General features: G+C 38.3%; 2 non-coding genes across 2 annotated transcripts; one reads left to right on the top strand and one right to left on the bottom strand.

Annotated features, from left to right (window-relative positions):
- Nucleotides 1-3292: 3292 nt before the first annotated feature.
- LOC145596243 (small nucleolar RNA R71) lies at nucleotides 3293-3398 on the bottom strand. The gene has a single exon (XR_014103107.1). It is a non-coding gene; the product is annotated as a small nucleolar RNA R71 (small nucleolar RNA).
- Nucleotides 3399-31054: 27656 nt separating this feature from the next.
- LOC145596244 (small nucleolar RNA R71) lies at nucleotides 31055-31160 on the top strand. The gene has a single exon (XR_014103108.1). It is a non-coding gene; the product is annotated as a small nucleolar RNA R71 (small nucleolar RNA).
- Nucleotides 31161-72089: the final 40929 nt, after the last annotated feature.

Genomic DNA, 72089 nt, shown 5'->3' on the forward strand with positions numbered 1-72089 from the left:
TTATAGGAAAAGCCGTCCGAATTTAGGACATTGCAAGTTTAAGTATAAAAAAAAAAAAGAAAAAAATTGAAAAAATAAAGTAAAATTCAAAAAAATATTTTGTTGAATTCTTTCCTTCTTCTAAGCATTGAAGACAATGCTTCCTTTAGCTTGGGGGGGAAAGCGTTATTCCTTCACGCTTTTTGGTCTTATTTTTGTAGAGTATAGCGTTGAATAAGCTTGGGGGTGGTAATTCATTTTTGTTTGGTGATTACTTAAGTTTGGTGTTGAGATTTGGCCGGTCTTTGCTTCACATTTTAGGATAACCACCAAATTTTAAAATTTTTAGCCTACCTTAACCCTTCTTGCCCTACGTTACAACCTTGGGGAAAGACCTTTGGACCTAGGAGTTGAGTCTTTCATCGGTGGAGGGAATCATAGGTTGTGGACTAAGGAAAGGGGATGCGAAATCAAGATGTCGAGTAGCCTAAAACTTTGATCTTTTTCCGGTTCCTTCGCGGAATCCATGAGATGCTCACTAAGGGGAGATATGAGATTAGTAGGGGGAACGCGGTAAGATTGTTTGGGATGAAGGTGGAGTGTGATAACTAGTTCCTATGCTTAGCATATTTATGTTTCAATCAACCTTAGGTATCTTTTAACGTGCATACCATAATTCGCTTTAGAAAGGGTGTTATTCATTTGTATTATAGTCTCTTTGTAAAGTCCATTTTATAAAGATTTTATTTCCTTTTTCCTCTTTGTGCTTTTTCCTTGGTTTGCCTCTTGGGGGTTCGGTGGAGAGTTATGGGTAAACTCTTAGGAAACCCTTACGAGAGCATCACTCGTCCTCTTGAGCGATCTAGGGGTTCAAAATGGCTTGTTGTAGCTAAAAACAACCGTGATTCCTACGACAGTGAGTCCTAGTGTAAAATCTTACCCCTCTTTTTCTTTTTATTTGTCCCTTCTTATTCCTTCTTGGCCTTTGTTTTGCTCGGGACGAGCAAAAGTCTAGTTTGGGGGAATTTGATGAGTGTCATTTGTGGCACTCATAGGGTAGTCTTTTAGGTTATTTCTTTCCCTCTTTGTTGCTTTCTTCTCTTAGTTTTGGTCATTTTTCCTTTAGTTTCCCCCTTTTCCTCTTTTCTTTATGTTTCTCGTGTTTTTATCGTGTTTTCCTTTATTTTGCTCTTTTTCCCTTTTATTTCCTTCCTTTGTTTACTTGTGTAGGTATTGCGAGATTCACCTTGGCAAGGATACAATTCGGGACCTCAATTATCAAGCAAGGAAGAAGCATTGGGCTAGAGAGGGCTTAGAGAGGCTTTGGAGAGGCCTCGGAGAGGTCTCTAAGGGAATTCACCAGGCCGCGGGCGCGGATCATCAAGCCGCGGGCGCGGGGTTATGGTGCTCATAACTTCCAATTTTTGGCAGGAACTTGCCACGGTTGCCCCGCGGTCTCTCCGCGGGCGCGGGCAAAATGGAGAGGCCTCTCCACTCAGAGAGACCGCGGCCCCCTGATCAGCCTTTGGGAGCAGGGGATCTTGCCGCGGGCGCGGGTCATCTACCCGCGGGCGCGGGCCCCTGATGCCGCGGGCGCGGGTGCTGCCCAGACAGCCCGCGGAGGGTTCCGTACCCATTTTTCCGCGGGCGCGGGTTTATCGGGAGAGACCGCGGGAGATGTCGTTTTCTTCTTTGTTTATAAATAGAGTTGTATTTCCTTTTTGAATCCAACTTTTTGATAATTTTCATTAGCTTAATTTTAGAGAGAGAAGATAGAGAGAAGATAGAGAGAAATTGTTGGCTTTGGATTTGTAACTCAACATTTGATCAATCAAGTTTGGATTTCTTCATCAATTTTAGTGAGATTTTCTTTTTTCCTTCATCTTTACTTACTTATTATTTGATCCTTTTGCTTGATGTTTGTTTTTCTTGGAATTGAGTTGTGATAATATTGAATACTTTGATTTCTATTAGATTTTGATATAGAATGATGATCAATGCAATTTCTAGTTATTTGTTCTTGAATTTCATCATGATTAGTGAGTAGATTAGTTGCTAGGGAAAGGGGGAAGCATGTTTGATTAATGGAAATGCTAGTTGATGCTCTTGATTGGTTGATTTGTTGCAATTAATTTGGTTGACATGGTTTTGCATGAGATTGATTAGATTAGGATTGATCACCCTATAAGATTAATCTAGATTGCATTGCAACTCTTAATGACATAACCAATTGATATAAAAGTTGCTCTAATTGATTGAGTTTGTTTATGATTCTTCTTGGTTTGCCTTTCATAGTGACCACTAGATTGGCCTATAGGAGATAGTATTTGAACTCTCTTGATTGATACTATTGTTTGTCCATTGCAATACTTGAACTAATTGATTGAGTTTTAATCTAGCATTATCATTGGTTTTGCATGTGGAACCCATATCCCTAGTGTTTAGACCTTTGATCTAGTTCATTTAGTACCAACCGATATCTCATTTTCGACTCCGAGGTAGCTTGACTTAGACTTTAGTTTTCATCATTGCATTCCCTTGGGATCGACCATTAACTTACCCTATATTCATATAAGGTTGGTTAGGTGTTTACAAATTTAGTTTGGCTAGGGGAAAGGGTAGGAAACGACATGCATTTTTCCTTTGTCAAAATGGCGCCGTTGCCGGGGAGTGCTTTTCGTGCTTAGCTTTTGTTGTTGAGTCTACTTCAATTAAGAAAAAAAAACAAAAAGATTTTGTTTCTTTAGGCTACACTTGTAGCCGTGCTACTAATATTCTTGTTTGAGTTTTTGCATGCACAGAACCCGTGATCGTCCCCTTCTTCCCCTTGATCCGGAAATAGAAAGGACTATTTCAAGAAGAAGAGTGGATATTAGATCCTTGGCTTATATCTCTTCAAGTGAGGAAGAAATTCAAGAAGAACAAGGAATGGGTGAACATCCCAGATTAGCCTTGAAGGAGCTTGGAGTGCCCGGGGTATATAGATTTGAAAGTGGGATAGCTCCTCCCACTACCCCGGCAAATGACTTCGAAATCCGTCCAGCAATGATCACCTTGATCGAGAGAAGGCAATATAGTGGGGCTAAGAATGAGAGCCCATTGAACCATTTGAAAGAATTTGAAAAATATTGCAATACCATTAAAGTCAATGGGGTTTCTCAAGAATTCATCCGCCTCAAGTTGTTCCCTTTCTCTCTAATCGGAAGATCCTTGGAGTGGCTAGACAAGGAGGTGAAGCCCAACTCCTTGAGAACTTGGGACGATGTCACAAAGGATTTCTTGTCCCGCTTCTACCCCCAAAAGAAGACGGCGGAGGCAAGAGCCTTGATTCAAGGGTTCAAGCAAAGGCCGAGTGAAAGCCTTTACGAAGCATGGGAGAGATTCAAAGAGTATCAAAGGGAGTGCCCTCATCATGGAATCCCCACATACCAAGTGATCCAAATCTTCTATGGCGGTTTAAGTCCCCAAGGCAAGTCATGCCTTGATGGAGGGGCCGGGGGCCCTATCATGAACATAACCGAAGAAGAAGTTGTGGACATCATTGAGGATGTGGTGACTTATTATAGGGATTGGCAAGATGGAGAGAGGGACTCTTCAAGCAAACAATCTTCATTGTATTCGGTGGACCATCTCAATGCAATCAACAACCTTTCCTCTCAAATGACAAATTTAGGGAAAGAGGTCACCGCAATCATGGCTAAGTTGGAGAGCACTTCTTCCTCTTCTCAAGCTTCTAATCTTCCCTCCCAATTTAAGGGGAGAGGTACTCCTTCTAACTCTCAACCCCCTCCCTCTTCGCATAATATGCCTTTGGGTTGTTTGTTTTGTGATGCATGTGGATCGTATGATCATGATTCTAGTGTTTGTCCTAATGAATGTGTTGATGAGTTTGATAACCACGAGAGTGAACATGTGAATTATGTGTCAAATAATAATGGTCAACGGTTTGATAATCAAAGGGGTCAATGGAATAGGAACTTCCAAGGCCAAGGCAATTTTGACAACTATAACCAAGGCGGTGGTTATAGAAACCAAGGGAACCAAGGTTCTCGTGGTAGCTATAATAGTCAAGGTTATAGTGGCCAAAATCAAGGCCAATATTATGGTAATCAAGGCCAAAATTATGGTACTCAAAACCAAGGTTATGGAAATCATAACCAAGGTAGTGGTAACCATAATCAAGGTGGTGGAAACCATAATCAAAATTATGGCCAAAATCAAAATAGGAGTAGTTGGAACAATCAAGGACGGGGCAATTTTCAAAATAATTCTCAAAGAGGTCCCCCACCCGGGTTTGTTCCAAAAACTCAAGGTGAAAGTTCCTATTCTCAACCTTCTTCACCTAGGACTAATTTGGAGGAGATAATTGAGAATCAAACCAAGTTGTTGAACACATACATGGCCGTGAGCGATAAAAAATTCAATGAAATGATGACCCACAATAAAATGCTTGAAAACCAAATCTCTCAACTTGCTAATGCCTTGAAAGATCATGCTAGCCCTTCTTCTTTACCTTCCCAAGGCCTTGACCCCAAGAAACCCGTGAATGCTATTGTTACTAGGAGTGGAAAGGTTCTTGAGGAGGTATTGCCTAGAAATGGTGTAGATAAGGAGATTCCTAGGGAGATTTTGGTTGAGGATGAGGAAAAAAGAGCATCATTGGATGAGGTAGTTGTTGAGACACCTAGAGAGGTGAGAGTAGAGAAAGAGATTGTAAGACCCAAACTCCCCTACCCACAAAAATTCATGAGACACAAATTGGATGAACAATTTGGGAGATTTATTGAAATGTTAAAACAACTTCACCTTTCTCTACCTTTTACCGATGTGATCAACCAAATGCCAAACTATGCCAAATTCCTCAAGGACATTTTGAGTGGGAGAAGAACTTGTGAGGTTGTGGAGACCATCAATTTGACCGAAAATTGTAGTGCTATCATCATGAACAAAATGCCACCCAAGTTGAAAGACCCCGGAAACTTCTCCATCCCTTGTGCAATCAACAAAATGCAAATTGATAATGCCTTATGTGACTTGGGAGCTAGTGTGAGCCTAATGCCATATTCGGTTTATCAAAGACTTGAATTAGGGGAACTTCTACCTTCTAACATTACCTTGCAATTAGCGGATAGGTCTATCAAATTTCCAAAAGGTAAAGTAGAAGATGTCCCTTTGAGGGTTGGGAAGTTTGTGTTTCCGGTAGATTTTGTTGTTCTTGAAATGGATGAGGATGCCACCATTCCAATCATTTTAGGTAGACCCTTTCTTGCTACCTCGGGAGCCATGATTGATGTGAGAAATGCTAAGATCTCCCTTAAGGTGTGAGAAGAGGTTATTGAATTTGATTTGAATGAAAGCATGAAATATCCATGTTCTTCTTTGGAAAATTGTATGATGATTGATTCACTTGATATTGTTGTGTCTTCCATGCATGAGCACTTGCTCACTTCTAACGATGCTCTTGAGAATGTATTGTTGAACAAAGACAAGGTAGGTGCTTCATGCAAGGAGATGAATTTCTATGAGGAATTACTTGATGGAAGTGTGGAGGATGTGGATGAGCAAACATGCTTTGGAATCTCAAGCAATGAAGCTTTGCAAGCAACCACATCACAAGAAGGTAATGGTGTGCCTATGGTAGAGCTCAAACCTCTACCATCACACCTTAGGTATGAATTCTTGGGCCCTCATTCTACTTACCCCGTGATAGTTAGTGCATCCTTGAGAAAAAGCCAAGCTCAAGCGTTATGTGGTGTTTTGAGAAAACACCAAAGTGCTTTGGGGTACACAATTGATGACCTTAAAGGTATAAGCCCCACTTTGTGCCAACACCACATAACGCTTGAGGAAGGCGCCCTTCCTTCTATTGAACGACAACGGAAACTACATCCCCAAATGGGAGAAGTAGTTAAGAAAGAGATCACCAAGCTTTTGAATGCGGGAATCATATTCCCCATCTCAAGCTCAAGGTGGGTTTCCCCCGTGCATGTCGTTCCTAAAAAGGGGGGTATGACCGTAGTTGAGAATGAGAAAGGTGAGCTCATTCCAACTAGAACGGTCACCGGTTGGAGGATGTGTATAGACTATAGACGTCTAAACACATCAACCAAAAAGGATCACTTCCCTCTCCCTTTTATTGACCAAATGCTTGAAAGGTTGACTAGGCACAAATTCTATTGCTTCCTTGATGGATATTCGGGATTCTTTCAGATTCCCATTCATCCCGAAGATCAAGAAAAGACAACCTTCACATGCCCCTATGGTACTTTTGCATATAGAAGAATGCCCTTTGGATTGTGTAATGCTCCGGCGACCTTTCAAAGGTGTATGATGAGCATTTTTGGGGACATGCTTGAAGAGGAAATGGAAGTTTTCATGGATGATTTTTCTGTGGGAGGTGTTTCATTTGAGGATTGCCTCAATAATCTTGAGAGATGCCTAGAAAGATGGGAAAAGGTCAATTTGGTGCTTAATTGGGAGAAGTGCCACTTCATGGTGGAGGAAGGGATAGTGCTTGGGCACAAGATTTCAAATAAGGGCATTGACGTGGATAAGGCAATGATTGATGTGATAGAAAAGCTTCCACCTCCGATAAATGTCAAGGGAGTGAGATCGTTCCTTGGTCATGCGGGTTTTTATAGGAGATTCATTAAGGACTTCTCACTCATTGCTAAGCCCCTAAATGACCTTCTTCAAAGAGATGTTGAGTTCAATTTTGATGACAAATGCTTGAAGGCATTTGATACATTGAAGAAGGCCCTAATCTCTACTCCTATTGTTCAAGGCCCAAGGTGGGATCTTCCTTTTGAGTTGATGTGTGATGCAAGTGATTGGGCAATTGGAGGTGTTTTGGGACAACGGGTAGACAAGAAACTTCATGTCATTTACTATATGTCCAAGACTCTCAATGGGGCTCAAAAGAACTACACAACAACGGAAAAGGAATTTTTGGCTATTGTGCACTCTTTTGAGAAATTCCGGTGTTACTTGTTGGGTTCCAAGACCATAGTCTTCACGGATCATGCGGCCCTCAAGTATCTCTTTTCTAAAAAAGAGTCCAAGCCAAGGTTGATTCGATGGGTACTTGAATTACAAGCTTTTGAGATTGAGATTAGGGACAAGAAGGGTGCGGAGAATGTAGTGGCGGACCATCTTTCTCGCCTTGAAGGGGATCAAATTCATGATGATGGTTTACCAATAGAAGATAAAATGCTTGATGATTTCTTATATGCCATAGAGGTGAAGGAACTCCCATGGTATGCCGATTTGGTCAATTTTCTAGCATGTGGGGAGTTTCCACCTTCTTTCTCCAAGAATCAAAAGAGGAAGATCAAAAGAGAAGCAAGGCACTATTTGTGGGATGAACCTATCTTATACAAACGTGGGGTTGATGGTTTACTTAGGCGTTGTGTTCCAAATGAAGAGGTGCCTAGTGTTTTAAAAATGTGCCACTCGGACCCTAGTGGTGGACACATGGGTGTTTCCAAGACCGCTACTAAAGTCCTTCAAAGTGGTTTTTGGTGGCCACATCTCTTCAAGGATTCATGGGGCTTTGTTAAATCATGTGACCAATGTCAACGAGTTGGGAACATTTCCAAGCGAAATGAGATGCCTCAACAACCTATCCTTGAATTGGAGGTGTTCGATGTGTGGGGAATTGACTTCATGGGACCATTTCCCTCCTCATATGGGAATCAATATATTCTTGTGGCAGTGGACTATGTTTCTAAGTGGGTTGAGGCCATCGCCTCTCCGACAAATGATCACAAGGTTGTATTGAAGTTATTCAAGAAGATCATCTTTCCAAGGTTTGGTGTCCCAAAGGCGGTGATAAGTGATAATGGATCCCATTTTGTCCATAATGCCTTTCAAAAGATGTTGAGGAAACATGGTGTGCTTCAACGATTTGGGCTTCCCTATGAACCTAAAACGAGTGGCCAAGTTGAGGTTTCAAATCGTCAACTCAAGCTTATTCTTGAAAAGACGGTTGCTCGAAATAGAAAGGATTGGGCGGACAAATTAAATGATGCTCTATGGGCTTATAGGACGGCTTTCAAGACACCCATCGGTACCACTCCATATCGCCTTGTCTATGGAAAATCATGCCATCTCCCGGTTGAGCTTGAACATCGTGCCATGTGGGCCATCAAGAAGATAAATTTTGACTTAGCAAGTGCGGGAGAGAAGAGGTGGTTGGACCTTCATGAATTAGAGGAACTTCGACTTGATGCTTACGATCGTGCTAGCACTTACAAAGCTCGATCCAAGGAGGTTCACGACAAGTTGATTGAGAAAAAGGAGTTTTGTGTAGGTGACAAAGTCCTCCTCTATAATTCTAGAATGAAGTTATTCACCGGAAAACTCATGTGAAGATGGAGTGGTCCGTTCTTGGTAAAGGATGTTTTTGGTAATGGTGCCGTGGAAATTTCTCCTTTGGATTCCTCATCGACATTTAAGGTTAATGGTCATCGGCTCAAGAAGTACTTTGACAAAGTGTTTGTTGGTCTTGTCCACCATATGATTCTTTTCCAATCACCTTGAGTGGAGTGATGCACGTCGAGCTAACGACGTTAACCAAAGGCGCTTACGGGAGGCAACCCGGATTCTCATCTCTTTTTCTTTTCTTTTCCCTCCGTTTCATTTTCCTTGTCTAGTTTTGATCTTACTAAGTGTTGGTTTTGTGTTTGTTTTGTAGGTTGCCCATTGTTATCTCTTGTTGAAAAGAAGGGGTTCTATGAAGTGTTTAGAGTGCAGGGGAGAGGGCTCCCCGAGGGCTTGGAGAGACCTCGGGGGCCTCTCCAGCTTTAACAAGAAAATTGAATCAGGAACTCCCCGCGGTTGCCCCGCGGTCTCTCCGCGGGCGCGGGGGAGTTTGGAGAGGTCTCGGCAAATTGGAGAGGGCGCGGCCCTTAAATCAGCCAAAAAGAAGAAAATGGATCAGGAACTTCCCGCGGTTGCCCCGCGGGCGCGGGAAGTTTTGGAGAGGGCGCGGCTGTTTTGGAGAGGGCGCGGCACCCATCAGGTAAGAAATGCGTAAAATTGGTCAGGAACTCCCCGCGGTTGCCCTGCGGTCTCACCGCGGGCGCCGGAGAGTTCCCGAGACCGCGGCACTATCGGGAGAGGGCGCGGGATTCTGGGTTTACATTACCCGGAAATCCCCTCCCCTTCTCTCTCCTCTCTTATTTTCTCATCTCCTCTCTAATTTTCCTCTTTCTCTCTCTACATACACTCAAACCCTAACCCCAAATCATCAAATCCTTACTCCTTTCTTCAATTTTTCCATCAAATTTTCACAAAAACTACCTTATTTCTCCATTTTCATCACTTCTACTCAAGTTTCTCGTGATTTTTCGGCAAATTCCGGTAGTGTGTGGTGTTCTTGGCTTGTTTTAAGTCTCCAATCTTGGTATACTTCTAACCTTTGTATTATTCTTGTCACTTTCAATTGATTTCTTTACATTGGTTGGTTTATCTTGATTTTGAGCATGATCTTTGTGTTTCATGATTATTTTTGTGAAGTTTGGTATTTTTGAGTGATGATTGATTTTTCTAGACAAATCTTGCATATATTTGATGGATGATTATTAATATTGGTATTTGTTGTTGGAATTTTGGTTGTTGTGTTGATTGAAACAGGTACCTTGTAGTTTTTGGGGGTTTTGGTTGGATTTGAAGGAGGATTGTGAGTGTTTGAGGTGTTTGTTGTTTGATTGAGGGAGTTGGATTATTTCTTGTGCATTTTGTGTGAGCTTGTGTGAAAAAAAAAAAAACAAAAAAATGAATTTGTTGAGGCGATCAAAGAGAAGCAAGAACCGCTCAACCCAATCTCCTGGCCAATCTTCTCAAGGCCATTCCTCTACCCCTAACCCTCAAACACATTCTACTAACCAAGATGACGCCCCTCCTCCTCTCCCTCCTCTTAAATTATGGAACCGGTCTAAGCAATTGCCCATTTACAACAAAATGAAAGACCGTAGGTTTAGACCCACCCGCCACTACTTCCGTGACGATATGGCCAAGCTAGGGATAGATAATGATCTTGAGGTGCTTCTCAACAACCTTAACTTAGGTGAATTCTTGAAGTTTAACCCCCGTACATACTTGGAACCCTCGATCGAGTTTTTCTCCACCTTCGAGTTCAATAGGGTTGGGGACACCGACTATATCATCTCCTTCCAACTCTTCAACATCAAACACACCATGAACCTAGCCGAGTTTAATATGGCCTTAGGTTTCAACCCCGATGGTGATATTTTCGAACCTCTTATCACCCTTGCCCAAAGTGAGTACAACGAGGTTGCTTGGTGGAGAACCATAGCCCACAAAAAGCATTTCGACTCTAAAACTTCCCTTGCTAGTGAGATCATTCATCCGGTCCTTAGGATCCTCCATAGAATTCTTGGGTACTCGGTCTATAGTAAGCAAGATTTGGGTAAGTTATCTCGGGAGGAGATAGTGGTTTTGTGGAAGGCTACTAAGCCGGAATTGGGTTCTAGGATAAACTTTGGGTACATTTTCATGGAAGGGTGCAAGGAGATAATGCACGGGGTGAAGACGGGAGAGGTTCATTGTGGGGGCATGGTGACCCGCTTGGTGAGGTATTTCAACCAAGAGCGGTTCTTGGAGTCTTGCACTCCGGTTGGAGGGAGTGAGGACATTTGGATCAATTTGAGGCAAGTTAACACCCTCCGCTTCATTACTAGTACTAAGAGAGCCGGTACCTACTCTTGGTTAGTAAGGAATACCCACCACTGCCTTTTACCTAACCCGATCGCTACCTCCATTTTTCGCGAGGCTAGAAATGTATGGATGGTCCCTAGGGACAATGGTAGGGTTGATGAGGATGAGATGGAGGAAGATGTTAATTTTGTTGAGGGGGTCGGGTTAGAGGAAGTGCATGAGGAGGAGGAGGAAGGAAGAGGAGAAGAACAAGAGGAACAACAACAACAACCATTTCAACAACAACAACACCAAGGAAGAAGAAGAAGACAACAACGACAACAACAACAACAAGAACAACAACAACAACCGCCATATGACATTGAGCAAGATATGGCGGCTATGTGGGCGCAAATAGACCGCATGAGACTTTCCATGCATGGTATGTATTCCGACCACCAAACTCTTTCTTATCAAACTAGTGCCTTATATGATGCTAGTGTACGTAGGGGGGAGGTCGCACCCCCGGTCAACTACCCTTATGTGCCGCCCCAACAAGGGTCGGTACCTTCCCGGGGTGGAGATGGCCTCCCTACGTACCCTTATTGGCAAGGGGTTGAGAGCCCCGATGTGCCAAGGCGCAACTTCCCGCCTTATGACTATAGGGCCCCGGGGGGGAGTGATTATAGGGGTGACCCCGCTTATTATTATGTTGACCCCCGTCACCCCGAGCCCCTCGTTCAACAACCGCCCTTTGACCAATTGACCCCATCCCAACAGGACCTATTTAAGGGTTATTACGGTTTTCCACCCGGTTTCACCGGAGGTTGGGATGGGGGCGATGGTTTTGGCGGTGATGATGGTGCCGGCCCGAGTGGCCATTAGTCTTTTTATTTGCATATTTGTTTCCCTTTTGCTCTCCCCTTTTCCCTATTTTTGCATGGTTGTCGGCATCGGGGTCGATGCTTTCATTTTGTGAGGGGGGAGGGTCAAAAGGATGTGTTAGCATGGGGACGGCACCTTTGGCTCGGTGGGAAGTTTTAGATAAGGTTTTTGGTGGATTTTGGATATTGGTCTTGTTGTTGTGTTGTTTGTTGTTGATTATTTCTTTGGATGATGCTTTTGGGATCTTCTATAAAATTTTTGATGATGATGGGTTCTTCTAGGTTTTTGTATATAGTTAGTGTTTTCGTTTTCTTTATTGTTTGCTTTTGTTTGGAAGTTACTAACAATTTCACTTTGTATATATATATAGCTTTCTTTTCTTTTACTCACCTTGTTCGTAGCTCATGCTTTGGATTGCGGAGCCCTTTGGAGAAGCTTCTGCGAACTCTTTGGGTACTTTAGTCTAGCACGGACGCTTGGTGAGGCCTTTCTTATTTTACTTCTTTTTATTATTCACCTTTTTTTTATTTTTCTTGGTTGCTTAGATTAAGATTAGACTTAGGGGAAGTTGAACGGTTCGAGGATGTATGAATTTAACACCTAGTGTGTTTGGGGTCTTTGGCGATGTGGCCATTAGACCACTTGTATGTCGATTGGGATAAATGTGTTATGATTGCATCTTTGCCTTTTCCTCTTTCCCTTTTCTTATCTTTGTCTTAGTTTTCCGTCTTTTCCTTTCTTTTCTTATCTCTTGTTCTTGTTGGTGTGCATATCTTTTTGAGGCTTTCCTTTTTACTATTTCTCTTTTTGAAAGTCGGACTTGTATGCAATGGACTTTTGCTCTTGAATAATAGTTTTCCTAGGTAATTATGGTAAGCACGGTTTGAGATTACGTTTGGTTGATTCTAGGATAAAGCATGCTAAGGTAGATGTCTAGAACTAGAGGAATCATGAAGCCGGATTCTACTTGTTTGTGGCATGTTTGGTAGTTGCTCCCTATCTTCGATTTGACAACCTTAGTGAGTTTTTGCTACAACCATGTGAGGTGTATATTTGTTCAAGCTTTCATCACATTCTTGCATGAGCGGCATGGATCCTTGATTTTCGCAAACCTAATCTAGAATCTTAGCATATGATTCCTGAGACCGCGACCGAACTTCCTAGGAAGGACAAAGGCACCTTTTTCGGGGTGGTATTTTCATTTTTAGGTTAGTTTGGTTCATATTTGTTTTTGGGTTTACATTTGCCTTCTTGCAACCATTTGAGCCTTATCCCTTCTTTTCAAGCCACATCTTTAGATCTTTGGCCTTTTGTTTCATTTTCGTTCTTTCCTTGTTTTTGTGAAGCAAATTGATCATATTTGTTGGAGTTTGTGGTGGCAAAGTTGGATGTTGGGTTTCCATAAGTGCAAGATTGCGTCTTTGTGAATAATGGCAAGTGTTATTGTAAAAGCCGTCCTAATTCATAAAAGGCATGGACTAATAAATTGCATTATAGGAAAAGCCGTCCGAATTTATCAAAAGGCAAGGACATTGCAAGTTTAAGTATAAAAAAAAAAAGAAAAAAATTGAAAAAATAAAGTAAAATTCAAAAAAATATTTTGTTGAATTCTTTCCTTCTTCTAAGCATTGAAGACAATTCTTCCTTTAGCTTGGGGGGGAAAGCGTTATTCCTTCACGCTTTTTGGTCTTATTTTTGTAGAGTATAGCGTTGAATAAGCTTGGGGTGTTAATTCATTTTTGTTTGGTGATTACTTAAGTTTGGTGTTGAGATTTGGCCGGTCTTTGCTTCACATTTTAGGATAACCACCAAATTTTAAAATTTTTAGCCTACCTTAACCCTTCTTGCCCTACGTTACAACCTTGGGGAAAGACCTTTGGACCTAGGAGTTGAGTCTTTCATCGGTGGAGGGAATCATAGGTTGTGGACTAAGGAAAGGGGATGCGAAATCAAGATGTCGAGTAGCCTAAAACTTTGATCTTTTTCCGGTTCCTTCGCGGAATCCATGAGATGCTCACTAAGGGAAGATATGAGATTAGTAGGGGGAACGCGGTAAGATTGTTTGGGATGAAGGTGGAGTGTGATAACTAGTTCTTATGCTTAGCATATTTATGTTTCAATCAACCTTAGGTATCTTTTAACGTGCATACCATAATTCGCTTTAGAAAGGGTGTTATTCATTTGTATTATAGTCTCTTTGTAAAGTCCATTTCATAAAGATTTTATTTCCTTTTTCCTCTTTGTGCTTTTTCCTTGGTTTGCCTCTTGGGGGTTCGGTGGAGAGTTATGGGTAAACTCTTAGGAAACCCTTACGAGAGCATCACTCATCCTCTTGAGCGATCTAGGGGTTCAAAATGGCTTGTTGTAGCTAAAAACAACCGTGATTCCTACGACAGTGAGTCCTAGTGTAAATTCTTACCCCTCTTTTTCTTTTTATTTGTCCCTTCTTATTCCTTCTTGGCCTTTGTTTTGCTCGGGACGAGCAAAAGTCTAGCTTGGGGGAATTTGATGAGTGTCATTTGTGGCACTCATAGGGTAGTCTTTTAGGTTATTTCTTTCCCTCTTTGTTGCTTTCTTCTCTTAGTTTTGGTCATTTTTCCTTTAGTTTCCCCCTTTTCCTCTTTTCTTTATGTTTCTCGTGTTTTTATCGTGTTTTCCTTTATTTTGCTCTTTTTCCCTTTTATTTCCTTTCTTTGTTTACTTGTGTAGGTATTGCGAGATTCACCTTGGCAAGGATACAATTCGGGACCTCAATGATCAAGCAAGGAAGAAGCATTGGGCTAGAGAGGGCTTCGAGAGGCTTTGGAGAGGCCTCGGAGAGGTCTCTAAGGGAATTCACCAGGCCGCGGGCGCGGGGTTATGGTGCTCATAACTGCCAATTTTTGGCAGGAACTTGCCGCGGTTGGCCCGCGGTCTCTCCGCGGGCGCGGGCAAAATGGAGAGGCCTCTCCACTCAGAGAGACCGCGGCCCCCTGATCAGCCTTTGCGAGCAGGGGATCTTGCCGCGGGCGCGGGTCATCTACCCGCGGGCGCGGGCCCCTGATGCCGCGGGCGCGGGCCCCTGATGCCGCGGGCGCGGGTGCTGCCCAGACAGCCCGCGGAGGGTTTCGTACCCATTTTTCCGCGGGCGCGGGTTTATCGGGAGAGACCGCGGGAGATGCCGTTTTCTTCTTTGTTTATAAATAGAGTTGTATTTCCTTTTTGAATCCAACTTTTTGATAATTTTCATTAGCTTAATTTTAGAGAGAGAAGTTAGAGAGAAGATAGAGAGAAATTGTTGGCTTTGGATTTGTAACTCAACATTTGATCAATCAAGTTTGGATTTCTTCATCAATTTTAGTGAGATTTTCTTCTTTCCTTCATCTTTACTTACTTGTTATTTGATCCTTTTGCTTGATGTTTGTTTTTCTTTGAATTGAGTTGTGTTAATATTGAATACTTTGATTTCTATTAGATTTTGATATAGAATGATGATCAATGCAATTTCTAGTTATTTGTTCTTGAATTTCATCATAATTAGTGAGTAGATTAGTTGCTAGGGAAAGGGGGAAGCATGTTTGATTAATGGAAATGCTAGTTGATGCTCTTGATTGGTTGATTTGTTGCAATTAATTTGGTTGACATGGTTTTGCATGAGATTGATTAGATTAGGATTGATCACCCTATAAGATTAATCTAGATTGCATTGCAACTCTTAATGACATGACCAATTGATTTAAAAGTTGCTCTAATTGATTGAGTTTGTTTATGATTCTTCTTGGTTTGCCTTTCATAGTGACCACTAGATTGGCCTATAGGAGATAGTATTTGAACTCTCTTGATTGCTACTATTGTTTGTCCATTGCAATACTTGAACTAATTGATTGAGTTTTAATCTAGCATTATCATTGGTTTTGCATGTGGAACCCATATCCCTAGTGTTTAGACCTTTGATCTAGTTCATTTAGTACCAACCGATATCTCATTTTCGACTCCGAGGTAGCTTGACTTAGACTTTAGTTTTCATCATTGCATTCCCTTGGGATCGACCATTAACTTACCCTATATTCATATAAGGTTGGTTAGGTGTTTACAAATTTAGTTTGGCTAGGGGAAAGGGTAGGAAACGACATGCATTTTTCCAGGCCTCTCCAAAGCCTCTCTAAGCCCTCTCTAGCCCAATGCTTCTTCCTTGCTTGATCATTGAGGTCCCGAATTGTATCCTTGCCAAGGTGAATCTCGCAATACCTACACAAGTAAACAAAGAAAGGAAATAAAAGGGAAAAAGAGCAAAATAAAGGAAAACACGATAAAAACACGAGAAACATAAAGAAAAGAGGAAAAGGGGGAAACTAAAGGAAAAATGACCAAAACTAAGAGAAGAAAGCAACAAAGAGGGAAAGAAATAACCTAAAAGACTACCCTATGAGTGCCACAAATGACACTCATCAAATTCCCCCAAGCTAGACTTTTGCTCGTCCCGAGCAAAACAAAGGCCAAGAAGGAATAAGAAGGGACAAATAAAAAGAAAAAGAGGGGTAAGAATTTACACTAGGACTCACTGTCGTAGGAATCACGGTTATTTTTAGCTACAACAAGCCATTTTGAACCCCTAGATCGCTCAAGAGGACGAGTGATGCTCTCGTAAGGGTTTCCTAAGAGTTTACCCATAACTCTCCACCGAACCCCCAAGAGGCAAACCAAGGAAAAAGCACAAAGAGGAAAAAGGAAATAAAATCTTTATGAAATGGACTTTACAAAGAGACTATAATACAAATGAATAACACCCTTTCTAAAGCGAATTATGGTATGCACGTTAAAAGATACCTAAGGTTGATTGAAACATAAATATGCTAAGCATAGGAACTAGTTATCACACTCCACCTTCATCCCAAACAATCTTACCGCGTTCCCCCTACTAATCTCATATCTCCCCTTAGTGAGCATCTCATGGATTCCGCGAAGGAACCGGAAAAAGATCAAAGTTTTAGGCTACTCGACATCTTGATTTCGCATCCCCTTTCCTTAGTCCACAACCTATGATTCCCTCCACCGATGAAAGACTCAACTCCTAGGTCCAAAGGTCTTTCCCGAAGGTTGTAACGTAGGGCAAGAAGGGTTAAGGTAGGCTAAAAATTTTAAAATTTGGTGGTTATCCTAAAATGTGAAGCAAAGACCGGCCAAATCTCAACACCAAACTTAAGTAATCACCAAACAAAAATGAATTAACACCCCCAAGCTTATTCAACGCTATACTCTACAAAAATAAGACCAAAAAGCGTGAAGGAATAACGCTTTCCCCCCCAAGCTAAAGGAAGCATTGTCTTCAATGCTTAGAAGAAGGAAAGAATTTAACAAAATATTTTTTTGAATTTTACTTTATTTTTTCAATTTTTTTCTTTTTTTTTTATACTTAAATTTGCAATGTCCTTGCCTTTTGCTAAATTCGGACGGCTTTTCCTATAATGCAATTTATTAGTCCATGCCTTTTATGAATTAGGACGGCTTTTACAATAACACTTGCCATTATTCACAAAGACGCAATCTTGCACTTATGGAAACCCAACATCCAACTTTGCCACCACAAACTCCAACAAATATGATCAATTTGCTTCACAAAAACAAGGAAAGAACGAAAATGAAACAAAAGGCCAAAGATCTAAAGATGTGGTTTGAAAAGAAGGGATAAGGCTCAAATGGTTGCAAGAAGGCAAATGTAAACCCAAAAACAAATATGAACCAAACTAACCTAAAAATGAAAATACCACCCCGAAAAAGGTGCCTTTGTCCTTCCTAGGAAGTTCGGTCGCGGTCTCAGGAATCATATGCTAAGATTCTAGATTAGGTTTGCGAAAATCAAGGATCCATGCCGCTCATGCAAGAATGTGATGAAAGCTTGAACAAATATACACCTCACATGGTTGTAGCAAAAACTCACTAAGGTTGTCAAATCGAAGATAGGGAGCAACTACCAAACATGCCACAAACAAGTAGAATCCGGCTTCATGATCCCTCTAGTTCTAGACATCTACCTTAGCATGCTTTATCCTAGAATCAACCAAACGTAATCTCAAACCGTGCTTACCATAATTACCTAGGAAAACTATTATTCAAGAGCAAAAGTCCATTGCATACAAGTCCGACTTTCAAAAAGAGAAATAGTAAAAAGGAAAGCCTCAAAAAGATATGCACACCAACAAGAACAAGAGATAAGAAAAGAAAGGAAAAGACGGAAAACTAAGACAAAGATAAGAAAAGGGAAAGAGGAAAAGGCAAAGATGCAATCATAACACATTTATCCCAATCGACATACAAGTGGTCTAATGGCCACATCGCCAAAGACCCCAAACACACTAGGTGTTAAATTCATACATCCTCAAACCGTTCAACTTCCCCTAAGTCTAATCTTAATCTAAGTAACCAAGAAAAATAAAAAAAAGGTGAATAATAAAAAGAAGTAAAATAAGAAAGGCCTCACCAAGCGTCCGTGCTAGACTAAAGTACCCAAAGAGTTCGCAGAAGCTTCTCCAAAGGGCTCCGCAATCCAAAGCATGAGCTACGAACAAGGTGAGTAAAAGAAAAGAAAGCTATATATATATACAAAGTGAAATTGTTAGTAACTTCCAAACAAAAGCAAACAATAAAGAAAACGAAAACACTAACTATATACAAAAACCTAGAAGAACCCATCATCATCAAAAATTTTATAGAAGATCCCAAAAGCATCATCCAAAGAAATAATCAACAACAAACAACACAACAACAAGACCAATATCCAAAATCCACCAAAAACCTTATCTAAAACTTCCCACCGAGCCAAAGGTGCCGTCCCCATGCTAACACATCCTTTTGACCCTCCCCCCTCACAAAATGAAAGCATCGACCCCGATGCCGACAACCATGCAAAAATAGGGAAAAGGGGAGAGCAAAAGGGAAACAAATATGCAAATAAAAAGACTAATGGCCACTCGGGCCGGCACCATCATCACCCCCAAAACCATCGCCCCCATCCCAACCTCCGGTGAAACCGGGTGGAAAACCGTAATAACCCTTAAATAGGTCCTGTTGGGATGGGGTCAATTGGTCAAAGGGCAGTTGTTGAACGAGGGGCTCGGGGTGACGGGGGTCAACATAATAATAAGCGGGGTCACCCCTATAATCACTCCCCCCCGGGGCCCTATAGTCATAAGGCGGTAATTTGCGCCTTGGCACATCGGGGGTCTCAACCCCTTGCCAATAAGGGTACGTAGGGAGGCCATCTCTACCCCGGGAAGGTACCGGCCCTTGTTGGGGCGGCACATAAGGGTAGGTGACCGGGGGTGCGACCTCCCCCCTACGTACACTAGCATCATATAAGGCACTAGTTTGATAAGAAAGAGTTTGGTGGTCGGAATACATACCATGCATGGAAAGTCTCATGCGGTCCATTTGCGCCCACATAGCCGCCATATCTTGCTCAATGTCATATGGCGGTTGTTGTTGTTGTTCTTGTTGTTGTTGTTGTCGTTGTTGTCTTCTTCTTCTTCCTTGGTGTTGTTGTTGTTGAAATGGTTGTTGTTGTTGTTCCTCTTGTTCTTCTCCTCTTCCTTCCTCCTCCTCCTCATGCACTTCCTCTAACCCGACCCCCTCAACAAAATTAACATCTTCCTCCATCTCATCCTCATCAACCCTACCATTGTCCCTAGGGACCATCCATACATTCCTAGCCTCGCGAAAAATGGAGGTAGCGATCGGGTTAGGTAAAAGGCAGTGGTGGGTATTCCTTACTAACCAAGAGTAGGTACCGGCTCTCTTAGTACTAGTAATGAAGCGGAGGGTGTTAACTTGCCTCAAATTGATCCAAATGTCCTCACTCCCTCCAACCGGAGTGCAAGACTCCAAGAACCGCTCTTGGTTGAAATACCTCACCAAGCGGGTCACCATGCCCCCACAATGAACCTCTCCCGTCTTCACCCCGTGCATTATCTCCTTGCACCCTTCCATGAAAATGTACCCAAAGTTTATCCTAGAACCCAATTCCGGCTTAGTAGCCATCCACAAAACCACTATCTCCTCCCGAGATAACTTACCCAAATCTTGCTTACTATAGACCGAGTACCCAAGAATTCTATGGAGGATCCTAAGGACCGGATGAATGATCTCACTAGCAAGGGAAGTTTTAGAGTCGAAATGCTTTTTGTGGGCTATGGTTCTCCACCAAGCAACCTCGTTGTACTCACTTTGGGCAAGGGTGATAAGAGGTTCGAAAATATAACCATCGGGGTTGAAACCTAAGGCCATATTAAACTCGGCTAGGTTCATGGTGTGTTTGATGTTGAAGAGTTGGAAGGAGATGATATAGTCGGTGTCCCCAACCCTATTGAACTCGAAGGTGGAGAAAAACTCGATCGAGGGTTCCAAGTATGTACGGGGGTTAAACTTCAAGAATTCACCTAAGCTAAGGTTGTTGAGAAGCACCTCAAGATCATTATCTATCCCTAGCTTGGCCAAATCGTCACGGAAGTAGTGGCGGGTGGGTCTAAACCTACGGTCTTTCATTTTGTTGTAAATGGGCAATTGCTTAGACCGGTTCCATAATTTAAGAGGGAGAGGAGGAGGGGAGTCATCTTGGTTAGTAGAATGTGTTTGGGGGTTAGGGGGTAGAGGAATGGCCTTGAGAAGATTGGCCGGGAGATTGGGTTGAGCGGTTCTTGCTACTCTTTGATCGCCTCAACAAATTCATTTTTTTGTTTTTTTTTTTTCACACAAGCTCACACAAAATGCACAAGAAATAATCCAACTCCCTCAATCAAACAACAAACACCTCAAACACTCACAATCCTACTTCAAATCCAACCAAAACCCCCAAAAACTACAAGGTACCTGTTTCAATCAACACAACAACCAAAATTCCAACAACAAATACCAATATTAACAATCATCCATCAAATATATGCAAGATTTGTCTAGAAAAATCAATCATCACTCAAAAATACCAAACTTCACAAAAATAATCATGAAACACAAAGATCATGCTCAAAATCAAGATAAACCAACCAATGTAAAGAAATCAATTGAAAGTGACAAGAATAATACAAAGGTTAGAAGTATACCAAGATTGGAGACTTAAAACAAGCCAAGAACACCACACACTACCGGAATTTGCCGAAAAATCACGAGAAACTTGAGTAGAAGTGATGAAAATGGAGAAATAAGGTAGTTTTTGTGAAAATTTGATGGAAAAATTGAAGAAAGGAGTAAGGATTTGATGATTTGGGGTTAGGGTTTGAGTGTATGTAGAGAGAGAAAGAGGAAAATTAGAGAGGAGATGAGAAAATAAGAGAGGAGAGAGAAGGGGAGGGGATTTCCGGGTAATGTAAACCCAGAATCCCGCGCCCTCTCCCGACAGTGTCGCGGTCTCGGGAACTCTCCCGCGCCCGCGGTGAGACCGCGGGGCAACCGCGGGGAGTTCCTGACCAATTTTACGCATTTCTTACCTGATGGGTGCCGCGCCCTCTCCAAAACTTCCCGCGCCCGCGGAGAGACCGCGGGGCAACCGCGGGAAGTTCCTGATCCATTTTCTTGTTTTTGGCTGATTTAAGGGCTGCGCCCTCTCCAATTTGCCGAGACCTCTCCAAACTCCCCCGCGCCCGCGGAGAGACCGCGGGGCAACCGCGGGGAGTTCCTGATTCGATTTTCTTGTTAAAGCTGGAGAGGCCCCCGAGGTCTCTCCAAGCCCTCGGAGAGCCCTCTCCCCTGCACTCTAAACACTTCATAGAACCCCTTCTTTTCAACAAGAGATAACAATGGGTAACCTAAAAAACAAACACAAAACCAACACTTAGTAAGATCAAAACTAGACAAGGAAAATGAAAAGGAGGGAAAAGAAAAGAAAAAGAGATGAGAATCCGGGTTGCCTCCCGTAAGCGCTTTTGGTTAACGTCGTTAGCTCGACGTGCATCACTCCACTCAAGGTGATTGGAAAAGAATCATATGGTGGACAAGACCAACAAACACTTTGTCAAAGTACTTCTTGAGCCGATGACCATTAACCTTAAATGTCGATGAGGAATCCAAAGGAGAAATTTCCACGGCACCATTACCAAAAACATCCTTTACCAAGAACGGACCACTCCATCTTGACATGAGTTTTCCGGGGAATAACTTCATTCTAGAATTATAGAGGAGGACTTTGTCACCTACACAAAACTCCTTTTTCTCAATCAACTTGTCGTGAACCTCCTTGGATCGAGCTTTGTAAGTGCTAGCACAATCGTAAGCATCAAGTCGAAGTTCCTCTAATTCATGAAAGTCCAACCACCTCTTCTGTTGTATATTTGGAGTATCAACCCGAAATACACAAGGGATAAACCAAGGATAAGTAAGACTAAAACCAAAAAGGCTTCTTAGATACAGACACACCACTAAGAAACGAGTTTGGGTTCCTAAGATCACAAGCAAACTAGTAGTCTAAGCTAGTTAACTAAGCAAAGGAAACGAAATTCCAAATCCAAGAATTTCAAGTTTGTTTCTAATCCAAGAAACGAGTGTAAAAACACAATTTTTTGTTCAAAATATTCTCTATATTTTTCATTCACATTTGCTTGTTATTTATAGTAAACAAGCATCATAAGTACAAGCTAACTTAAGTGACTTTTTAGCTCACTTGTTACATGCTTAAACTAAGCATCAAAATCTGATTTTTAATGTCTAGATACATCAATTAAAGAAGCTAAACTTAACTAGGTACATAAGCTTAGAAAGTGGCGGTTTGTAACCTCCAAAAGATGCTCCAAAAATCAGAAAATAAGAGAGCTTAACTCCCCCTTAATGCACGTCCAACAAAGCAGCAAATGAAGGCTTAAACTCCCCTTGATTTACGCCCAACAAAGCAGCAAGTGAAGGCTTTAAACTCCCCTTGATTTACGCCCAACAAAGCAGAAAATTAGAAGCAAAACAGCCCCATAATTCACGCCTAATTCAAACAGCAAAAGAAGAGTAATTTCCCCTTGATTCTAGCCTTGAAAGTAGCTTGAATGTATGTGGACTAAAGTGTATTTGGACGCCCTTTAGTTGCTCCAAAAGCTGACCGAATTGAACAGCCAAATGAAGGCCGAAATTAAGGCTTAAGATGCTCCAAGTTTGACTGAAATTAACGGCCACTTAAAGGCTGAAATTAAGGCTTGTAATGGCTTGTAATTCCTCTTTGAAAACTGATTGTAACTCCCATTTTGAAGCCTTGAGATTCCTCCAAAAGAATTTCGGATTCTATGTTGTTTTCCAAGCTTAAATGGCTGTCTTCTTTTGTGTATCTTGTACTTGTACTTTATGTGAATGTAACAATATTTTTCGAACTAAAATTAGCTAAAAAGAAGTAAGAAAAATATAACTAATTTGCAAACTTAAAAGAACTAAAGTTTACAATTTATTCAAAGCATAAAAAGAACTAGAATGAACTAGTTAATAAGAACAACAAGAAACTCAAAGGATTGAATATCTTGTTGCACATAGATAGAACGCATAGCATCAATGCATGATGCTACATCTTGGACCAAAGAAACGTCCATAACCAAGTTGTTAGGCTTGGCTACAACATTCCCCCCTTCTTGAAAAGAGTTTGCCCTCAAACTCGGCAATTCTTCAAGCTCATCATAGTAAAGTGATAAATCAGCCACATTAAAGATGCTAGAAACACCATACTCTCCGTGCAATGCAACTTTGTAAGCATTATCAACCAATATTGGAATAGGAAACCGATACTTGATATGCTTTGGGGGTAATCCATGAAGGATATCGTTGGGGAAAACATGAGCATAGGTTTTGAGAAGAGAGGCAAGGAGTGGGTGATTTTTTTCTGAGAGGCAAAGAGTGGTGAGGGAAGTGGGAAGCGTGGATGTGGAGTGATCATTTTTGGGGATTAAAGAGGTAAGGACAATTTTCTTTCCATCCTTAGAAAAGGAGTAGGTGTTTTTGTAACCATCATGCATCACACGTCTATCAAATAACCAAGGCCTACCAAGTAAAACATGACATGCATCCATAGGTACAACATCACACCATAATTCTTCCTCATAAGTTTTACCAATGCTAAATGATAACAAGACTTGTTGTGTGACATAAATCCCTTTACTATGACTTAACCATTGAATTTTATATGGTGTAGGATGAGGGATAGTTTTCATTTTCAACTTGTCTATCATAACTTGCGAAGCTACATTGGTACAACTACCTCCATCAATAATCAAAGTGCATACCTTTCCTCCAATGGTGCAACGAGTGCGAAAGATTGCCTCACGTTGCAAGCTCCCTTCTTGGTCCAACATATTGCTTAGTGTACGTCGAACCACCAAGCATTCTCCTTCATCCGGACCTAGGCACGCATACTCATCATTCTCTTCAAGATTGCTGTCCTCTTCAACCTCTAATTCGTTCTCCTCTTCATACTCTACCAAAGTAACAATTTTTTTATTTGGACAATCACTAGCCATATGTCCAAGGCCTTGACACCTAAAGCATCTTCTTGGGGCTGGTTTTGGGTTGGAATTTTGGGTGTTTTGTGAAGGTGGTTTAGAAGTAGGCTGATTGGATGTGGGTTTGAAAGGTGGGAAATTGGATGTTTGCTTTCTTTGGGGAAATGAGGTTTGAGATGCAAAACGTGATGATTCACTTTTGCCTCTTGCTTTTTGTTGCTGCTCAATCTTATGTGCTAAGATAATGAGCTCTTCAAGGGTGGTGTAAGGGTGTAGTTCGGCCACATTGGCTATTTTTGGGTCAAGTCCGCCTAGGAACCGAACCAAAGTTTGAGGCTCATCTTCCTCTACTCCACACTTCATAACAAATCCTTCAAACTCCCTAGCATATTCCTCTACTGATTTCGTACCTTGCTTAAGGTTATGGAATTTTGAAAAGTTTTCTTGCACATAGTATGTGGGAAGAAACTTTTGTTTCAACAATTTCTTCATCTTAACCCATGATCTCACTTTTTCTTTGTCTTGCCTTTCCCTCTTGGCGCACACACTAGCCCACCAAGTTGAGGCATATTTTCGTAGCTTCAAGGCCACAATTTTCACCTTTTTCTCTTCCGGTGTTTGCTTATAGTCAAACACTCTCTCCACCGTTCTTAACCATTCTACAAACTCATCAGCATCGAGTTTGCCATCATATTCAGGAATGTCTGCTTTTATGTCATTGTTAGAACGTGACCTTTCTCTTTCACTAAAAGGTCTCTCATTGTTATTGAAAGTAGACTCACTCATGTCATCTTCACTATGGGTGGGTGAACCTTCTCTATTATGGCGCAACTTAATAGTAAGATCTTTCAATTGATCTTGCATATACTTCATTCGTTGCTCCATATCTTCTTTCTCTTGCTCAACCTTATTGACATATTCTTGCCAATTAGGTGGTGGAACGTTTGTCATGGTTGTGTTTGGGTTTGTGTTTGGGGTAGGTGTTTGGGATATGTGTTTTGGGACGAGTATTTTTTTTTTTTTTTTTTTTTTTTTTTTTGCTAGTCCCCCTCCTTCTAGCGCCAAATGTTGTATATTTGGAGTATCAACCCGAAATACACAAGGGATAAACCAAGGATAAGTAAGACTAAAACCAAAAAGGCTTCTTAGATACAGACACACCACTAAGAAACGAGTTTGGGTTCCTAAGATCACAAGCAAACTAGTAGTCTAAGCTAGTTAACTAAGCAAAGGAAACGAAATTCCAAATCCAAGAATTTCAAGTTTGTTTCTAATCCAAGAAACGAGTGTAAAAACACAATTTTTTGTTCAAAATATTCTCTATATTTTTCATTCACATTTGCTTGTTATTTATAGTAAACAAACATCATAAGTACAAGCTAACTTAAGTGACTTTTTAGCTCACTTGTTACATGCTTAAACTAAGCATCAAAATCTGATTTTTAATGTCTAGATACATCAATTAAAGAAGCTAAACTTAACTAGGTACATAAGCTTAGAAAGTGGCGGTTTGTAACCTCCAAAAGATGCTCCAAAAATCAGAAAATAAGAGAGCTTAACTCCCCCTTAATGCACGTCCAACAAAGCAGCAAATGAAGGCTTAAACTCCCCTTGATTTACGCCCAACAAAGCAGCAAGTGAAGGCTTTAAACTCCCCTTGATTTACGCCCAACAAAGCAGAAAATTAGAAGCAAAACAGCCCCATAATTCACGCCTAATTCAAACAGCAAAAGAAGAGTAATTTCCCCTTGATTCTAGCCTTGAAAGTAGCTTGAATGTATGTGGACTAAAGTGTATTTGGACGCCCTTTAGTTGCTCCAAAAGCTGACCGAATTGAACAGCCAAATGAAGGCCGAAATTAAGGCTTAAGATGCTCCAAGTTTGACTGAAATTAACGGCCACTTAAAGGCTGAAATTAAGGCTTGTAATGGCTTGTAATTCCTCTTTGAAAACTGATTGTAACTCCCATTTTGAAGCCTTGAGATTCCTCCAAAAGAATTTCGGATTCTATGTTGTTTTCCAAGCTTAAATGGCTGTCTTCTTTTGTGTATCTTGTACTTGTACTTTATGTGAATGTAACAATATTTTTCGAACTAAAATTAGCTAAAAAGAAGTAAGAAAAATATAACTAATTTGCAAACTTAAAAGAACTAAAGTTTACAATTTATTCAAAGCATAAAAAGAACTAGAATGAACTAGTTAATAAGAACAACAAGAAACTCAAAGGATTGAATATCTTGTTGCACATAGATAGAACGCATAGCATCAATGCATGATGCTACATCTTGGACCAAAGAAACGTCCATAACCAAGTTGTTAGGCTTGGCTACAACATCTTCTCTCCCGCACTTGCTAAGTCAAAATTTATCTTCTTGATGGCCCACATGGCACGATGTTCAAGCTCAACCGGGAGATGGCATGATTTTCCATAGACAAGGCGATATGGAGTGGTACCGATGGGTGTCTTGAAAGCCGTCCTATAAGCCCATAGAGCATCATCCAATTTGTCCGCCCAATCCTTTCTATTTCGAGCAACCGTCTTTTCAAGAATAAGCTTGAGTTGACGATTTGAAACCTCAACTTGGCCACTCGTTTGAGGTTGATAGGGAAGCCCAAATCGTTGATGCACACCATGTTTCCTCAACATCTTTTGAAAGGCATTATGGACAAAATGGGATCCATTATCACTTATCACCGCCTTTGGGACACCAAACCTTGGAAAGATGATCTTCTTGAATAACTTCAATACAACCTTGTGATCATTTGTCGGAGAGGCGATGGCCTCAACCCACTTAGAAACATAGTCCACTGCCACAAGAATATATTGATTCCCATATGAGGAGGGAAATGGTCCCATGAAGTCAATTCCCCACACATCGAACACCTCCAATTCAAGGATAGGTTGTTGAGGCATCTCATTTCGCTTGGAAATGTTCCCAACTCGTTGACATTGGTCACATGATTTAACAAAGCCCCATGAATCCTTGAAGAGATGTGGCCACCAAAAACCACTTTGAAGGACTTTAGTAGCGGTCTTGGAAACACCCATGTGTCCACCACTAGGGTCCAAGTGGCACATTTTTAAAACACTAGGCACCTCTTCATTTGGAACACAACGCCTAAGTAAACCATCAACCCCACGTTTGTATAAGATAGGTTCATCCCACAAATAGTGCCTTGCTTCTCTTTTGATCTTCCTCTTTTGATTCTTGGAGAAAGAAGGTGGAAACTCCCCACATGCTAGAAAATTGACCAAATCGGCATACCATGGGAGTTCCTTCACCTCTATGGCATATAAGAAATCATCAAGCATTTTATCTTCTATTGGTAAACCATCATCATGAATTTGATCCCCTTCAAGGCGAGAAAGATGGTCCGCCACTACATTCTCCGCACCCTTCTTGTCCCTAATCTCAATCTCAAAAGCTTGTAATTCAAGTACCCATCGAATCAACCTTGGCTTGGACTCTTTTTTAGAAAAGAGATACTTGAGGGCCGCATGATCCGTGAAGACTATGGTCTTGGAACCCAACAAGTAACACCGGAATTTCTCAAAAGAGTGCACAATAGCCAAAAATTCCTTTTCCGTTGTTGTGTAGTTCTTTTGAGCCCCATTGAGAGTCTTGGACATATAGTAAATGACATGAAGTTTCTTGTCTACCCGTTGTCCCAAAACACCTCCAATTGCCCAATCACTTGCATCACACATCAACTCAAAAGGAAGATCCCACCTTGGGCCTTGAACAATAGGAGTAGAGATTAGGGCCTTCTTCAATGTATCAAATGCCTTCAAGCATTTGTCATCAAAATTGAACTCAACATCTCTTTGAAGAAGGTCATTTAGGGGCTTAGCAATGAGTGGGAAGTCCTTAATGAATCTCCTATAAAAAACCGCATGACCAAGGAACGATCTCACTCCCTTGACATTTATCGGAGGTGGAAGCTTTTCTATCACATCAATCTTTGCCTTATCCACCTCAATGCCCTTATTTGAAATCTTGTGCCCAAGCACTATCCCTTCCTCCACCATGAAGTGGCACTTCTCCCAATTAAGCACCAAATTGACCTTTTCCCATCTTTCTAGGCATCTCTCAAGATTATTGAGGCAATCCTCAAATGAAACACCTCCCACAGAAAAATCATCCATGAAAACTTCCATTTCCTCTTCAAGCATGTCCCCAAAAATGCTCATCATACACCTTTGAAAGGTCGCCGGAGCATTACACAATCCAAAGGGCATTCTTTTATATGCAAAAGTACCATAGGGGCATGTGAAGGTTGTCTTTTCTTGATCTTCGGGATGAATGGGAATTTGAAAGAATCCCGAATATCCATCAAGGAAGCAATAGAATTTGTGCCTAGTCAACCTTTCAAGCATTTGGTCAATAAAAGGGAGAGGGAAGTGATCCTTTTTGGTTGATGTGTTTAGACGTCTATAGTCTATACACATCCTCCAACCGGTGACCGTTCTAGTTGGAATGAGCTCACCTTCCTCATTCTCAACTACGGTCATACCCCCCTTTTTAGGAACGACATGCACCGGGGAAACCCACCTTGAGCTTGAGATGGGGAATATGATTCCCGCATTCAAAAGCTTGGTGATCTCTTTCTTAACTACTTCTCCCATTTGGGGACGTAGTTTCCGTTGTCGTTCAATAGAAGGAAGGGCGCCTTCCTCAAGCGTTATGTGGTGTTGGCACAAAGCGGGGCTTATACCTTTAAGGTCATCAATTGTGTACCCCAAAGCACTTTGGTGTTTTCTCAAAACACCACATAACACTTGAGCTTGGCTTTTGCTCAAGGATGCACTAACTATCACGGGGTAAGTAGAATAAGGGCCCAAGAGTTCATACCTAAGGTGTGATGGTAGAGGTTTGAGCTCTACCATAGGCACACTATTACCTTCTTGTGATGTGGTTGCTTGCAAAGCTTCATTGCTTGAGATTCCAAAGCATGTTTGCTCATCCACATCCTCCACACTTCCATCAAGTAATTCCTCATAGAAATTCATCTCCTTGCATGAAGCACCTACCTTGTCTTTGTTCAACAATACATTCTCAAGAGCATCGTTAGAAGTGAGCAAGTGCTCATGCATGGAAGACACAACAATATCAAGTGAATCAATCATCATACAATTTTCCAAAGAAGAACATGGATATTTCATGCTTTCATTCAAATCAAATTCAATAACCTCTTCTCCCACCTTAAGGGAGATCTTAGCATTTCTCACATCAATCATGGCTCCCGAGGTAGCAAGAAAGGGTCTTCCTAAAATGATTGGAATGGTGGCATCCTCATCCATTTCAAGAACAACAAAATCTACCGGAAACACAAACTTCCCAACCCTCAAAGGGACATCTTCTACTTTACCTTTTGGAAATTTGATAGACCTATCCGCTAATTGCAAGGTAATGTTAGAAGGTAGAAGTTCCCCTAATTCAAGTCTTTGATAAACCGAATATGGCATTAGGCTCACACTAGCTCCCAAGTCACATAAGGCATTATCAATTTGCATTTTGTTGATTGCACAAGGGATGGAGAAGTTTCCGGGGTCTTTCAACTTGGGTGGCATTTTGTTCATGATGATAGCACTACAATTTTCGGTCAAATTGATGGTCTCCATAACCTCACAAGTTCTTCTCCCACTCAAAATGTCCTTGAGGAATTTGGCATAGTTTGGCATTTGGTTGATCACATCGGTAAAAGGTAGAGAAAGGGGAAGTTGTTTTAACATTTCAATAAATCTCCCAAATTGTTCATCCAATTTGTGTCTCATGAATTTTTGTGGGTAGGGGAGTTTGGGTCTTACAATCTCTTTCTCTACTCTCACCTCTCTAGGTGTCTCAACAACTACCTCATCCAATGATGCTCTTTTTTCCTCATCCTCAACCAAAATCTCCCTAGGAATCTCCTTATCTACACCATTTCTAGGCAATACCTCCTCAAGAACCTTTCCACTCCTAGTAACAATAGCATTCACGGGTTTCTTGGGGTCAAGGCCTTGGGAAGGTAAAGAAGAAGGGCTAGCATGATCTTTCAAGGCATTAGCAAGTTGAGAGATTTGGTTTTCAAGCATTTTATTGTGGGTCATCATTTCATTGAATTTTTTATCGCTCACGGCCATGTATGTGTTCAACAACTTGGTTTGATTCTCAATTATCTCCTCCAAATTAGTCCTAGGTGAAGAAGGTTGAGAATAGGAACTTTCACCTTGAGTTTTTGGAACAAACCCGGGTGGGGGACCTCTTTGAGAATTATTTTGAAAATTGCCCCGTCCTTGATTGTTCCAACTACTCCTATTTTGATTTTGGCCATAATTTTGATTATGGTTTCCACCACCTTGATTATGGTTACCACTACCTTGGTTATGATTTCCATAACCTTGGTTTTGAGTACCATAATTTTGGCCTTGATTACCATAATATTGGCCTTGATTTTGGCCACTATAACCTTGACTATTATAGCTACCACGAGAACCTTGGTTCCCTTGGTTTCTATAACCACCGCCTTGGTTATAGTTGTCAAAATTGCCTTGGCCTTGGAAGTTCCTATTCCATTGACCCCTTTGATTATCAAACCGTTGACCATTATTATTTGACACATAATTCACATGTTCACTCTCGTGGTTATCAAACTCATCAACACATTCATTAGGACAAACACTAGAATCATGATCATACGATCCACATGCATCACAAAACAAACAACCCAAAGGCATATTATGCGAAGAGGGAGGGGGTTGAGAGTTAGAAGGAGTACCTCTCCCCTTAAATTGGGAGGGAAGATTAGAAGCTTGAGAAGAGGAAGAAGTGCTCTCCAACTTAGCCATGATTGCGGTGACCTCTTTCCCTAAATTTGTCATTTGAGAGGAAAGGTTGTTGATTGCATTGAGATGGTCCACCGAATACAATGAAGATTGTTTGCTTGAAGAGTCCCTCTCTCCATCTTGCCAATCCCTATAATAAGTCACCACATCCTCAATGATGTCCACAACTTCTTCTTCGGTTATGTTCATGATAGGGCCCCCGGCCCCTCCATCAAGGCATGACTTGCCTTGGGGACTTAAACCGCCATAGAAGATTTGGATCACTTGGTATGTGGGGATTCCATGATGAGGGCACTCCCTTTGATACTCTTTGAATCTCTCCCATGCTTCGTAAAGGCTTTCACTCGGCCTTTGCTTGAACCCTTGAATCAAGGCTCTTGCCTCCGCCGTCTTCTTTTGGGGGTAGAAGCGGGACAAGAAATCCTTTGTGACATCGTCCCAAGTTCTCAAGGAGTTGGGCTTCACCTCCTTGTCTAGCCACTCCAAGGATCTTCCGATTAGAGAGAAAGGGAACAACTTGAGGCGGATGAATTCTTGAGAAACCCCATTGACTTTAATGGTATTGCAATATTTTTCAAATTCTTTCAAATGGTTCAATGGGCTCTCATTCTTAGCCCCACTATATTGCCTTCTCTCGATCAAGGTGATCATTGCTGGACGGATTTCGAAGTCATTTGCCGGGGTAGTGGGAGGAGCTATCCCACTTTCAAATCTATATACCCCGGGCACTCCAAGCTCCTTCAAGGCTAATCTGGGATGTTCACCCATTCCTTGTTCTTCTTGAATTTCTTCCTCACTTGAAGAGATATAAGCCAAGGATCTAATATCCACTCTTCTTCTTGAAATAGTCCTTTCTATTTCCGGATCAAGGGGAAGAAGGGGACGATCACGGGTTCTGTGCATGCAAAAACTCAAACAAGAATATTAGTAGCACGGCTACAAGTGTAGCCTAAAGAAACAAAATCTTTTTGTTTTTTTTTCTTAATTGAAGTAGACTCAACAACAAAAGCTAAGCACGAAAAGCACTCCCCGGCAACGGCGCCATTTTGACAAAGGAAAAATGCATGTCGTTTCCTACCCTTTCCCCTAGCCAAACTAAATTTGTAAACACCTAACCAACCTTATATGAATATAGGGTAAGTTAATGGTCGATCCCAAGGGAATGCAATGATGAAAACTAAAGTCTAAGTCAAGCTACCTCGGAGTCGAAAATGAGATATCGGTTGGTACTAAATGAACTAGATCAAAGGTCTAAACACTAGGGATATGGGTTCCACATGCAAAACCAATGATAATGCTAGATTAAAACTCAATCAATTAGTTCAAGTATTGCAATGGACAAACAATAGTAGCAATCAAGAGAGTTCAAATACTATCTCCTATAGGCCAATCTAGTGGTCACTATGAAAGGCAAACCAAGAAGAATCATAAACAAACTCAATCAATTAGAGCAACTTTTATATCAATTGGTTATGTCATTAAGAGTTGCAATGCAATCTAGATTAATCTTATAGGGTGATCAATCCTAATCTAATCAATCTCATGCAAAACCATGTCAACCAAATTAATTGCAACAAATCAACCAATCAAGAGCATCAACTAGCATTTCCATTAATCAAACATGCTTCCCCCTTTCCCTAGCAACTAATCTACTCACTAATCATGATGAAATTCAAGAACAAATAACTAGAAATTGCATTGATCATCATTCTATATCAAAATCTAATAGAAATCAAAGTATTCAATATTATCACAACTCAATTCCAAGAAAAACAAACATCAAGCAAAAGGATCAAATAACAAGTAAGTAAAGATGAAGGAAAGAAGAAAATCTCACTAAAATTGATGAAGAAATCCAAACTTGATTGATCAAATGTTGAGTTACAAATCCAAAGCCAACAATTTCTCTCTATCTTCTCTCTAACTTCTCTCTCTAAAATTAAGCTAATGAAAATTATCAAAAAGTTGGATTCAAAAAGGAAATACAACTCTATTTATAAACAAAGAAGAAAACGGCATCTCCCGCGGTCTCTCCCGATAAACCCGCGCCCGCCGAAAAATGGGTACGGAACCCTCCGCGGGCTGTCTGGGCAGCACCCGCGCCCGCGGGTAGATGACCCGCGCCCGCGGCAAGATCCCCTGCTCCCAAAGGCTGATCAGGGGGCCGCGGTCTCTCTGAGTGGAGAGGCCTCTCCATTTTGCCCGCGCCCGCGGAGAGACCGCGGGGCAACCGCGGCAAGTTCCTGCCAAAAATTGGCAGTTATGAGCACCATAACCCCGCGCCCGCGGCTTGATGATCCGCGCCCGCGGCCTGGTGAATTCCCTTAGAGACCTCTCCGAGGCCTCTCCAAAGCCTCTCTAAGCCCTCTCTAGCCCAATGCTTCTTCCTTGCTTGATCATTGAGGTCCCGAATTGTATCCTTGCCAAGGTGAATCTCGCAATACCTACACAAGTAAACAAAGGAAGGAAATAAAAGGGAAAAAGAGCAAAATAAAGGAAAACACGATAAAAACACGAGAAACATAAAGAAAAGAGGAAAAGGGGGAAACTAAAGGAAAAATGACCAAAACTAAGAGAAGAAAGCAACAAAGAGGGAAAGAAATAACCTAAAAGACTACCCTATGAGTGCCACAAATGACACTCATCAAATTCCCCCAAGCTAGACTTTTGCTCGTCCCGAGCAAAACAAAGGCCAAGAAGGAATAAGAAGGGACAAATAAAAATAAAAAGAGGGGTAAGAATTTACACTAGGACTCACTGTGAAATTGTTAGTAACTTCCAAACAAAAGCAAACAATAAAGAAAACGAAAACACTAACTATATACAAAAACCTAGAAGAACCCATCATCATCAAAAATTTTATAGAAGATCCCAAAAGCATCATCCAAAGAAATAATCAACAACAAACAACACAACAACAAGACCAATATCCAAAATCCACCAAAAACCTTATCTAAAACTTCCCACCAAGCCAAAGGTGCCGTCCCCATGCTAACACATCCTTTTGACCCTCCCCCCTCACAAAATGAAAGCATCGACCCCGATGCCGACAACCATGCAAAAATAGGGAAAAGGGGAGAGCAAAAGGGAAACAAAGACTAATGGCCACTCGGGCCGGCACCATCATCACCCCCAAAACCATCGCCCCCATCCCAACTTCCGGTGAAACCGGGTGGAAAACCGTAATAACCCTTAAATAGGTCCTGTTGGGATGGGGTCAATTGGTCGAAGGGCGGTTGTTGAACGAGGGGCTCGGGGTGACGGGGGTCAACATAATAATAAGCGGGGTCACCCCTATAATCACTCCCCCCTGGGGCCCTATAGTCATAAGGCGGGAAGTTGCGCCTTGGCACATCGGGGGTCTCAACCCCTTGCCAATAAGGGTACGTAGGGAGGCCATCTCCACCCCGGGAAGGTACCGGCCCTTGTTGGGGCGGCACATAAGGGTAGTTGACCGGGGGTGCGACCTCCCCCCTACGTACACTAGCATCATATAAGGCACTAGTTTGATAAGAAAGAGTTTGGTGGTAGGAATACATACCATGCATGGAAAGTCTCATGCGGTCCATTTGCGCCCACATAGCCGCCATATCTTGCTCAATGTCATATGGCGGTTGGCGCCATTTTGACAACAAAATGCAAAATAAAAAAGAGTCCCTCATGTCAAAAAGAGTTATTCCTTCACGCTTTTTGGTCTTATTTTTGTAGAGTATAGCATTGAATAAGCTTGGGGGTGTTAATTCATTTTTGTTTGGTGATTACTTAAGTTTGGTGTTGAGATTTGGCCGGTCTTTGCTTCACATTTTAGGATAACCACCAAATTTTAAAATTTTTAGCCTACCTTAACCCTTCTTGCCCTACGTTACAACCTTGGGGAAAGACCTTTGGACCTAGGAGTTGAGTCTTTCATCGGTGGAGGGAATCATAGGTTGTGGACTAAGGAAAGGGGATGCGAAATCAAGATGTCGAGTAGCCTAAAACTTTGATCTTTTTCCGGTTCCTTCGCGGAATCCATGAGATGCTCACTAAGGGGAGATATGAGATTAGTAGGGGGAACGCGGTAAGATTGTTTGGGATGAAGGTGGAGTGTGATAACTAGTTCCTATGCTTAGCATATTTATGTTTCAATCAACCTTAGGTATCTTTTAACGTGCATACCATAATTCGCTTTAGAAAGGGTGTTATTCATTTGTATTATAGTCTCTTTGTAAAGTCCATTTCATAAAGATTTTATTTCCTTTTTCCTCTTTGTGCTTTTTCCTTGGTTTGCCTCTTGGGGGTTCGGTGGAGAGTTATGGGTAAACTCTTAGGAAACCCTTACGAGAGCATCACTCGTCCTCTTGAGCGATCTAGGGGTTCAAAATGGCTTGTTGTAGCTAAAAACAACCGTGATTCCTACGACAGTGAGTCCTAGTGTAAATTCTTACCCCTCTTTTTCTTTTTATTTGTCCCTTCTTATTCCTTCTTGGCCTTTGTTTTGCTCGGGACGAGCAAAAGTCTAGCTTGGGGGAATTTGATGAGTGTCATTTGTGGCACTCATAGGGTAGTCTTTTAGGTTATTTCTTTCCCTCTTTGTTGCTTTCTTCTCTTAGTTTTGGTCATTTTTCCTTTAGTTTCCCCCTTTTCCTCTTTTCTTTATGTTTCTCGTGTTTTTATCGTGTTTTCCTTTATTTTGCTCTTTTTCCCTTTTATTTCCTTCCTTTGTTTACTTGTGTAGGTATTGCGAGATTCACCTTGGCAAGGATACAATTCGGGACCTCAATGATCAAGCAAGGAAGAAGCATTGGGCTAGAGAGGGCTTAGAGAGGCTTTGGAGAGGCCTCGGAGAGGTCTCTAAGGGAATTCACCAGGCCGCGGGCGCGGATCATCAAGTCGCGGGCGCGGGGTTATGGTGTTCATAACTGCCAATTTTTGGCAGGAACTTGCCGCGGTTGCCCCGCGGTCTCTCCGCGGGCGCGGGCAAAATGGAGAGGCCTCTCCACTCAGAGAGACCGCGGCCCCCTGATCAGCCTTTGCGAGCAGGGGATCTTGCCGCGGGCGCGGGTAATCTACCTGCGGGCGCGGGCCCCTGATGCCGCGGGCGCGGGCCCATGATGCCGCGGGCGCGGGTGCTGCCCAGACAGCCTGCGGAGGGTTCCGTACCCATTTTTCCGCGGGCGCGGGTTTATTGGGAGAGACCGCGGGAGATGCCGTTTTCTTCTTTGTTTATAAATAGAGTTGTATTTCCTTTTTGAATCCAACTTTTTGATAATTTTCATTAGCTTAATTTTAGAGAGAGAAGTTAGAGAGAAGATAGAGAGAAATTGTTGGCTTTGGATTTGTAACTCAACATTTGATCAATCAAGTTTGGATTTCTTCATCAATTTTAGTGAGATTTTCTTCTTTTCCTTCATCTTTACTTACTTGTTATTTGATCCTTTTGCTTGATGTTTGTTTTTCTTGGAATTGAGTTGTGATAATATTGAATACTTTGATTTCTATTAGATTTTGATATAGAATGATGATCAATGCAATTTCTAGTTATTTGTTCTTGAATTTCATCATGATTAGTGAGTAGATTAGTTGCTAGGGAAAGGGGGAAGCATGTTTGATTAATGGAAATGCTAGTTGATGCTCTTGATTGGTTGATTTGTTGCAATTAATTTGGTTGACATGGTTTTGCATGAGATTGATTAGATTAGGATTGATCACCCTATAAGATTAATCTAGATTGCATTGCAACTCTTAATGACATGACCAATTGATTTAAAAGTTGCTCTAATTGATTGAGTTTGTTTATGATTCTTCTTGGTTTGCCTTTCATAGTGACCACTAGATTGGCCTATAGGAGATAGTATTTGAACTCTCTTGATTGCTACTATTGTTTGTCCATTGCAATACTTGAACTAATTGATTGAGTTTTAATCTAGCATTATCATTGGTTTTGCATGTGGAACCCATATCCCTAGTGTTTAGACCTTTGATCTAGTTCATTTAGTACCAACCGATATCTCATTTTTGACTCCGAGGTAGCTTGACTTAAACTTTAGTTTTCATCATTGCATTCCCTTGGGATCGACCCTTAACTTACCCTATATTCATATAAGGGTGGTTAGGTGTTTAAAAATTTAGTTTGGCTAGGGGAAAGGGTAGTAAACGACATGCATTTGACTTTCATTTGAATCAAAAAGCTTTTTTTGAATGTGTTTAACTTTCATTTGACTCAATTAGCTTTGTTGAAAGTGTTTGACTTTCATTAGACTCAATTAGCTTTGTTGAATGCATTTGACTTTCATTTGATTCAAAAAGCTTTGTTTGAATGTGTTTGACTTTCTTTTGACTCAATTAGCTTCGTTGAATGTGTTTGACTTTCATTTGACTCAATTAGCATTGTGGAATGCAAGTGACTTTCATTTGATTCAAAAAGCTTTGTTTGAATGTATTTGACTTTAATTTGATTCTAAAAGCTTTGATGAAAGTGTTTGACTTTCATTTGACTCAATTAGCTTTGTTGAATTCATTTGATTTTCATTTGATTCAAAAAGCTTTGTTTGAATGTGTTTCAATTTCATTTGATTCTAAAATCTTTGTTGAAAGTGTTTGACTTTCATTTCACTCAACTAGCTTTGTGGAATTCATTTGATTTTCATTTGATTCAAAAAGCTTTGTTTGAATGTGTTTGACTTTCATTTGACTCAATTAGCTTCGTTGAATGTGTTTGACTTTCATTTGACTCAATTAGCTTTGTTGAATGCATTTGACTTTCATTTGATTCAAAAAGCTTTAATAGAATGTGTTTGACTTTCATTTGACTCAATTAGCTTTGTTGAAAGTGTTTGATTTTCATTTGACTCAATTAGCTTTGTTGAATGCATTTGACTTTCATTTGATTCAAAAAGCTTTGTTTGAATGTGTTTGACTTTCTTTTGACTCAATTAGCATTGTGGAATACAATTGACATTCGTTTGATTCAAAAAGCTTTGTTTGAATGTATTTGACTTTCATTTTATTCTAAAAGCTTTGTTGAAAGTGTTTGACTTTCATTTGACTCAATTAGCTTTGTTGAATGCATTTAACATTCATTTGATTCAAAAAGCTTTGTTTGAATGTGTTTGACTTTCTTTTGACTCAATTAGCATTGTGGAATACAATTGACATTCGTTTGATTCAAAAAGCTTTGTTTGAATGTATTTGACTTTCATTTGATTCTAAAAGCTTTGTTGAAAGTGTTTGACTTTCATTTGACTCAATTAGCATTGTGGAATGCAATTGACTTTCATTTGATCAAAAATCTTAGTTTAATGTATTTGACTTTCATTTGATTCTAAAAGCTTTGTTGAAAGTGTTTGACTTTCATTTGACTCAATTAGCTTTGTTGAATGCATTTGACTTTCATTTGATTCAAAAAGCTTTGTTTGAATGTGTTTGACTTTCATTTGACTCAATTAGCTTTGTTGAAAGTGTTTGACTTTCATTTGACTTAATTAGCTTCGTTGAATGCATTTGACTTTCATTTGATTCAAAAAGCTTTGTCTGAATGTGTTTGACTTTCTTTTGACTCAATTAGCTTCGTTGAATGTGTTTGACTTTCATTTGACTCAATTAGCATTGTGGAATGCAATTGACTTTCATTTGATTCAAAAAGCTTTGTTTGAATGTATTTGACTTTAATTTGATTCTAAAAGCTTTAATGAAAGCGTTTGACTTTCATTTGACTCAATTAGCTTTGTTGTATTCATTTGATTTTCATTTAATTCAAAAAGCTTTGTTTGAATGTGTTTCACTTTCATTTGATTCTAAAATCTTTGTTGAAAGTGTTTGACTTTCATTTGACTCAATTAGCTTTGTTGAATGCAGTTGACTTTCATTTGAATCAAAAAGCTTTGTTAGAATGTGTTTGGCTTTCATTTGACTCAATTAGATTTGTTGAAAATGTTTAACTTTCATTTGACTCAATTGGCTTTGTTGAATGCATTTGACTTTCATTTGATTCAAAATGCTTTGTTTGAATGTGTTTGACTTTCTTTTGACTCAATTAGCATTGTGGAATACAATTGACATTCGTTTGATTCAAAAAGCTTTGTTTGAATGTATTAGACTTTCATTTGATTCTAAAAGCTTTGTTGAAAGTGTTTGACTTTCATTTGACTCAATTAGCATTGTGGAATGCAATTGACTTTCATTTGATCAAAAATCTTAGTTTAATGTATTTGACTTTCATTTGATTCTAAAAGCTTTGTTGAAAGTGTTTGACTTTCATTTGACTCAATTAGCTTTGTTGAATGCATTTGACTTTCATTTGATTCAAAAAGCTTTGTTTTAATGTGTTTGACATTCATTAGATTCTAAAAGCTTTGTTGAAAGTGTTTGACTTTCATTTGACTCAATTAGCTTTGTTGAATGCATTTGACTTTCACTTGAATTAAGAAGCTTAGTTTGAATGTGTTTAACTTTCATTTGACTCAATTAGCTTTGTTGAATGTGTTTGACTTTCATTTGACCCAATTAACATTGTGGAATGCAATTGACTTTCATTTGATTCAAAAAGCTTTGTTTGAATGCATTTAATTTTTATTTTATTCTAAAAGCTTAGTTGAAAGTGTTTGACTTTCATTTGACTCAATTAGCTTTGTTGAATGCAATTGACCTTCATTTAATTCAAAAAAGCTTTGTTTAAATTTGTTTCACTTTCTTTTGATTCTAAAAGCTTTGTTGAAAGTGTTTGACTTTAATTTGACTCAATTAGCTTTGTTGAATGCATTTGACTTTCACTTGAATTAAGAAGCTTAGTTTGAATGTGTTTAACTTTCATTTGACTCAATTAGCTTTGTTGAATGTGTTTGACTTTCATTTGACCCAATTAACATTGTGGAATGCAATTGACTTTCATTTGATTCAAAAAGCTTTGTTTGAATGCATTTAATTTTTATTTTATTCTAAAAGCTTAGTTGAAAGTGTTTGACTTTCATTTGACTCAATTAGCTTTGTTGAATGCAATTGACCTTCATTTAATTCAAAAAAGCTTTGTTTAAATTTGTTTCACTTTCTTTTGATTCTAAAAGCTTTGTTGAAAGTGTTTGACTTTAATTTGACTCAATTAGCTTTGTTGAATGCATTTGACTTTCATTTGAATGAAAAAGCTTTGTTTGAATGTGTTTGACTTTCATTTGACTCAATTGGCTTTGTTAAATGCATTTGACTTTCATTTGATTCAAAAAACTTTGTTTGAATGTGTTTGACTTTCATTTGACTCAATTAGCTTCGTTGAATGTGTTTGACTTTCATTTGACTTTATTAGCATTGTGGAATGCAATTGACTTCCATTTAATTCAAAAAGCTTTGTTTGAATGTATTTGACTTTCATTTGATTCTAAAAGCTTTGATGATTGTGTTTGACTTTCATTTGACTCAATTAGCTATGTTGAATTCATTTGATTTCATTTGATTCAAAAAGCTTTGTTTGAATGTATTTGACTTTCATTTGATTCTAAAAGCTTTGTTGAAAGTGTTTGACTTTCATTTGACTCAATTAGCTTTGTTGAATGCATTTGACTTTCATTTGAATCAAAAAGGTTTGTTTGAATGTGTTTAACTTTCATTTGACTCAATTAGCTTTGTTGAATGTGTTTGACTTTCATTTGACCCAATTAACATTGTGGAATGCAATTGACTTTCATTTGATTCAAAAAGCTTTGTTTAAATGCATTTAACTTTTATTTTATTCTAAAAGCTTTGTTGAAAGTGTTTGACTTTCATTTGACTCAATTAGCTTTGTTAAATGCATTTGACTTTCATTTGATTCAAAAAGCTTTGTTTGAATGTGTTTGACTTACTTTTGACTCAATTAGCATTGTGGAATACAATTGACATTCATTTGATTCAAAAAGCTTTGTTTGAATGTATTTGACTTTCATTTTATTCTAAAAGCTTTTTTGAAAGTGTTTGACTTTCATTTGACTCAATTAGCTTTGTTGAATGCATTTAACATTCATTTGATTAAAAAAGCTTTGTTTGAATGTGTTTGACTTTCTTTTGACTCAATTAGCATTGTGGAATACAATTGACATTCGTTTGATTCAAAAAGCTTTGTTTGAATGTATTTAACTTTTATTTGATTCTAAAAGCTTTGTTGAAAGTGTTTGACTTTCATTTGACTCAATTAGCATTATGGAATGCAATTGACTTTCATTTGATCAAAAAGTTTAGTTTAATGTATTTGACTTTCATTTGATTCTAAAAGCTTTGTTGAAAGTGTTTGACTTTCATTTGACTCAATTAGCTTTGTTGAATGCATTTGACTTTCATTTGATTCAAAAAGCTTTGTTTGAATGTGTTTGACATTCATTTGACTCAATTAGCTTTGTTGAAAGTGGTTGACTTTCATTTGACTCAATTAGCTTTGTTGAATGCATTTGACTTTCATTTGATTCAAAAAGCTTTGTTTGAATGTGTTTGACTTTCTTTTGACTCAATTAGCTTCGTTGAATGTGTTTGACTTTCTTTTGACTCAATTAGCATTGTGGAATGCAATTGATTTTCATTTGATTCAAAAAGCTTTGTTTGAATGTATTTGACTTTAATTTGATTCTAAAAGCTTTGATGAAAGCGTTTGACTTTCATTTGACTCAATTAGCTTTGTTGTATTCATTTGATTTTCATTTAATTCAAAAAGCTTTGTTTCAATGTGTTTCACTTTCATTTGATTCTAAAATCTTTGTTGAAAGTGTTTGACTTTCATTTGACTCAATTAGCTTTGTTAAATGCAGTTGACTTTCATTTGAATCAAAAAGCTTTGTTAGAATGTGTTTGACTCTCATTTGACTCAATTAGATTTGTTGAAAGTGTTTAACTTTCATTTGACTCAATTGGCTTTGTTGAATGCATTTGACTTTCATTTGCTTCAAAATGCTTTGGTTGAATGTGTTTGACTTTCTTTTGACTCAATTAGCATTGTGGAATACAATTGACATTCGTTTGATTCAAAAAGCTTTGTTTGAATGTATTAGACTTTCATTTGATTCTAAAAGCTTTGTTGAAAGTGTTTGACTTTCATTTGACTCAATTAGCATTGTGGAATGCAATTGACTTTCATTTGATCAAAAAGCTTAGTTTAATGTATTTGACTTTCATTTGATTCTAAAAGCTTTGTTGAAAGTGTTTGACTTTCATTTGACTCAATTAGCTTTGTTGAATGCATTTGACTTTCATTTGATACAAAAAGCTTTGTTTTAATGTGTTTGACATTCATTAGATTCTAAAAGCTTTGTTGAAAGTGTTTGACTTTCATTTTACTCAATTAGCTTTGTTGAATACATTTGACTTTCAGTTGAATTACGAAGCTTTGTTTGAATGTGTTTAACTTTCATTTGACTCAATTAGCTTTGTTGAATGTATTTGACTTTCATTTGACCCAATTAACATTGTGGAATGCAATTGACTTTCATTTGATTCAAAAAGCTTTGTTTGAATGCATTTAACTTTTATTTTATTCTAAAAGCTTTGTTGAAAGTGTTTGACTTTCATTTGACTCAATTACCTTTGTTGAATGCAACTGACCTTCATTTAATTCAAAAAAGCTTTGTTTGAATGTGTTTCACTTTCATTTGATTCTAAAAGCTTTGTTGAAAGTGTTTGACTTTAATTTGACTCAATTAGCTTTGTTGAATGCATTTGACTTTCATTTGAATGAAGAAGCTTTGTTTGAATGTGTTTGACTTTCATTTGACTCAATTTGCTTTGTTGAATGCATTTGACTTTCATTTGATTCAAAAAACTTTGTTTGAATGTGTTTGACTTTCATTTGACTCAATTAGCTTCGTTGAATGTGTTTGACTTTCATTTGACTCAATTAGCATTGTGGAATGCAATTGACTTCCATTTAATTCAAAAAGCTTTGTTTGAATGTATTTGACTTTCATTTGATTCTAAAAGCTTTGATGAATGTGTTTGACTTTCATTTGACTTAATTAACTTTGTTGAATTCATTTGATTTTCATTTGATTCAAAAAGCTTTGTTTGAATGTATTTGACTTTCATTTGATTCTAAAAGCTTTGTTGAAAGTGTTTGACTTTAATTTGACTCAATTAGCTTTGTTGAATGCATTTGACTTTCATTTGAATCAAAAAGCTTTGTTTGAATGTGTTTAACTTTCATTTGACTCAATTAGCTTTGTTGAAAGTGTTTGACTTTCATTTGACTCAATTAGCTTTGTTGAATGCATTTGACTTTCATTTGATTCAAAAAGCTTTGTTTGAATGTGTTTGACTTTCTTTTGACTCAATTAGCTTCGTTGAATGTGTTTGACTTTCATTTGACTCAATTAGCATTGTGGAATGCAATTGACTTTCATTTGATTTAAAAAGCTTTGTTTGAATGTATTTGACTTTAATTTGATTCTAAAAGCTTTTATGAAAGTGTTTGACTTTCATTTGACTCAATTAGCGTTGTTGAATTCATTTGATTTTCATTTGATTCAAAAAGCTTTTTTTGAATGTGTTTCAATTTCATTTGATTCTAAAATCTCTGTTGAAAGTGTTTGACTTTCATTTGACTCAATTTGCTTTGTTGAATGTAGTTGACTTTCATTTGAATCAAAAAGCTTTGTTAGAATGTGTTTGACTTTTATTTGACTTAATTAAATTTGTTGAAAGTGTTTAACTTTCATTTGACTCAATTGGCTTTGTTGAATGCATTTGACTTTCATTTGATTCAAAAAGCTATGTTTGAATGTGTTTGACTTTCTTTTGACTCAATTAGCTTTGTTGAATGTGTTTGAATTTCATTTGACTCAATTAGCATTGTGGAATACAATTGACATTCGTTTGATTCAAAAAGCTTTGTTTGAATGTATTTGACTTTCATTTGACTATAAAAGCTTTGTTGAAAGTGTTTGACTTTCATTTGACTCAATTAGCATTGTGGAATGCAATTGATTTTCATGTGATCAAAAAGCTTAGTTTAATGTATTTGACTTTCATTTGATTCTAAAAGCTTTGTTGAAAGTGTTTGACTTTCATTTGACTCAATTAGCTTTGTTGAATGCATTTGACTTTCATTTGATTCAAAAAGCTTTGTTTTAATGTGTTTGACTTTCATTAGATTCTAAAAGCTTTGTTGAAAGTGTTTGACTTTCATTTGACTCAATTAGCTTTGTTGAATGCATTTGACTTTCACTTGAATCAAGAAGCTTTGTTTGAATGTGTTTAACTTTCATTTGACTCAATTAGCTTTGTTGAATGTGTTTGACTTTCATTTGACCAAATTAACATTGTGGAATGCAATTGACTTTCAATTGATTCAAAAATCTTTGTTTCAATGCATTTAACTTTTATTTTATTCTAAAAGCTTTGTTGAAAGTGTTTGACTTTCATTTAACTCAATTAGCTTTGTTGAATGCAATTGACCTTCATTTAATTCAAAAAACTTTGTTTGAATGTGTTTGACTTTCATTTGATTCTAAAAGCTTTGTTGAAAGTAATTGACTTTAATTTGACTCAATTAGCTTTGTTGAATGCATTTGACTTTCATTTGAATCAAAAAGCTTTGTTTGAATGTGTTTCACTATCATTTGATTCTAAAAGCTTTGTTGAAAGTGTTTGACTTTAATTTGACTCAATTAGCTTTGTTGAATGCATTTGACTTTCATTTGAATGAAGAAGCTTTGTTTGAATGTGTTTGACTTTCATTTGACTCAATTGGCTTTGTTGAATGAATTTGACTTTCATTTGATTCAAAAAACTTTGTTTGAATGTGTTTGACTTTCATTTGACTCAATTAGCTTCGTTGAATGTGTTTGACTTTCATTTGACTCAATTAGCATTGTGGAATGCAATTGAATTCCATTTAATTCAAAAAGCTTTGTTTGAATGTATTTGACTTTCATTTGATTCTAAAAGCTTTGATGAATGTGTTTGACTTTCATATGACTCAATTAGCTTTGTTGAATTCATTTGATTTTCATTTGATTGAAAAAGCTTTGTTTGAATGTATTTGACTTTCATTTGATTCTAAAAGCTTTGTTGAATGTGTTTGACTTTCATTTGACTCAATTAGCTTTGTTGAATGCATTAGACTTTCATTTGAATCAAAAAGCTTTGTTTAAATGTGTTTAACTTTCATTTGACTCAATTAGCTTTGTTGAAAGTGTTTGACTTTCATTTGACTCAATTAGCTTTGTTGAATGCATTTGACTTTCATTTGATTCAAAAAGCTTTGTTTGAATGTGTTTGACTTTCTTTTGACTCAATTAGCTTTGTTGAATGTGTTTGACTTTCATTTGACTCAATTAGCGTTGTGGAATACAATTGACATTCGTTTGATTCAAAAAGCTTTGTTTGAATGTATTTGACTTTCATTTTATTATAAAAGCTTTGTTGAAAGTGTTTGACTTTCATTTGACTCAATTAGCATTGTGGAATGCAATTAACTTTCATGTGATCAAAAAGCTTAGTTTAATGTATTTGACTTTCATTTGATTCTAAAAGCTTTGTTGAAAGTGTTTGACTTTCATGTGACTCAATTAGCTTTGTTGAATGCATTTGACTTTCATTTGATTCAAAAAGCTTTGTTTTAATGTGTTTGACTTTCATTAGATTCTAAAAGTTTTGTTGAAAGTGTTTGACTTTCATTTGACTCAATTAGCTTTGTTGAATGCATTTGACTTTCACTTGAATCAAGAAGCTTTGTTTGAATGTGTTTAACTTTCATTTGACTCAATTAGCTTTGTTGAATGTGTTTGACATTCATTTGACCCAATTAACATTGTGGAATGCAATTGACTTTCATTTGATTCAAAAAGCTTTTTTTCAATGCATTTAACTTTTATTTTATTCTAAAAGCTTTGTTAAAAGTGTTTGACTTTCATTTGACTCAATTAGCTTTGTTGAATGCAATTGACCTTCATTTAATTCAAAAAACTTTGTTTGAATGTTTTTGACTTTCATTTGATTCTAAAAGCTTTGTTAAAAGTGTTTGACTTTAATTTGACTCAATTAGGTTTGTTGAATGCATTTGACTTTCATTTGAATCAAAAAGCTTTGTTTGAATGTGTTTCACTATCATTTGATTCTAAAAGCTTTGTTGAAAGTGTTTGACTTTAATTTGACTCAATTAGCTTTGTTGAATGCATTTGACTTTCATTTTAATGAAGAAGCTTTGTTTGAATGTGTTTGACTTTCATTTGACTCAATTGGCTTTGTTGAATGCATTTGACTTTCATTTGATTCAAAAAACTTTGTTTGAATGTGTTTGACTTTCATTTGACTCAATTAGCTTCGTTGAATGTGTTTGACTTTCATTTGACTCAATTAGCATTGTGGAATGCAATTGACTTCCATTTAATTCAAAAAGCTTTGTTTGAATGTATTTGACTTTCATTTGATTCTAAAAGCTTTGATGAATGTGTTTGACTTTCATATGACTCAATTAGCTTTGTTGAATTCATTTGATTTTCATTTGATTGAAAAAGCTTTGTTTGAATGTATTTGACTTTCATTTGATTCTAAAAGCTTTGTTGAATGTGTTTGACTTTCATTTGACTCAATTAGCTTTGTTGAATGCATTTAACTTTCATTTGAATCAAAAAGCTTTGTTTGAATGTGTTTAACTTTCATTTGACTCAATTAGCTTTGTTGAAAGTGTTTGACTTTCATTTGACTCAATTAGCTTTGTTGAATGCATTTGACTTTCATTTGATTCAAAAAGCTTTGTTTGAATGTGTTTGACTTTCATTTGACTCAATTGGCTTTGTTGAATGCATTTGACTTTCATTTGATTCAAAAAACTTTGTTTGAATGTGTTTGACTTTCATTTGACTCAATTAGCTTCGTTGAATGTGTTTGACTTTCATTTGACTCAATTAGCATTGTGGAATGCAATTGACTTCCATTTAATTCAAAAAGCTTTGTTTGAATGTATTTGACTTTCATTTGATTCTAAAAGCTTTGATGAATGTGTTTGACTTTCATATGACTCAATTAGCTTTGTTGAATTCATTTGATTTTCATTTGATTGAAAAAGCTTTGTTTGAATGTATTTGACTTTCATTTGATTCTAAAAGCTTTGTTGAATGTGTTTGACTTTCATTTGACTCAATTAGCTTTGTTGAATGCATTTAACTTTCATTTGAATCAAAAAGCTTTGTTTGAATGTGTTTAACTTTCATTTGACTCAATTAGCTTTGTTGAAAGTGTTTGACTTTCATTTGACTCAATTAGCTTTGTTGAATGCATTTGACTTTCATTTGATTCAAAAAGCTTTGTTTGAATGTGTTTGACTTTCATTTGACTCAATTGGCTTTGTTGAATGCATTTGACTTTCATTTGATTCAAAAAACTTTGTTTGAATGTGTTTGACTTTCATTTGACTCAATTAGCTTCGTTGAATGTGTTTGACTTTCATTTGACTCAATTAGCATTGTGGAATGCAATTGACTTCCATTTAATTCAAAAAGCTTTGTTTGAATGTATTTGACTTTCATTTGATTCTAAAAGCTTTGATGAATGTGTTTGACTTTCATATGACTCAATTAGCTTTGTTGAATTCATTTGATTTTCATTTGATTGAAAAAGCTTTGTTTGAATGTATTTGACTTTCATTTGATTCTAAAAGCTTTGTTGAATGTGTTTGACTTTCATTTGACTCAATTAGCTTTGTTGAATGCATTTAACTTTCATTTGAATCAAAAAGCTTTGTTTGAATGTGTTTAACTTTCATTTGACTCAATTAGCTTTGTTGAAAGTGTTTGACTTTCATTTGACTCAATTAGCTTTGTTGAATGCATTTGACTTTCATTTGATTCAAAAAGCTTTGTTTGAATGTGTTTGACTTTCTTTTGACTCAATTAGCTTCGTTGAATCTGTTTGACTTTAATTTGACTCAATTAGCATTGTGGAATGCAAGTGACTTTCATTTAATTCAAAAACCTTTGTTTGAATGTATTTGACTTTAATTTGATTCTAAAAGCTTTGATGAAAGTGTTTGACTTTCATTTGACTCAATTAGCTTTGTTGAATTCATTTGATTTTCATTTGATTCAAAAAGCTTTGTTTGAATGTGTTTCAATTTCATTTGATTCTAAAATCTTTGTTGAAAGTGTTTAACTTTCATTTGACTCAATTAGCTTTGTTGAATGCAGTTGACTTTCATTTGAATCAAAAAGCTTTGTTAGAATGTGTTTGACTTTCATTTGACTCAATTAGATTTGTTGAAAGTGTTTAACTTTCATTTGACTCAATTGGCTTTGTTGAATGTGTTTTGGGTATTTTTGTCCCTCGGGAGAGTTACAACTCGAAGACTGGTCCTACCGACTCTGTACCTGCAAAAACAACGAAGACACCGGTTGGGTGGTGCTCCGCCTCCAACGCTCAAGTTAGTAACTTGAATGAGAATAAAAAGTGCGGAAATTTAGGTGGGGATCTGCTTGGATTCCAAGCTCAGGTGTTCTCTGATGAGAGAGAAAGTAGGATGCAATAAATGATAATAAATGTGTGTGTGTCCCCCATTTTGGGGGAATATCTCCCTATTTATAGGGTCCTTGGGAAGTGTGCCCTTCCTAGGTTATTTTAACCTAGGATTGATGGGCTGCGCCGCCAAAGGGCGGATTTATGGGGAATTGGGCCCTTGAAGGCCGCAATTCTAAGGAAATATCTGGAGAGGCCACATGTCAGCTGGAGATTGGTCAAGGGTGACCCGCCAGCCTCTGACACGTGGCACCTCCTCATTGGTCCACTTGCCAAGGGTAAAAATACCCCAAACATTTGCCCCTCACAGGTGCCACGTGGCAGGCCACGTGGGGCCTGTGACACGCGTCACCCCATGAGAGATGAACAGTAAAAAACGGCTATTTTGACAGTGATGACTGGATTTCTCATCATTTTACCCCCTATAAATAGGGATTTACCCCCCCCCCCCTTCTCCCTCATTTTCACATCTTGACTTTTCTAGAGAGAGAAAGAGAGAGACGCTCAGATTCCGGCTGCATTCAAGCAAGTTCAAGATTTCCGAGTGCTCCTTTGAAGTCACCCGGTCACCGGTTGCTCCACCGTTTTCAGATTTTTCAGAACTCAAAGCAAGGTAACCATCCGTTCCCTTCTTTAAGTTTTCCTGTCTTTTTTCTTGATCCTGTATACGTCGAATTCCGGGTGTATACATTGATTTTTTCTTTTTTCAAATAAAATGAACTCTCCATTTGCACACACGGCACTGCCTAGGACGCTCAGCTGGTCAGCAGGGACGGCTGAGTCTAGAACCGGGGGTGCCTTGTCTGGAGTTTCTGGAGTACTTTGCTCATCTCCGGCTTCTTCCCTCTCTGTGTCTGTGCAGGACACAATGGCCAGAACTAAACAAACGGCTACCAAGCCCAGGAGGCGGCGCACTAGGGAAGTGCCCGCAAGTGATGTAGTGAGGGAGGAAGATTATGAGGCGGCTGAGCAAAGCTACTCAGCTGAGGACAGCTCGTCTTCCTCAAGCGGCAGTGACTCCAGGGGAGGCGGTGAGGAGACCGCCTCTTCCCCAGATCAGAACAACTCGGCTGAAGAAACGGCTGAGGAGCAGGAAGGATCCGGGGCAGAGGGAGATAAACTTGCTGAGGCTTATCGCCAAACAGCAAAGAAAGAAACAAACCCGGATCCTACCAAAACCCGGATGAGGCCTGGCGACAGGGCCCTCCTTCAGAGCAGCTTCGAAGCTTTCAAGCAGCTACACCCCTTTGGGGAGAACTGGGAAATCATAGTCCCACCGGCTGATGCTGTTCTTGCCTGGGGGGATGATATTGAAAATGCAGACAACTATTTCGTCTGCTATGAGGCGGTGATAGAGGCCGGACTCCGCTTTCCTCTTCACAGAGGCATCCGGAAAATCTTGAAGGGATATGATCTGGGAGTTTGGCAACTTACGCCTAATTCTTGGGTCAATATCCTGAGCTATATCGCCGCCTGCGAGCTCCAGGACATTGAGCCCAGCTTCACCGCTTTCGCCCATATGCACTATCTCAAAAGTGCCCCAGGCGGATATGGAGCGTGGTACACTATCTCCACGCTCCCGGAGTTCTTGATGACCTTGGACAAAGTGTCCAAGTGGGGAGGATGGAAAGACAAGTGGTACCTGATCTCCTCCCCAAATCTGAGAATGAATAAGATTCTCCGGCGCTACAACAAAGAGCCGGCTTTGGTGGGCCAGAAGTGCGTACGCCCAGCTCTCACCACCAAAGCCCGGGAGCAAATAATAGAGCCGGGGTTCTTCAAGAGACAACTGAGTCCCTGGAGGATGGGTCTCATATAGTTGTTCCAAAGAACTGGATCCCCCACCCGGATTTCTTTGCGGATGAGAGATTCTTGTCCGCCTGTGGGTTGAGCCCCATGTTCTCAAAGGGTAGATTCACTCACCCACCCGGCGGTCTTCCGTCTGCTTTTTAAACTTGTTGCTTTGACTTTGATCTTGTTCTAACATTTTTCTGTTCTTTTGCAGAGGAAGCAAGGAGGATGGTCGATCCGGCTAAGACCCCTCAGAAATCTGCGGCTCAGCTCCGCAAAGAGAACATTCTGGCCAAGAAGGCCAGCCTAGAGGCCAAGGAGGCCAAGAAAGGAGGGGTAAGAAAATTTATCTTTACTTGCAATTTTCCAAGTTCTTTCGTTTCCGGATGAGTGACATTTTCAGTGCATTTTGCAGGCCTCATCCGGCGTTCTTCCCCGTTCCATGACGAAGGTCTTGAAAAGACCTAGGGATGATAACCTTCAGAAACCGGCTGCTAAGTCCGGGAAGAAGGCCACCTCAACAACTTCTGGCGTTAATGCCAAAGGCTTTCCAACAACCGGGGGAAAGGGCCCCGAGGCCATGGCTACTCTGAGTGAAAACTCAGAGCGGTCAAGGAAAAAGCCGGATGCTCCGGGAGCATCGAAGGATGGCGAGCCATCCAAGGCTGCAGGTGGTGCTGCAGCCGCAGGTGAAGAGCCGGCTAGGGCTTCTTCAAGAGGTAAGATTGAAATCCCTTGGCCGCTTGATTTTATGCGCGTCAAGACTATGACTGACCCTTCCGGGGGCTCTGTGAGTAGCCGGCAGAGGATGAGTGCCAAATATGCTGCTAGTCTCTCACCAAGTCCTTCTTATGCTGCAGATGCTACTTCTGCCCCGGACCTGGCCGGGTTTGGGAAACGGATGGTGAGGGCTCTCACCCAGACGGAGAAGAACTCCATACCCAACCGCCACGAAGTGGATTTCGACCAGATTCTGGGGCAGCTGGCGGAGGTAAGTGAAACTTGCGCCTGGTCTTTTTTCATTTCTTTTCACTGCTTTCTATCTTTCAGTTTTGCCTAGTGTATAATTTCCCGGATGACCCTGCTCAGGTTATGATCCGGGTGGACGGGCTCCGGCAACCTTTCCGGAAGAAGCAGGAAGAGGTAACTGATGCCAAAAGAAGGGCTCAAGCTAATCTCAACTCTGCTGAATATGCATATATAAATTTTGATGTTGAGATTAAAGCCCTCGAGTTGAAACAGGAGGAGCTGGTAAGGACGTTGACGGCTGCAAATGATGAGGCCAACAACAAAATTCAAGAACTGGAGCAACAACTGAAAACAGCCGGCTCCAACCTTAAGGCATTAGAGGGAGCCGATGAAGAGAATGCTGCCCTCAGAGCAGACAAGTCCCGGCTGATTGCGGATCTTGCCGCTTTGAAGGGAAAACATGCTGAGGAGCTCCAGGCTGAGCAGAACCGGCTCATCAAGGAGAATGAGCGGGACAATGAGATCCGCCTCCGTTATGCCTGGGGGCTTCTCTATCCGGAGGTAGACTTTGAGGTCTACAAGCTGAGGTATAACTACGCCACTGAGGCGTATGATGCCAAGATGCTTCAGGATCAAGCTCCGGCTCCCTTCAAGGAATGGGCTTTGGAGAATGGCGCTGAGGTTTCGGACACTGAGGAGCCGGACCTTGATGAGATTATTGAGAAAGTGAACAAGGAAAACCAGCCTGAAGAGGTTGAGATTTCAGATGATGTTCCTTCCACAACTCTAGCCCAGCCGGAACAGCCAGCGGCGTAGTTCCTTGACCGGCTTCTTCTTCTGCGGCAGTATGCCTATCTTGCTTTTCCGGCCTGTGCGCCGAGTATTCATGTAACTTTTCCGGATGTAATTCCGGCTAACATTTACTCCTGGCCTTGAGCCAGTTTATTTTATGAATTACACCGACCCAGTCGGTTTTCTTATATTTGCGTATATACTCAATTTTTTACTTGCATATATACTCGATATATTTCTTGTGAGTTTGCCTATCTTATGAAAAGCATGCGGCAAGTTCAATTTCGGCTGCCTGTCTTTGCCCCTGGACGGCTGTGTGGTTGGTTTAATCCAAAAAAGGATTGGTTGCCTTGGAAACTTCTCATACTTTAATGAGTATGAGATGTTTGTAAGGCAATCAATCACAACAGTGATTGCCCCAAACCAAGTACATAGCCGGACAAATGACAGACATACAACCTCTACCCCAGTCGGTATCAAACCGCCTGGGTTTTCTTTATAGCCATTACGCAAAAAATAAGGGGTTTGCCCTAAGAGTGCGCAATTTGAAGAAAATTTAACTAAGTAAAAACTTATGATGGTTCTCCGGCTGATGGTGATAATCAGCCGGAGCAATTACAACCAAATATTACTTAGCAAAAATAACACGGTCAGACGGCTATGAGGTGGCTATTTTAGCCACTCAATCTTTGCCGCCTGCATTGTACGTAGAACAAGCAAGGTGGCTGTTCTCTGCGACGATTGCACCCGGAGGGGTGTCGCCGGACGTCTATAGCCATATTGGCATAGACGAATTCTGAGAAAATGGACAGCCATCCGGCTTTTGACCTCAGGTCCAACTGTTAGACCGGCTGCTAGCTGCTAAACGGTTTTGTGCTTAGCTTTAGGATCCGGCTATTAGCCTCTTGTCAATATGGATTTTTATTTCCATATACTAAGCTTCAAACTTAGTTTTTATCTGGCCGTTGGCCTCGAGGGTAGGCCAAAAATAATGCCGCCTGGCTCTGACGGCTAGGGACTTGCCGCCTATATGGGAGGCGCAAAATCCCGCATGCAACTCTTCAAGTACCTCCTTCCCCTTTTCTGGGGTGACACATTTCAACAAGGGCTTGAGAAAACCAGCCTTGAAGAGCTCTCCGTTTCTCAACTCGAAGTTTGCTGCTCTCTTTTTTATGACGGCTGCTTCCTGAGGTGAATCAGGGAGCGTGCCGTCTGCCAGATACGTCCGGATGCCATCCATCCAAGTAGAACTTCGATCCAGAATTCCAATGGGCTCTTCATAGATGCTTCGTTTTTCAAGAACTTCCCAAAAGACTGACCGGGGCGTATCATGGCAGGCGGACGATGCCAATTTTGACAGTGCATCCGCCGAATGGTTTTCTGACCGGGGCACTTGACTTAATCTGAATTCCTCAAGTGTCCCAGCCTCATTTTTGACGACCTGAAGATATTTGATCATTGCCGGATGGGTCGCTTCATAAGTGCCCTCATACTGGCTAACAACCAACTGAGAATCAGAGTAGGCGTCAATCTTTGTTGCCCCTGCTGCCTTACACATGCGGATTCCGGCTAGCAAGGCTTCATACTCCGCCTCATTATTTGAGGCTTGAAACTTAAACCGTAGTGCATACTCATATCTATCTCCTTCTGGAGATTCACAAACAATGCCTGCACCACAGCCGTTTCTAGTAGAGCTTCCGTCTACATACACCTTCCAAACCTGATCAACATTATCCGGGAGAGCCGGACGAGTCATTTCAACAATGAAGTCGGCAAACGCCTGACCTTTCACCGCTTTTCTTGGTTCGTAGGAGATCTCAAGGCTTTGTATTTCAATAGCCCATTTCAGCATTCTACCGGATGACTCCAGAGTGGACATTGGCCGCTTGAGGGGCTGGTCGGTGTAGATTACCACCGGATGTGCCAGAAAGTATGGCTTCAACTTTTTGAAGGCCATATATAGAGCAAGGCCAAATTTTTCCACCATGGGGTACCGGAGCTCAGCATTTTTTAACACATGGCTAATGAAATAGACCGGGAGCTGCGTACCGTCTCGTTCAGCAAGGAGAACGGCACTGAGGGCATGGTCTGAGACGGCTAGGTACACGTACAACTTTTCTCTTGGCAAAGGACTAACAAGCCTTGGCAAAGAGTGCAAGTGTTCTTTCAGCTTTTGAAATGCCGCCTCAGCATCATCCCCCCATTCAAATCTAGTCTTCTTCCTGATTGCTTGGAAGAAGTAAAGGCATTTGTCACCTGACCGGCTGAGGAACCTCCCCAAGGCGGCCAAGCAACCGTTGAGTCTCTGAACTTCCTTGACAGTGCGGGGTGACTTCATGTCAATTACCGCCTGTATCTTCTCAGGGTTAGCCTCTATCCCCCTTTGATCAATCAGGAATCCGAGAAACTTCCCAGACTCAACACCAAAGACACACTTCTTGGGATTTAACATGACCTTATGCCGCCTGAGGGTGGTGAAGGTTTCTCGGAGATCAGCAAGGTGATCCGCCTGCTGCTTGGATTTGACTATCATGTCATCAATATACGCCTCTACATTCCTCCCAATTTGATTAATGAAGACTGTGTTAATCATCCGTTGGAACGTAGCCGGCGCATTCTTCAAGCCAAACGGCATCACAGTATAGCAGAATAACCCCTGATCAGTGACAAAGGCAGTCTTTTCTTGATCTTTTTTCCACAGGGGTATCTGATGGAAGCCGGAATAGGCATCCATAAAACTCATCAAGGCATGTCCGGCTGTTGAATCCATATAACTATCCTTTGGGCATGCCTTGTTGAGATCTGTATAATCTACACACATCCGCCAGGTACCATTCGGCTTCTTTACAAGCACAATGTTTGCCACCCAGTCGGGGAAATTACAAGGCCGAATGAACCTGGCATCCAACAGCTTTTTTACTTCGGCAGCTGCCACCTGACTTCTTTCCTCACCGTGGTTTCTCTTCTTTTGCCGGATGGGCTTCATCTTTGGATCCACGGCGAGTTTGTGAACAGCAAGATCCGGACTGATGCCCGGCATCTCTTCCACTTCAAAGGCAAACACGTCTTTGAATTCTTTCAGCAGGAGGTGCAAGTCTGCACCTAAAACAGCATTAGCAACCGTCCCAACCTTAACAGTTCGCTCCGGACGACTGTCATCCAGAGCAAGGTCAATTGTTTCACCAGCCGGTTGGGGACGGAGCTCCTCTGACCGTTCACCGGTCAGAGGTTGCTATTTCTTTTCTTTCTTCACCACCACCAGCTCTGCAGCTTTTCTCTTTTTTCCGGCTGCTGGTGGGGGTGAGGGAGCATCTTTGACATTGTCAAGGTCTATTGGTTCCTTCCCTTGGCCGTCTGCGGCCATAGTGTCTTTGACGGCTGAGAGGTAACATTCCCTCGCCGTCTTCTAATCCCCGTTCAGGGAACCAACAGAACCATCATCCCTCTCATACTTGATGAGCATGAGAGAAGGGATGATTACAGCCTTGGCTTCGTTGAGGGTTGGCCGGCCTAAAATGATGTTGTAGGCGGTCAGTTCCTCAACGACCAAGAACCTAACCACCATGTGTCGTCCTTTGCCCTTCTCACCCACCCGGATTGGTAAGTCAATTCTACCGGCTGGATAGACCATCCCACCCCCAAAACCAACCAAGGGGTGGGTAACCGGATGCATGCTGCTAGAGTTGTATTTCAGCTTCTGCAAGCACCGGAGACTGATGATGTCCGACGAGCTGCCGGTGTCTATAAGGATGCGCCCAACTAACTGGTTGGCGACCTTGCATTCAATGACAACCGGATCGTCATGCGGGCGGCGGACGCTGCCCCAGTCCTTTTCAGTAATAAGGACATCCGGAAAAGTGGAGCCGGCAGACGCCTGCCCCTCATCATCTTTATCCATCTTTCTAAGATGGCTTCTGGTGCCCCGGATGGTAGGGCCACCACACGAAAATCCGCCTGCTATGGTGTAGACCGGATCCTTGTCGGTTTCCGAACTACTTGCAGGCTGGGAGACAGCCTTGGAGGACTGACCCTTGCTCTTCTTCTTTGCCCCGGCTGGGGACTTAGAAATATAGGACTTTAGCTGTCCTTTGTCAGCCAGACGGTCCAACGTCCGCTGTAAACTGAAGCAGTCGTTGGTGTCATGGCCAACCTCCTCATGGAATTGACAATATTTGTTCTTGTTCCGGGACTGAACAGAGCTCTTCATTGGATTCGGCTTCTCAATGGACAGCCGGTCCTTTACCTCCATGAGGATGGAGTTACAATCCTTGTTAAACTCGTACCGGGGAACGTACGGTTTAAACTCTTTTTTCTTTTTCTGGGACGGCTGCTCAGAATCGCTGACCGCCCAGACTTCCTTTCTTTTCTTGCTCTCTTCTTTTTTCTTCGCCGGCTGAGCAGACCGGCTTTCTTTTTGTTTGTCAGACTTTTTGGAGTCCGAATGGTTACCAGGCGTACAGAGGTCGGTTGCTTGTATATAGCTTTCCGCCTCCCTCAGGGCCGCCTGTAAAGTAAAAGCTCCTTTTCTGACAAGGTCAAACTTAAAGGTCGACCCGTCTCTCAGACCCTTGAAGAAGTCTGTAAATGCTACCTCGTCAGACAGTCCCTGGATCTGAATTCTGACCAGGTTGAACCGCCTGACATATGAGCGTAGCCCTTCTCTCTCTCCCTGCTTAATAGTGCTCAAGTCTAAACTTGTCTTTTTAGCAGGGATGTTCATTGAGAAGTTGGTGGCAAACAAGAAGGCTAGCTTCTTGAAGCAATCAACAGATCCGGCTGGCAAGTTGCCAAACCATTGCTGGGCAATGCCCTTCAATGTAGCCGGAAAACAGCGGCACCAGGTGGCGTCATCCCAACCTTGTAAACACATTAGGTTGGTGTATGCCATCAGGTGATCTTCAGGGTTGGTGGTGCCATCATAAGCACCAACCAAAATGTTTTTAACCTTGGCTGGCTGAGCCGCCTCGGTTATATTGGCTGCAAAGGCAGACGGCTGTTCGCCTAGCCTCATCAGCCGGAGCTGCCAGTCCAAAGGCTGGATATCAGCATATGCCGCCTGACCTCCGAATGGAGGTGGCTGCATGAATTGGAGGCCATATTGCCCATACTGCGCCTGGGGTGCGTATGGCATAGACCCTATCATTAGCTGAGGTTCGGTGTTGACGGTTTTACCGCCTGTCCGACTCTCATGCAAGGACATAGAGTTCCTTGCAGATGCTCGGTTGAAGCTGTCTGGAAAGCTCGAGGTAGAAGCTGACTCAGACTGCTGCCGCCTCCTCCGATCGATGACTTGTCTTGCATCGAAGGTAGACGCATTTTGTGTCTCCGGCTGAGGTCGCCGGGGCATCAGAATCTTAGACCAGTCAAGTGTTGCGGCTGCCTTCTCCTTTGGATGAGGAGTTGGCTGCCTGTCCTTGACCGGCTTCTTCTTTTTCCCTGAATTGGGAGTCTTTTTAGCCGGCTGACTCTTGGAAGAGCCTGCCTTGTTGTTGATCATCTTTTTGATCTCACCCTTGAAAGAGTTCATGAATTTCATGAGCTCGCCCCGGGTAACTGGAGCTTCTTCTCTGGTCTTCCGAGTTTCCCCGTCTGACCTCCTAGCGGGCCGGCTGCTAGGGCCTGCCTGACCCAAATTTCGTTCCAGATGGTCTCTGGAACGGATGGATTTAGAGATGAGAGAACCATCCCTAGAGATGTAAGTCTCAACATCATTGTCTTCTTCTTCATCCTCCTCCTCAGTGAATACCTCTGGCTGAGGTTGAGATGGAGGCTGGGGGATTTCAAATCCCACCGGCTGAATAACCGGTTGCATGCCTTCCGGAATACCCGACTGAGTTCCCGGACGCAGAGAAGTAGAATCATGAATCGGTACAGAATTTTGAACCATCTTGAGGTACTCTCCCCACAGACGGCGCCAAATGTTTTGGGTATTTTTGTCCCTCGGGAGAGTTACAACTCGAAGACTGGTCCTACCGACTCTGTACCTGCAAAAACAACGAAGACACCGGTTGGGTGGTGCTCCGCCTCCAACGCTCAAGTTAGTAACTTGAAGGAGAATAAAAAGTGCGGAAATTTAGGTGGGGATCTGCTTGGATTCCAAGCTCAGGTGTTCTCTGATGAGAGAGAAAGTAGGATGCAATAAATGATAATAAATGTGTGTGTGTCCCCCATTTTGGGGGAATATCTCCCTATTTATAGGGTCCTTGGGAAGTGTGCCCTTCCTAGGTTATTTTAACCTAGGATTGATGGGCTGCGCCGCCAAAGGGCGGATTTATGGGGAATTGGGCCCTTGAAGGCCGCAATTCTAAGGAAATATCTGGAGAGGCCACATGTCAGCTGGAGATTGGTCAAGGGTGACCCGCCAGCCTCTGACACGTGGCACCTCCTCATTGGTCCACTTGCCAAGGGTAAAAATACCCCAAACAGAATGCATTTGACTTTCATTTGATTCAAAAAGCTATGTTTGAATGTGTTTGACTTTCTTTTGACTCAATTAGCTTTGTTGAATGTGTTTGACTTTCATTTGACCCAATTAACATTGTGGAATGCAATTGACTTTCATTTGATTCAAAAAGCTTTGTTTGAATGTGTTTGACTTTCTTTTGACTCAATTAGCTTTGTTGAATGTGTTTGACTTTCATTTGACTCAATTAGCGTTGTGGAATACAATTGACATTCGTTTGATTCAAAAAGCTTTGTTTGAATGTATTTGACTTTCATTTGATTATAAAAGCTTTGTTGAAAGTGTTTGACATTCATTTGACTCAATTAGCATTGTGGAATGCAATTGACTTTCATGTGATCAAAAAGCTTAGTTTAATGTATTTGACTTTCATTTGATTCTAAAAGCTTTGTTGAAAGTGTTTGACTTTCATTTGACTCAATTAGCTTTGTTGAATGCATTTGACTTTCATTTGATTCAAAAAGCTTTGTTTTAATGTGTTTGACTTTCATTAGATTCTAAAAGTTTTGTTGAAAGTGTTTGACTTTCATTTGACTCAATTAGCTTTGTTGAATGCATTTGACTTTCACTTGTATCAAGAAGCTTTGTTTGAATGTGTTTAACTTTCATTTGACTCAATTAGATTTGTTGAATGTGTTTGACTTTCATTTGACTCAATTGGCTTTGTTGAATGTGTTTTGGGTATTTTTGTCCCTCGGGAGAGTTACAACTCGAAGACTGGTCCTACCGACTCTGTACCTGCAAAAACAACGAAGACACCGGTTGGGTGGTGCTCCGCCTCCAACGCTCAAGTTAGTAACTTGAAGGAGAATAAAAAGTGCGGAAATTTAGGTGGGGATCTGCTTGGATTCCAAGCTCATGTGTTCTCTGATGAGAGAGAAAGTAGGATGCAATAAATGATAATAAATGTGTGTGTGTCCCCCATTTTGGGGGAATATCTCCCTATTTATAGGGTCCTTGGGAAGTGTGCCCTTCCTAGGTTATTTTAACCTAGGATTGATGGGCTGCGCCGCCAAAGGGCGGATTTATGGGGAATTGGGCCCTTGAAGGCCGCAATTCTAAGGAAATATCTGGAGAGGCCACATGTCAGCTGGAGATTGGTCAAGGGTGACCCGCCAGCCTCTGACACGTGGCACCTCCTCATTGGTCCACTTGCCAAGGGTAAAAATACCCCAAACAGAATGCATTTGACTTTCATTTGATTCAAAAAGCTATGTTTGAATGTGTTTGACTTTCTTTTGACTCAATTAGCTTTGTTGAATGTGTTTGACTTTCATTTGACCCAATTAACATTGTGGAATGCAATTGACTTTCATTTGATTCAAAAAGCTTTGTTTGAATGTGTTTGACTTTCTTTTGACTCAATTAGCTTTGTTGAATGTGTTTGACTTTCATTTGACTCAATTAGCGTTGTGGAATACAATTGACATTCGTTTGATTCAAAAAGCTTTGTTTGAATGTATTTGACTTTCATTTGATTATAAAAGCTTTGTTGAAAGTGTTTGACTTTCATTTGACTCAATTAGCATTGTGGAATGCAATTGACTTTCATGTGATCAAAAAGCTTAGTTTAATGTATTTGACTTTCATTTGATTCTAAAAGCTTTGTTGAAAGTGTTTGACTTTCATTTGACTCAATTAGCTTTGTTGAATGCATTTGACTTTCATTTGATTCAAAAAGCTTTGTTTTAATGTGTTTGACTTTCATTAGATTCTAAAAGTTTTGTTGAAAGTGTTTGACTTTCATTTGACTCAATTAGCTTTGTTGAATGCATTTGACTTTCACTTGTATCAAGAAGCTTTGTTTGAATGTGTTTAACTTTCATTTGACTCAATTAGATTTGTTGAATGTGTTTGACTTTCATTTGACCCAATTAACATTGTGGAATGCAATTGACTTTCATTTGATTCAAAAAGCTTTGTTTCAATGCATTTAACTTTTATTTTATTCTAAAAGCTTTGTTGAAAGTGTTTGACTTTCATTTGACTCAATTAGCTTTGTTGAATGCAATTGACCTTCATTTAATTCAAAAAACTTTGTTTGAATGTGTTTGACTTTCATTTGATTCTAAAAGCTTTGTTGAAAGTGTTTGACTTTAATTTGACTCAATTAGCTTTGTTGAATGCATTTGACTTTCATTTGAATCAAAAAGCTTTTTTTGAATGTGTTTCACTATCATTTGATTCTAAAAGCTTTGTTGAAAGTGTTTGACTTTAATTTGACTCAATTAGCTTTGTTGAATGCATTTGACTTTCATTTGAATGAAGAAGCTTTGTTTGAATGTGTTTGACTTTCATTTGACTCAATTGGCTTTGTTGAATGCATTTGACTTTCATTTGATTCAAAAAACTTTGTTTGAATGTGTTTGACTTTCATTTGACTCAATTAGCTTCGTTGAATGTGTTTGACTTTCATTTGACTCAATTAGCATTGTGGAATGCAATTGACTTCCATTTAATTCAAAAAGCTTTGTTTGAATGTATTTGACTTTCATTTGATTCTAAAAGCTTTGATGAATGTGTTTGACTTTCATATGACTCAATTAGCTTTGTTGAATTCATTTGATTTTCATTTGATTGAAAAAGCTTTGTTTGAATGTATTTGAATTTCATTTGATTCTAAAAGCTTTGTTGAATGTGTTTGACTTTCATTTGACTCAATTAGCTTTGTTGAATGCATTTGACTTTCATTTGAATCAAAAAGCTTTGTTTGAATGTGTTTAACTTTCATTTGACTCAATTAGCTTTGTTAAAAGTGTTTGACTTTCATTTGACTCCGCATTGTTGAATGCATTTGACTTTCATTTGATTCAAAAAGCTTTGTTTGAATGTGTTTGACTTTCTTTTGACTCAATTAGCTTCGTTGAATCTGTTTGACTTTCATTTGACTCAATTAGCATTGTGGAATGCAAGTGACTTTCATTTGATTCAAAAAGCTTTGTTTGAATGTATTTGACTTTAATTTGATTCTAAAAGCTTTGATGAAAGTGTTTGACTTTCCTTTGACTCAATTAGCTTTGTTGAATTCATTTGATTTTCATTTGATTCAAAAAGCTTTGTTTGAATGTGTTTCAATTTCATTTGATTCTAAAATCTTTGTTGAAAGTGTTTGACTTTCATTTAACTCAATTAGCTTTATTGAATGCAGTTGACTTTCATTTGAATCAAAAAGCTTTGTTAGAATGTGTTTGACTTTCATTTGACTCAATTAGATTTGTTGAAAGTGTTTAACTTTCATTTGACTCAATTGGCTTTGTTGAATGCATTTGACTTTCATTTGATTCAAAAAGCTATGTTTGAATGTGTTTGACTTTCTTTTGACTCAATTAGCTTTGTGAATGTGTTTGACTTTCATTTGACCCAATTAACATTGTGGAATGCAATTGACTTTCATTTGATTCAAAAAGCTTTGTTTCAATGCATTTAACTTTTATTTTATTCTAAAAGCTTTGTTGAAAGTGTTTGACTTTCATTTGACTCAATTAGCTTTGTTGAATGCAATTGACCTTCATTTAATTCAAAAAACTTTGTTTGAATGTGTTTGACTTTCATTTGATTCTAAAAGCTTTGTTGAAAGTGTTTGACTTTAATTTGACTCAATTAGCTTTGTTGAATGCATTTGACTTTCATTTGAATCAAAAAGCTTTGTTTGAATGTGTTTCACTATCATTTGATTCTAAAAGCTTTGTTGAAAGTGTTTGACTTTAATTTGACTCAATTAGCTTTGTTGAATGCATTTGACTTTCATTTGAATGAAGAAGCTTTGTTTGAATGTGTTTGACTTTCATTTGACTCAATTGGCTTTGTTGAATGCATTTGACTTTCATTTGATTCAAAAAACTTTGTTTGAATGTGTTTGACTTTCATTTGACTCAATTAGCTTCGTTGAACGTGTTTGACTTTCATTTGACTCAATTAGCATTGTGGAATGCAATTGACTTCCATTTAATTCAAAAAGCTTTGTTTGAATGTATTTGACTTTCATTTGATTCTAAAAGCTTTGATGAATGTGTTTGACTTTCATATGACTCAATTAGCTTTGTTGAATTCATTTGATTTTCATTTGATTGAAAAAGCTTTGTTTGAATGTATTTGACTTTCATTTGATTCTAAAAGCTTTGTTGAATGTGTTTGACTTTCATTTGACTCAATTAGCTTTGTTGAATGCATTTGACTTTCATTTGAATCAAAAAGCTTTGTTTGAATATGTTTAACTTTCATTTGACTCAATTAGCTTTGTTGAAAGTGTTTGACTTTCATTTGACTCAATTAGCTTTGTTGAATGCATTTGACTTTCATTTGATTCAAAAAGCTTTGTTTGAATGTGTTTGACTTTCTTTTGACTCAATTAGCTTCGTTGAATCTGTTTGACTTTCATTTGACTCAATTAGCATTGTGGAATGCAAGTGACTTTCATTTGATTCAAAAAGCTTTGTTTGAATGTATTTGACTTTAATTTGATTCTAAAAGCTATGATGAAAGTGTTTGACTTTCATTTGACTCAATTAGCTTTGTTGAATTCATTTGATTTTCATTTGATTCAAAAAGCTTTGTTTGAATGTGTTTGACTTTCATTTGATTCTAAAAGCTTTGTTGAAAGCGTTTGACTTTCATTTGACTCAGCATTGTTGAATGCATTTGACTTTCATTTGATTCAAAAAGCTTTGTTTGAATGTGTTTGACTTTCTTTTGACTCAATTAGCTTCGTTGAATCTGTTTGACTTTCATTTGACTTAATTAGCATTGTGGAATGCAAGTGACTTTCATTTGATTCAAAAAGCTTTGTTTGAATGTATTTGACTTTAATTTGATTCTAAAAGCTTTGATGAAAGTGTTTGACTTTCTTTTGACTCAATTAGCTTTGTTGAATTCATTTGATTTTCATTTGATTCAAAAAGCTTTGTTTGAATGTGTTTCAATTTCATTTGATTCTAAAATCTTTGTTGAAAGTGTTTGACTTTCATTTGACTCAATTAGCTTTGTTGAATGCAGTTGACTTTCATTTGAATCAAAAAGCTTTGTTAGAATGTGTTTGACTTTCATTTGACTCAATTAGATTTGTTGAAAGTGTTTAACTTTCATTTGACTCAATTGGCTTTGTTGAATGCATTTGACTTTCATTTGATTCAAAAAGCTATGTTTGAATGTGTTTGACTTTCTTTTGACTCAATTAGCTTTGTTGAATGTGTTTGACTTTCATTTGACCCAATTAACATTGTGGAATGCAATTGACTTTCATTTGATTCAAAAAGCTTTGTTTCAATGCATTTAACTTTTATTTTATTCTAAAAGCTTTGTTGAAAGGGTTTGACTTTCATTTGACTCAATTAGCTTTGTTGAATGCAATTGACCTTCATTTAATTCAAAAAACTTTGTTTGAATGTGTTTGACTTTCATTTGATTCTAAAAGCTTTGTTGAAAGTGTTTGACTTTAATTTGACTCAATTAGCTTTGTTGAATGCATTTGACTTTCATTTGAATCAAAAAGCTTTGTTTGAATGTGTTTCACTATCATTTGATTCTAAAAGCTTTGTTGAAAGTGTTTGACTTTAATTTGACTCAATTAGCTTTGTTGAATGCATTTGACATTCATTTGAATGAAGAAGCTTTGTTTGAATGTGTTTGACTTTCATTTGACTCAATTAGCTTTGTTGAATGCATTTGACTTTCATTTGATTCAAAAAACTTTGTTTGAATGTGTTTGACTTTCATTTGACTCAATGAGCTTCGTTGAACGTGTTTGACTTTCATTTGACTCAATTAGCATTGTGGAATGCAATTGACTTCCATTTAATTCAAAAAGCTTTGTTTGAATGTATTTGACTTTCATTTGATTCTAAAAGCTTTGATGAATGTGTTTGACTTTCATATGACTCAATTAGCTTTGTTGAATTCATTTGATTTTCATTTGATTGAAAAAGCTTTGTTTGAATGTATTTGACTTTCATTTGATTCTAAAAGCTTTGTTTGAATGTGTTTGACTTTCTTTTGACTCAATTAGCTTCGTTGAATCTGTTTGACTATCATTTGACTCAATTAGCATTGTGGAATGCAAGTGACTTTCATTTGATTCAAAAAGCTTTGTTTGAATGTATATGACTTTAATTTGATTCTAAAAGCTTTGATGAAAGTGTTTGACTTTCATTTGACTCAATTAGCTTTGTTGAATTCATTTGATTTTCATTTGATTCAAAAAGCTTTGTTTGAATGTGTTTCAATTTCATTTGATTCTAAAATCTTTGTTGAAAGTGTTTGACTTTCATTTGACTCAATTAGCTTTGTTGAATGCAGTTGACTTTCATTTGAATCAAAAAGCTTTGTTAGAATGTGTTTGACTTTCATTTGACTCAATTAGATTTGTTGAAAGTGTTTAACTTTCATTTGACTCAATTGGCTTTGTTGAATACATTTAACTTTCATTTGATTTAAAAAGCTATGTTTGAATGTGTTTGACTTTCTTTTGACTCAATTAGCTTTGTTTAATGTGTTTGACACTCATTTGACTCAATAAGCGTTGTGGAATACAATTGACATTCGTTTGATTCAAAAACTTTGTTTGAATGTATTTGACTTTCATTTGATTATAAAAGCTTTGTTGAAAGTGTTTGACTTTCATTTGACTCAATTAGCATTGTGGAATGCAATTGACTTTCATGTGATCAAAAAGCTTAGTTTAATGTATTTGACTTTCATTTGATTCAAAAAGCTTTGTTGAAAGTGTTTGACCTTCATTTGACTCAATTAGCTTTGTTGAATGCATTTGACTTTCATTTGATCCAAAAAGCTATGTTTTAATGTGTTTGACTTTCATTAGATTCTAAAAGCTTTGTTGAAAGTGTTTGACTTTCATTTGACTCAATTAGCGTTGTTGAATGCATTTGACTTTCACTTGAATCAAGAAGCTTTGTTTGAATGTGTTTAACTTTCATTTGATTCAATTAGCTTTGTTGAATGTGTTTGACTTTCATTTGACCCAATTAACATTGTGGAATGCAATTGACTTTCATTTGATTCAAAAAGTTTGTTTGAATGCATTTAACTTTTATTTTATTCTAAAAGCTTTGATGAAAGTGTTTGACTTTCATTTGACTCAATTAGCTTTGTTGAATTCATTTGATTTTCATTTGATTCAAAAAGCTTTGTTTGAATGTGTTTCAATTTCATTTGATTCTAAAATCTTTGTTGAAAGTGTTTGACTTTCATTTGACTCAATTTGCTTTGTTGAATGTAGTTGACTTTCATTTGAATCAAAAAGCTTTGTTAGAATGTGTTTGACTTTCATTTGACTCAATTAGATTTGTTGAAAGTGTTTAACTTTCATTTGACTCAATTGGCTTTGTTGAATGCATTTGACTTTCATTTGATTCAAAAAGCTATGTTTGAATGTGTTTGACTTTCTTTTGACTCAATTAGCTTTGTTGAATGTGTTTAACTTTCATTTGACTCAATTAGCGTTGTGGAATACAATTGACATTCGTTTGATTCAAAAAGCTTTGTTTGAATGTATTTGACTTTCATTTGATTATAAAAGCTTTGTTGAAAGTGTTTGACTTTCATTTGACTCAATTAGCATTGTGGAATGCAATTGACTTTCATGTGATCAAAAAGCTTAGTTTAATGTATTTGACTTTCATTTGATTCTAAAAGCTTTGTTGAAAGTGTTTGACTTTCATTTGACTCAATTAGCTTTGTTGAATGCATTTGACTTTCATTTGATTCAAAAAGCGTTGTTTTAATGTGTTTGACTTTCATTAGATTCTAAAAGCTTTGTTGAAAGTGTTTGACTTTCATTTGACTAAATTAGCTTTGTTGAATGCATTTGACTTTCACTTGAATCAAGAAGCTTTGTTTGAATGTGTTTAACTTTCATTTGACTCAATTAGCTTTGTTGAATGTGTTTGACTTTCATTTGACCCAATTAACATTGTGGAATGCAATTGACTTTCATTTGATTCAAAAAGCTTTGTTTCAATGCATTTAACTTTTATTTTATTCTAAAAGCTTTGTTGAAAGTGTTTGACTTTCATTTGACTCAATTAGCTTTGTTGAATGCAATTGACCTTCATTTAATTCAAAAAACTTTGTTTGAATGTGTTCGACTTTCATTTGATTCTAAAAGCTTTGTTGAAAGTGTTTGACTTTAATTTGACTCAATTAGCTTTGTTGAATGCATTTGACTTTCATTTGAATCAAAAAGCTTTGTTTGAATGTGTTTCACTATCATTTGATTCTAAAAGCTTTGTTGAAAGTGTTTGACTTTAATTTGACTCAATTAGCTTTGTTGAATGCATTTGACTTTCATTTGAATGAAGAAGCTTTGTTTGAATGTGTTTGACTTTCATTTGACTCAATTGGCTTTGTTGAATGCATTTGACTTTCATTTGATTCAAAAAACTTTGTTTGAATGTGTTTGACTTTCGTTTGACTCAATTAGCTTCGTTGAATGTGTTTGACTTTCATTTGACTCAATTAGCATTGTGGAATGCAATTGACTTCCATTTAATTCAAAAAGCTTTGTTTGAATGTATTTGACTTTCATTTGATTCTAAAAGCTTTGATGAATGTGTTTGACTTTCATATGACTCAATTAGCTTTGTTGAATTCATTTGATTTTCATTTGATTGAAAAAGCTTTGTTTGAATGTATTTGACTTTCTTTTGATTCTAAAAGCTTTGTTGAATGTGTTTGACTTTCATTTGACTCAATTAGCTTTGTTGAATGCATTTGACTTTCATTTGAATCAAAAAGCTTTGTTTGAATGTGTTTAACTTTCATTTGACTTAATTAGCTTTGTTGAAAGTGTTTGACTTTCATTTGACTCAATTAGCTTTGTTGAATGCATTAGACTTTCATTTGATTCAAAAAGCTTTGTTTGAATGTGTTTGACTTTCTTTTGACTCAATTAGCTTCGTTGAATCTGTTTGACTTTCATTTGACTCAATTAGCATTGTGGAATGCAAGTGACTTTCATTTGATTCAAAAAGCTTTGTTTGAATGTATTTGACTTTAATTTGATTCTAAAAGCTTTGATGAAAGTGTTTGACTTTCATTTGACTCAATTAGCTTTGTTGAATTCATTTGATTTTCATTTGATTCAAAAAGCTTTGTTTGAATGTGTTTCAATTTCATTTGATTCTAAAATCTTTGTTGAAAGTGTTTGACTTTCATTTGACTCAATTAGCTTTGTTGAATGCAGTTGACTTTCATTTGAATCAAAAAGATTTGTTAGAATGTGTTTGACTTTCATTTGACTCAATTAGATTTGTTGAAAGTGTTTAACTTTCATTTGACTCAATTGGCTTTGTTGAATGCATTTGACTTTCATTTGATTCAAAAAGCTATGTTTGAATGTGTTTGACTTTCTTTTGACTCAATTAGCTTTGTTGAATGTGTTTGACTTTCATTTGACTGAATTAGCGTTGTGGAATACAATTGACATTCGTTTGATTCAAAAACTTTGTTTGAATGTATTTGACTTTCATTTGATTATAAAAGATTTGTTGAAAGTGTTTGACTTTCATTTGACTCAATTAGCATTGTGGAATGCAATTGACTTTCATGTGATCAAAAAGCTTAGTTTAATGTGTTTGAATTTCATTAGATTCTAAAAGCTTTGTTGAAAGTGTTTGACTTTCATTTGACTCAATTAGCGTTGTTGAATGCATTTGACTTTCACTTGAATCAAGAAGCTTTGTTTGAATGTGTTTAACTTTCATTTGATTCAATTAGCTTTGTTGAATGTGTTTGACTTTCATTTGACCCAATTAACATTGCGGAATGCAATTGACTTTCATTTGATTCAAAAAGTTTGTTTGAATGCATTTAACTTTTATTTTATTCTAAAAGCTTTGTTGAAAGTGTTTGACTTTCATTTGACTCAATTAGCTTAGTTGAATGCAATTGACCTTCATTTAATTCTAAAAAGCTTTGTTTGAATGTGTTTGACTTTCATTTGATTCTAAAAGCTTTGTTGAAAGTGTTTGACTTTAATTTGACTCAATTAGCTTTGTTGAATGCATTTGACTTTCATTTGAATCAAAAAGCTTTGTTTGAATGTGTTTCACTTTCATTTGATTCTAAAAGCTTTGTTGAAAGTGTTTCACTTTAATTTGACTCAATTAGCTTTGTTGAATGCATTTGACTTTCATTTGAATGAAGAAGCTTTGTTTGAATGTGTTTGACTTTCATTTGACTCAATTGGCTTTGTTGAATGCATTTGACTTTCATTTGATTCAAAAAGCTTTGTTTGAATGTGTTTGACTTTCTTTTGACTCAATTAGCTTCGTTGAATGTGTTTGACTTTCATTTGACTCAATTAGCATTATGGAATGCAATTGACTTTCATTTGATTCAAAAAGCTTTGTTTGAATGTATATGACTTTAATTTGATTCTAAAAGCTTTGATGAAAGTGTTTGACTTTCATTTGACTCAATTAGCTTTGTTGAATTCATTTGATTTTCATTTGATTCAAAAAGCTTTGTTTGAATGTGTTTCAATTTCATTTGATTCTAAAATCTTTGTTGAAAGTGTTTGACTTTCATTTGACTCAATTAGCTTTGTTGAATGCAGTTGACTTTCATTTGAATCAAAAAGCTTTGTTAGAATGTGTTTGACTTTCATTTGACTCAATTAGATTTGTTGAAAGTGTTTAACTTTCATTTGACTCAATTGGCTTTGTTGAATGCATTTGACTTTCATTAGATTCAAAAAGCTTTGTTTGAATGTGTTTGACTTTCTTTTGACTCAATTAGCTTTGTTGAATGTGTTTGACTTTCATTTGATTCAATTAGCGTTGTGGAATGCAATTGACATTCGTTTGATTCAAAAAGCTTTGTTTGAATGTATTTGAATTTCATTTGATTATAAAAGCTTTGTTGAAAGTGTTTGACTCTCATTTGACTCAATTAGCATTGTGGAATGCAATTGACTTTCATGTGATCAAAAAGCTTAGTTTAATGTATTTGACTTTCATTTGATTCTAAAAGCTTTGTTGAAAGTGTTTTACTTTCATTTGACTCAATTAGCTTTGTTGAATGCATTTGACTTTCATTTGATTTAAAAAGCTTTGTTTTAATGTGTTTGACTTTCATTAGATTCTCAAAGCTTTGTTGAAAGTGTTTGACTTTCATTTGACTCAATTAGCTTTGTTGAATGCATTTGACTTTCACTTGAATCAAGAAGCTTTGTTTGAATGTGTTTAACTTTCATTTGACTCAATTAGCTTTGTTGAATGTGTTTGACTTTCATTTGACCCAATTAACATTGTGGAATGCAATTGACTTTCATTTGATTCAAAAAGCTTTGTTTCAATGCATTTAACTTTTATTTTATTCTAAAAGCTTGGTTGAAAGTGTTTGACTTTCATTTGACTCAATTAGCTTTGTTGAATGCAATTGACCTTCATTTAATTCAAAAAAGCTTTGTTTGAATGTGTTTGACTTTCATTTGATTCTAAAAGCTTTGTTGAAAGTGTTTGACTTTCATTTGAATCAATTAGCTTTGTTGAATGCGTTTGACTTTCATTTGATTCAAAAAGCTTTGTTTGAATGTGTTTGACTTTCTTTTAACTCAATTAGCTTCGTTGAATCTGTTTGACTTTCATTTGACTCAATTAGCATTGTGGAATGCAAGTGACTTTCATTTGATTCAAAAAGCTTTGTTTGAATGTATTTGACTTTAATTTGATTCTAAAAGCTTTGATGAAAGTGTTTGACTTTCATTTGACTCAATTAGCTTTGTTGAATTCATTTCATTTTCATTTGATTCAAAAAGCTTTGTTTGAATGTGTTTCAATTTCATTTGATTCTAAAATCTTTGTTGAAAGTGTTTGACTTTCATTTGACTCAATTAGCTTTGTTGAATGCAGTTGACTTTCATTTGAATCAAAAAGCTTTGTTAGAATGTGTTTGACTTTCATTTGACTCAATTAGATTTGTTGAAAGTGTTTAACTTTCATTTGACTCAATTGGCTTTGTTGAATGCATTTGACTTTCATTTGATTCAAAAAGCTATGTTTGAATGTGTTTGACTTTCTTTTGACTCAATTAGCTTTGTTGAATGTGTTTGACTTTCATTTGACTGAATTAGCGTTGTGGAATACAATTGACATTCGTTTGATTCAAAAACTTTGTTTGAATGTATTTGACTTTCATTTGATTATAAAAGCTTTGTTGAAAGTGTTTGACTTTCATTTGACTCAATTAGCATTGTGGAATGCAATTGACTTTCATGTGATCAAAAAGCTTAGTTTAATGTATTTGACTTTCATTTGATTCAAAAAGCTTTGTTGAAAGTGTTTGACCTTCATTTGACTCAATTAGCTTTGTTGAATGCATTTGACTTTCATTTGATCCAAAAAGCTATGTTTTAATGTGTTTGAATTTCATTAGATTCTAAAAGCTTTGTTGAAAGTGTTTGACTTTCATTTGACTCAATTAGCGTTGTTGAATGCATTTGACTTTCACTTGAATCAAGAAGCTTTGTTTGAATGTGTTTAACTTTCATTTGATTCAATTAGCTTTGTTGAATGTGTTTGACTTTCATTTGACCCAATTAACATTGTGGAATGCAATTGACTTTCATTTGATTTAAAAAGTTTGTTTGAATGCATTTAACTTTTATTTTATTCTAAAAGCTTTGTTGAAAGTGTTTGACTTTCATTTGACTCAATTAGCTTTGTTGAATGCAATTGACCTTCATTTAATTCAAAAAAGCTTTGTTTGAATGTGTTTGACTTTCATTTGATTCTAATAGCTTTGTTGAAAGTGTTTGACTTTAATTTGACTCAATTAGCTTTGTTGAATGCATTTGACTTTCATTTGAATCAAAAAGCTTTGTTTGAATGTGTTTCACTTTCATTTGATTCTAAAAGCTTTGTTGAAAGTGTTTGACTTTAATTTGACTCAATTAGCTTTGTTGAATGCATTTGACTTTCATTTGAATGAAGAAGCTTTCTTTGAATGTGTTTGACTTTCATTTGACTCAATTGGCTTTGTTGAATGCATTTGACTTTCATTTGATTCAAAAAGCTTTGTTTGAACGTGTTTGACTTTCATTTGACTCAATTAGCTTCATTGAATGTGTTTGACTTTCATTTGACTCAATTAGCATTGTGGAATGCAATTGACTTCCATTTAATTCAAAAAGCTTTGTTTGAATGTATTTGACTTTCATTTGATTCTAAAAGCTTTGATGAATGTGTTAGACTTTCATTTGACTCAATTAGCTTTGTTGAATTCATTTGATTTTCATTCGATTCAAAAAGCTTTGTTTGAATGTATTTGACTTTTATTTGATTCTAAAAGCTTTGTTGAAAGTGTTTGACTTTCATTTGACTCAATTAGCTTTGTTGAATGCATTTGACTTTCATTTGAATCAAAAAGCTTTGTTTGAATGTGTTTAACTTTCATTTGACTCAATTAGCTTTGTTGAAAGTGTTTGACTTTCATTTGACTCAATTAGCTTTGTTGAATGCATTTGACTTCATTTAATTCAAAAAGCTTTGTTTGAATGTGTTTGACTTTCTTTTGACTCAATTAGCTTTGTTGAATGTGTTTGACTTTCATTTGACTGAATTAGCGTTGTGGAATACAATTGACATTCGTTTGATTAAAAAACTTTGTTTGAATGTATTTGACTTTCATTTGATTATAAAAACTTTGTTGAAAGTGTTTGACTTTCATTTGACTCAATTAGTATTGTGGAATGCAATTGACTTTCATGTAATAAAAAAGCTTACTTTAATGTATTTGACTTTCATTTGATTCAAAAAGCTTTGTTGAAAGTGTTTGACCTTCATTTGACTCAATTAGCTTTGTTGAATGCATTTGACTTTCATTTGATCCAAAAAGCTATGTT

This window comes from Chenopodium album, chromosome 19 (genome assembly GCF_948465745.1).
Source record: "Chenopodium album chromosome 19, dcCheAlbu1.1, whole genome shotgun sequence".
Taxonomy (NCBI): domain Eukaryota; kingdom Viridiplantae; phylum Streptophyta; class Magnoliopsida; order Caryophyllales; family Amaranthaceae; genus Chenopodium; species Chenopodium album.